The 72,089-nt window shown below is 37.9% G+C and overlaps 2 protein-coding genes and 1 long non-coding RNA gene across 9 annotated transcripts; all 3 read right to left on the reverse strand.

Moving 5' to 3' along the window:
* Positions 1-6,714: 6,714 nt before the first annotated feature.
* On the reverse strand, positions 6,715-13,336 carry LOC110709532. 5 transcript variants are annotated; one of them, XR_002508978.1, is made up of 7 exons: positions 13,116-13,334; positions 12,907-12,966; positions 11,226-11,905; positions 9,910-10,673; positions 9,589-9,801; positions 9,140-9,232; positions 6,715-7,121 (listed from the first exon to the last, which is right to left on the reverse strand). It is a non-coding gene; the product is annotated as an uncharacterized LOC110709532 (long non-coding RNA). The 5 variants fall into 5 exon arrangements; XR_002508977.1 differs by having other exon boundaries at positions 11,221-11,905; positions 13,116-13,333; XR_002508976.1 differs by having other exon boundaries at positions 9,910-11,905; positions 13,116-13,335.
* A 12,613-nt stretch (positions 13,337-25,949) lies between these two features.
* Positions 25,950-27,717, reverse strand: LOC110709533 (vacuolar-processing enzyme-like). Of its 3 annotated transcripts, none has more exons than XM_021887752.1 (4): positions 27,496-27,717; positions 27,256-27,412; positions 26,626-26,711; positions 25,950-26,287 (listed from the first exon to the last, which is right to left on the reverse strand). In XM_021887752.1, exons 1-4 carry the CDS (start codon positions 27,700-27,702, stop codon positions 26,237-26,239), a joined length of 501 nt encoding a protein of 166 aa, XP_021743444.1. In that variant the 5' UTR covers positions 27,703-27,717; the 3' UTR covers positions 25,950-26,236. The 3 variants fall into 3 exon arrangements, with proteins under 3 accessions (XP_021743444.1, XP_021743443.1, XP_021743442.1); XM_021887751.1 differs by having other exon boundaries at positions 26,621-26,711; XM_021887750.1 differs by lacking the exon at positions 25,950-26,287 and having other exon boundaries at positions 26,476-26,711.
* A 16,338-nt stretch (positions 27,718-44,055) lies between these two features.
* LOC110709534 (probable nucleoredoxin 1) lies at positions 44,056-47,223 on the reverse strand. Its single transcript, XM_021887753.1, has 2 exons — positions 47,012-47,223; positions 44,056-46,259 (listed from the first exon to the last, which is right to left on the reverse strand). The coding sequence occupies exon 2, from the start codon at positions 46,145-46,147 to the stop codon at positions 44,159-44,161; it is 1,989 nt and encodes a 662-aa protein (XP_021743445.1). The 5' UTR covers positions 46,148-46,259; positions 47,012-47,223; the 3' UTR covers positions 44,056-44,158.
* Between the last annotated feature and the right edge of the window lie 24,866 nt (positions 47,224-72,089).

A 72,089-nucleotide genomic window follows, 5' to 3' on the forward strand; every position in this document is an offset into this window, starting at 1 on the left:
ATGCATATTGCCATATTGATGTTTTCTACATGTGTTATGATTAATTTATGGTTAACACTCTGAGTATTTTCTTTGTTTTATAATAAGCTATTATGAGTAAAAAGGAAGATGATTGAACAGTAAGTCAGAAGCTTAGAAGTTGGCAGAGCTTGTCTTGTTTGTCCAAGTTGATTTTGTTGTTTTGATTATATTATAAGTAGCTCTATTGTACAACTACTTAATTCTTTTTCAAGGGATGCATTATTTGTGTCACTTTTAAATGTGAAAGATACCTGTGGAAATTGTGCTAGGAACTCTTCAAAGTTTGATGATTGAACGTAAGAAAGTACATGTGGGGGCACTGTCCAGGGATGCCACTTCATTCTTCACCATTTCTTACCCTGGCTGCTGTTTGCATTTGAAAGCATGAAACCCTCATGTTCTTCTGTGTTCTGTTAGACTCTATGGAAAACACATCTTGTCTGTTCTGTGTGCTTTTTGCTTCCTTAGCATTAAGCTATACTAATGCGAAGTTACTATTTAACTTAATGCTCTGTAGATGTTTTGTATCATCTTTTATTTATTTATTTATTTTGTCCTTTTTCTTAAGCGATCCAGTATTGTCCAAGGAACCAACCTATTTGCAGGCTATAGCTTGACCTATATCATAACCTTGGTGTATATCTTTTTTGTAGAATGCTTATTACCCTGCTCTCTACAATTATTTCAACTTGAGTCACTGTGATTCCACAGAGCATCATCCCTTGCATGCTATATTAACTATATTGCTGCCCCCATAACTGTGTGTAAGACTTGTGCACTACCTCTATGTTTGATCCACTGGATCACATCAGCAAATAACTCTGAGGTGCCTGAATGTTCAACCATCTGTTAAACTGCTTTAGCATAGCAGCACTATAGTCACAGATATAAAGGAGATGCTTATCATCAATCCCAGATATAACCAGTGCTAATTCATTCCTAGACTACAATGCTTTATATACTGCCACCCAATTGACAAATCAATTCACAGATAGAGAATGCCTACTTGCCTAGTCGACTTCTGTTTGCACCAATATATATTAGATTTCCTTTCAATTTCAACTTCTAACTGTAAATTTCACTTATGCAGCGCATCTTTGTCTGTATGAGAGAAGTATAGTCAAGTGTGTTATATTTTTCCCATTATTAACTTTTTATTTTTACTTGCTATATAACTTGCTGGATATACTGGTACAGGTTACAAACATGTATGCTGTAAGCTGTCGATATGGCACTCCAGAAGACTTCAAGCACTTGGTGGATGAAGATCATGGTTGTTACCCATTTAATATAATCGTATAAGCACATAAGCACTTCTTCTTTATCAACCTCTTATCTTCAATCATGAATTTGGATCATGACAACTCTTGACTATTACTTATAATCTTGAATTTACTAAAAAATGCATTTGAATTGTATCGACATAGTGACTGTAATATATCATACTCCCTCCGTCCCCGAAACTTCGACCCTTTTGGCCTAATTCTAGTCCCAAAATGATCACCCCATTTGTTTTTCCCAACAACTATTAATATCATGAACTTACTAATATATCCTCAAATACTTTTGTCTTGTAGCTCATTCTCTCTATTTTACCCTCGTATTTTTTCTGATCTTTGTGCCAATTTAATTCCTAATTTTCTGTACACTTTTTTTTCCTCTCTCCTACCTTTATTTTTTCAGATCTTTCTACACTTCACTCACCTAACTTTCTCTCTCTACCTCCATTGTTGAGTCCCCTTATACTCTCTCTGCGATAATTTTTCTCTCTCCCCTCCATTGTTGAATCCCATTTTTTCTCACCCAATTTATGTCATGAATTTAACCCCCCTTCACATTGCGATTTTCGCGACAGAGGATGATATCGAGCAGGGGATGATAAACGCTTTCTTGGATGCATTTGAGTCAGGGTCGTTCTGGCCTTGTTCTTTGTACTATTCCGGCAAAGGGCGTGACATTATGAGTCCCAAATTGTGGGAAGTTCTTGGTTTAGTGGTCAGATCTATGGGTTCTGGGTCCTCCCCTATCGTTTCCCGTGAGGGTGAAGATGAGGGGTTTGTTTCTGAGGTTAAAACACAACGGACGGTGGTGTTAGGGTTAAAGTGTCACGACGAAACCACTCCAAAACCCACCCCCGTTGACGAATTAGGGTTTCAGGGAACACAATTGGGCGAAAAAGAGGAATTAGGGTTTGGTTTTGGGTCTGGGTCATCAATTGCTTTCTTGAACAAGCCCAGTTCTGTGGGCAAACCCCCTACGGGTTCTTATCTGTCTCCATTTCGAAGGCGTCAAGGTCTTCCTAACAAAATTACTTGCGATGATGATGATGAGAACGTGGAGTCCCCCCTCTGAGTCGTTGAACGGCCTTAGTTTTGGCGTTGGTAACTGTTTCTAAGAAACCCTAACTGTTTTGTTTGTATGTAAATTTTTTTTTTTTTTTTTAGAATCCTGTTTAGGTGGTGGAAGAATTAATCATGTTGTATGCCAGTAACCTAGGTAACTGGCAGGGTGGATAATTGTTGGTGAAATGTGTGTGGTTGTTGTTGAAACAGCATGTGTGTTATGCTGTTTAGGCTATAGTGTGGAATCATGTTTGTTGTTGTTGATCCAGCATGTTGTGTTTGTTGTTTGATGTGGTTTGCTTAGTTGATGTGGATTGCTTAGTAGAATGCAAAATTAAAGTCCAGATAAATCAAATTGATGTAGTGTGGTTAGTTGTTGTTTGATTTGGTTTACTTAGTTGATGTGGTTTGCTTAGTAATCCTAACAAAATTATAGTCTCAATTACTGTAAATTGATGTGGTTTACTTAGTTGTTGTTTGATGTGGTTTGCTTAGTTGATGTGGTTTGCTTATGGTTCTTGCCGGTGATACATGTGGAGTCCCTTCATTGCTTATGGTTCTTGCTGGTGATACATGTGGAGTCCCTTCATTGTTGATACATGTGGAGTCCCTCATGTCCTTCATTTCCCTCGTGTCCCTCTATTTTCATGAACAGTTTCATTTATTCATAAAAGGGCAAAATCCATATGATGAAGGGACTCAATTAATAAAACTTTTCCTAACACGTGTTGCTCCAGTCTATGATGTCACAGACTGTGAGGTATCGTGTTTGTTGATGGTTTATGAGAATAAAAAACCCTCTGATGGATTGATGGATTCAAAGTTCAGATAATGTCTTTAATAATTGGACTTCATTCAAATCAAATTCAGTTACATACGAGTCCCTTTACAAAAGATGTAACACTAACTACCCTACCCAAAAGGTTGCTACTAAGTAAACTAGGTACACCTAACCAACAATAGATTAAACAATATAAGTCCCTTACACATTAAAAAAAAAAAAAAAAAAGGCTGGTTATGTGTGGCAGTTAATGTTGTCCAAGTAGTTTCTTCATTGTCCCTCAATCTGCATCCACCTCGAACTGATATGCAGCTTCTTCTTGTGTGTTTGTGTTGATGACATCATTGATGTTGGCTATTCATAGCATTGGAATTAGATGTTGATGCCTCATGGTCATTTGCCATAAAAAATGGTTGTTGTGATGCATCGGTTTGTGTGCTTTCAATATTTTCTTGTTCCTGCTCATCATCTGAGAAGTCTCTGTCCATATGAACCCTTTCCCATGCATCTATGACAGCCCAAAGAGGTGCTTCAATTGGATCCTGTAGTCTCCCTTCTCTGTCTAGCTTGGCTTTGTTTACATGTGGAGGTTCATACAAGAACATAGTCGTCCATTTTATGTGTTAATGTATTTGCACGTGTTGGCGGAATCTTGTTCAAAGATCCATCCAACTTCATTTCGATCTCAAACACCCCCTGACTATTGTTGAATTCTCTTAAAACGAGTCGAAAAGCAGAGTTGGTCGCTAGTGCCAACTCTGCGCTGAATTCCTTTGATGAAACTCTCTCCCAAACGAAACCACGTGTAATGATTTGTTGACAAGAAATAGCTTTAGCAATTTGTGGGACTAAAATGTCCAATTTGAATTCCTTTCTCAGCCTCAATGCTGCCTGAAAGTAGTCCTCCTGGCTCGTGAGTAGGGTCTGTCTCACTGCATAGTAATTGTAGCGTGACGCAATAAACTTGTGTTGGGCCCGTTCACCTTTCTTATCCAAACACCTCCAGTTTATGTTTACTTCTTTCAGCAGTTCTTCTGGCATCGCTTTCTCCTGCATTGAAAGAAAAATGTTAATTCCCTTGTTTTAAAAGAAGAATGTTTATTGTATTTAGTATTATATAAATACCTGATAATTTGCTGCTTGGGGCCTTTCAATTAATGGCCTTCCTATTAAATTGTGTATAGTGAATCCTGATTCAGTCTCCTGGTTGAACTCTAGCTTGTTTATATACTTGAAAGTCTTAATCGATGTCTGAACGAAGTTGAATTTTTCTGTTGTTGTGCTGGTGCTAAACTGGTTTCGAAGAAATAGCCTGAAAGAAACAAAAATAAATTTCCTGATATCAGTAATTCAGTATACTTCTGCTGAAGCCCAACTTAATGCTGGGTAAGTAGAACTTAATCTTTTGTCTATTCACAATCTATGATGTCTAGATTACTAATAATAATGCTTATCCTAACAGTGTAACTTTCTGAAACATTGTACAACAGGGAGATATTGGGATTTGGTATTTGCTGCTGGAATCAACTCTAAAAATCAGGAAGTTATCAAGAAGTTGGAAGAGGTTAAAAATATCATAGATGGTGCACAAGTCTTCTTTAGAGGAATGATGATGATGCCAATGAAATGAAGAGAATGATGATGATACTTCAATTGTAATTTTAAGATTATTGGTTGTAAAAAAAATAAATAAATAAATAAATGATTTATCTATAGATCATCAAGGTTGTTTCGTGGTTTTCAAGCAAAATGTATCAAATCAGTCAATATAATCAAAATCAATCAAGCAAAATGTAATTTGTTTTGTGGTTTTCAAGCAAAATCTAGGTTTTGCAGACATTATAATACGAGTTACCTTTATATTATAAAGGTATCAAATCATAATAATCTAAATCAATCAATCAAATCAGTTAATTTAATAAGCAAAACTAATTAAACAAAATTTGGATCTAATACCACATTGCTCCTTGCTTGATTGCTCGTCTTTGCGCTCCAATCGCCATTATCTCTCTCTTCTCTCTTTTTTTTCTTTTTTTTTTAAAGCTTTTCTTTTTTGTTTCTTTTTTATGTACTTCTAAATTAGAAAGTAAATGGTAATGGTAAAGTTGATTTTATAATTGCCTTAATATTAAGGATGATGATATATGTAGTCCTAAAGAGTTACATATAAACATTTATTACTTTTTCTATAATGGAAATAATTTGGAAATTTTATTATAGATTCACGTGCAGTTTGATGCAATAAATACTTGATCCATTTTTTTATTTTTATATTTAGCTTCTTAAATATAACCATATATAAGATGAAATAAATTAAAATAATAAGATGAAAATAATAAAATAAAATAAGTTACTATGTTCACGAATAATAAGCTAAACCTTATAGAAATATATCTCATGCGGATATGTAAGTTAAACTTCTATGTTTTATAATGTTATAGCATAAATATTTTCTTAGACTGTTTAAAACTTTTCATACTGCATAAATTTCATTAATTGTATAGTCGGCTATGTACTACATAAAAGTTGTTATAATACTGAGAATATTTTTCATATACTCCCTCTGTTCCACAATCAATTGTGCATTTGAGTTTTTTTTTTTTTTTTTTTTTTCTTTTTTTTTTCCACTATTTACATGTAAAAGAAATCTTTCATATATCTATTAACATATTAAGATAAATATATATAGTCATGTCGGGTCTTGTTTGATTCGTCTTAATAAATTGATCATTATTATTCAACTTTTATAATTCTTACAAATATAGCAATGTAGATATCAATGATATAAAATGTGCATTGGGAAGTGTATTAACAGTAAATGCGCAAATAATTATGGAACATAGGGAGTAAATAACACAGTGATGACTTTTATTACTAACTAGTTGTTGGTGCGCGCACAATGCGCGCGCCCCCCAACGCTATGATATGTAATTTTGTTCATGTTAATAAATATGTTATCTTGAAGATTATTAAAATGCATGCAAGTTTGATTAATGTTGATTGGATATGTTTTAATGATTGTAATGTGTTTAGGTTTGTATGCATGTGAATGGTAAAAGCAGCGTCCTGCTTAAAAACATATGTATATAACGTGTTTCGTAATTTTACTCATTAGAAATAAGTTTGATTCTTTATTCATAATTAATGCCCAAGTCACTACTAAATTGATATTATAGTGTAATACTTGACTTATACTGTAAATGTATATTAATATTTATGTTTTATTTGTTGTTATTTGACTGTTGGACGACACCTTTCTTCATTTTCATACTCTTAATCTTCCAACTTATAATAATCATTAACTTATATGGTTTTATTTGGATAATAGGTCATCCTTTGATAAAAAAGCCATAAACATTTTCAAAGTAAATTTGCCAAATGTTTTCACAATGGGTTATACTTACACTTTTAAATTTAAATTAAAATATAATTAGACTTTGCAAAATTAAAATCAGATTACACTTTAAAATACCAAGGACAATGATTTATAATACTTTTAAAATTAAACTAATTGCAAACACCTTATTACTTATGCTAAAAAATTAAACTCATTCCAAAGCATTGCCCTGCTTACGAAAGTTTGATATTTGTATATAACAGGGAAATTTGGTGAATTGATTACATTCAAAAAAACATAACTCTTAGAAATTAGGCAAATTTATTGACTATTGAGTTATTTCCATGTACATTTTCCTATAGAACATTGGTCTAAGTAGTAGTTAACAACTAAACATATTACGACACAAATGTTTATAATTACAAAATCAAACAATAAAGGGCTACATCACCCTTGTTTACTAAGATGATTACTTTATATACCAATTATTGTCGACACCTAAAGCATTCTCTCAACTTCAATGGAGTTAAAAAAGCTTGGAAGTCCACGTTCTTGAACAAAACATACCCGAATATCAGCTTCTCAACAATGACCTCTAGTCTTCTTCTCTCCATTTTGACATCTTCTCGACGGTGACTTCCTATTTATATAAAATCAAACAGACTCATTGGATCATATAAGGAAACAAACTCTATTAGATCTTATAATGAACAGGTCCATTAGACCAATTAGATCATATAAAACCAACCACATATTAAATTTACTATAATCCCACATACTTTCCAAACTAATCATACATAATTAAATCAAGTATAAAATACAATCAATCACATTATCAATTCCTAATTAAAACCAACATAATCAAGCTAGGCAAGTAAAAGGTAATACAAAAAAAACCCAAAACAAGATCTACACAAGATTAAATCATCATACGATACAAAATGACCAGAAAACCAAAATCAAAATGAATAAACAAAGAAGAATTCATACCATCTCTATCCTTGTCGAATAGTCTAAATCTGAAAGTGATTCATCATCCATCGTTACCAAGCATGACTCCTTCCTAAGAGCTAAAAACTACTGAAAAGATTATAGTACTATCCCCATTTGGGTTTCATTGTAGAATTGTTGGCTCAAACGACCCTTTTATCATGCAATTAATTTTGAATTGAAACAAAAATTAAATATAGCATGCCAAGAAAGTTAGATAGGACAATCATCACTACATCATCTCATTATGAATCGTGTACAAGCTGTCTGAACAGATAATCAGATATGCATGCTCACCCACCCCTTAAAGCTATTCTCCTAATCGAAAAAATGTTCAGCCTTGCTAAAAAATGATGTGATCCCTGCATAACAGGATATCAAATCCCAACAATTGATCAGAAGCTCTAGAAAGTTATCATACAAACATACAAAAAGTGCTCCCTACATTTGCTCAGTCTCTCTATAATTAGGCATTCAATTCCACCCTCTGAGAGCCCTAACCCTCCAACTGATAGAGAAAAGTCTTTAGCTTTTTCTTCATATTCTCACTCAATGACACAAATTTCCTCACAGCATAACGACTCAATTAAGCTTTGTTAACCTCTACTTGTTTAAACTTAATTTATATTAGCTAAATTTAACTTATTTTTGTTTAGCTTAACTGATTTTTAGGATAACAGAACCATAGTTATCCTTTCGTTTTCGAGTAATTCACAACTCACATACCTAAACTATGCATTCATCTCTTGTCCCTTTAATAAAGGTCACTCCACAAACTCTAGGGCTCCCTTTTAACATAACTACTAAGCTAAATGAATTTAATAAGCTAGACCTTACGCATTCACTTAAAACTCTTTATCACATTAGCATACACTATGCTATACCAAAACTCTTTAACTTGGCAGTGTAAAATGATTATTAAAATTAAAGATGCTAGCATAGTAGTTTGTTAGACCAACCAATCAATAATTGAGTGATTACTAAACGCTATCCACGTTACAACAAACTACCTATGATATTTAGCACATCAAAATCTTAATTAATAACCAATCCACATCACTCTCTTTCCTTGGCCACTATACAACGTCAATATTGAAACTCTTCCAGCTCTATTGCATCAAGCCGTTTTCCAAGATATGTGTTTTACAATAATACTAAAAGCAAAAATTTTAAAACTTATAGAATGAGATTTTTCACCAAACAACCCAAAACTGCAATTTTGTGTACAACTTCTCAGCCTACAGAAAATTGATTCAACCAATTCAGGATACTAATCATGAAATCAATACCGCATTGTTCAATAATCAACATAAATAGGAAATTAAGAGAAAAAACACAAAATAAGCCAAGTCCTTCATTTATATTAATTGATTACAGTTCATATCATAGAGGAAAATCTTCAAAATTCAATAACATGTCATCAGTTATATAACTGTGTCTAGGGCATACAAAAGGTATCAAACATAAAGGAAAAAAAATAACAACCTAGAATAATGTACATGTAAAATTAAAACCTCGCAAATATCCCAAAACCATTCAAAAAAGAAAACATCAGAATATCAGATTGATTATTAAGATACCAACTATGAGTCACCGACATCCCATGACTCATTTGTGTCATTTTTTTTAACCAATGTAGAGCCCAAGAAGAAAGTATGAGTTACATACTTGCTTAAAAAGCCCATGAACCGATTCCAACCAAATCCTTGAGCTGCACATATATTTTTTTTTTGCAAGCTTTGTATAATTGGATTTGTATAGCTGTAAAAATAAAATCCTTCGTCAAGTTAACACTTTCAGAAGCTTCTTGTACCTGTAATTAAACATCTACATAGTTAAAAACCCAAGATTTTTTTGTATAAAAAACAAAGTTGATTAAAAAGTTTACCATTTGAAGTAATAAAAACCGTAACTTTCACAGTAATTTAAGAACACCCAGATAATCACAAAACTGGTTTTAAAAAAGGTTTCAAAAGATAATCACAAAACTCCCAAAAATTAGCCAAATTGATTAAAATGATTATGGAGTAATAAAACATCACCAAGCTGAGCAACAGAATTAAACTAAACATATCAATTAAATAATAACATGTTCACAAGAAAAAGAAAATAATCACATTGAATTAGATTCGAATGAACTCAGCTGGGCATGAATATTGACGACTCGGTCAAGAATATCTTCTTTAATTCAATCATGACCACCAACCCCTGTAATTCTCCAACGTGTGCAGCTAGAAATGAAAAATTACGCACCATGGCCGGGATTCTCTAAGATCCAAACCTCTCTCTTTCTTTCTCTTCCTTCCTCCTGATTTTCTTCACTTTATGCCCTAGAAAATTCAACAATGTTCTATAAAATTAAACCCCAAATATTCAACATAATCATAAAAATTAAACGAAAACCCAAGAAAAAATTAATTTCCATTAGCCAATCGCACCTAGCTAGTAGATAAAACAACAGGGTCCAACATAATGTCTCTAAAACAAGATCCATCAAACCTTGCTCCGTCTTCCTCCTTCTTGCTTCCGCCTATTTTAGAGAAAAAACAGAGAAACTGGAGGATAAGAAAAAAATAACGGCAAAAAAAAAAAGGAAAAAAGAGGAGAAATAAACAAAAAAAAACAAAAACAGTCAACATTCATATAAAAGGTTAAATCTAATAGAAGAGATGAAAATTGAACCAATTAGAACAAGAAAGACAAAGGAGACAGATATGGTATCCACAGCACATCAATAATTCTATTAAACTGCATATTATGAAATAGTACTTAGAATTATTGACTTAAATGACCCTAGAACCTCGAGATTATGAAATCGATTGGTACAATATTCCACCTTAGAAGAAGCCTAAAGTTACTATTCTGATAAATAACGTGGTGATAAATGTTACTGTCAAATTGAATATGGTGTGTAAAATTTCCAGAAAAGACAAGTGGTGTAATAATTTAAAATAAGTATTTTATAATAATAAATATAATTTCAGCAATTTATAATCATCAAAATTCCCAAAAAAAAAAGTACTGTAATAAATACACAAAACACTTAACAGAACAATATTGTCAAGCATCCTATAGACCTCAGAAACTCAGCTGATTTTTGCATTTGTTCCAGCTGTAATAAGCTAGATAAAATATGTTTTCTTGCCAACTCAAAGCCTTTGCCTTGGGGTTCCTTCAAGCACATAAGAAGGTGGTAGTAATGCTGCAACACACAATGAAAAATGAAGTCTCATTACACTGTAGGTTTGATTAATTAATGCAGCCATCAAATTGAACAAAATTTTGAGGCAAAATATTATTATATGCCAATAAATTCTTAAGCAAAAGCTGTACCTTCCCTGAAAATTGCAATTTAGTCACTATGTTAGCGAATTTGTATCGGGTATTACAATCAAAACAAATTTTACACATGCATTAGCACACAGCAACAGAAATAGAGGCATGGGTTCCGAAGAATATTGCAGAGCTTGATGTCTTCCGTAAATAAATAGACTTATAGACATGAAAGATCAAAGGCATCAATAAGAACGATTGTCCTCTCAATATATGCAGAGAAGGCAAATAACGAAAAACATCCAGGGCCATTGTATTATACTGTATACAAGCTTAAGTGGCAGAGCCAAAAAAAAAAAAAAAAAAACCAAAATAGCACAACACTCAAATCTCTCGTCACATTTCTCCTGATGGTCTGATGTAAGATTGGCAATCAGGGGAATCTATAAACGTAGCAAGAGTATATAAGGTAAGACCTTACGAAACCATAAACGGCACAACAGAGCTCAGCAAAAACCCTCCTCTAGATCTGGATTGGTCTGCAACGGTTCTTGAACTGCATTCCAAGAACCTAAGCATTTCAGCAGTAAACCAAACTACTTATAACAACATTAAACACTTGACATAGGTTGCAGTAAGAGCAGCAAGCATCATGCATAGCTTTTGCCTGAAGACGTTTACAAAGAATAAGCAAGTGAACCTTTCAGCCATTCCATATTACCAAATTTAAACTATTTCTTTAGATGAAATAAAGAAATCTAATTTACAATAGAACCTTTCACAATTAATAACAGTCACACAGACAAATTGCTTAAACATAAACCAAGTCTATTAAGAATCCAAACAAATCTTAGAAAAAAATTCAATTAACTAAACAATTGCACAGCTAAATCTGAAAAGACTTGCAGCTTAGAACAAAGGCGGTTAAGCCACAATATGCCTAAACTAAAACCAAAATTTGCACGCATTTGATAGAAAAATAAGCATTAAAATACAAAACCCAAAGCAAATTTAAGGACTAAGAGATAACCAAGAGAAAATCCTTGCTTCCCAGGAGTCCGGTAATATCAACATTGACTGTAGTTTGGACGTGAAGAGGGCAACAGCAAAAAATCAATTCAATCCACCATAACAAATTTAAAACAAAAATCTATTTACAACCTGCAAAATTACAAGAAATAGAGGATTATGCATTTATATCAATGGTAAAGTATGGAAAAAGATGACAGTTTAGCACTTGACTGTAATTGTGAGGGGGTGAGGCCCGTGAGGATGAGAGTGAGGTTAAATGCAGTTTTTTTTTCACTTTTCAAACAGGAGGTGACAAGAGTAGCTACATGCAAGTTGTGACTCTTAATAGCATATGACTAAATATTCAGACAATAACAAGGAGTTATAGATAACTAACACTTGTTTTGGACCAATAATATGATGCATTAAAGTTAAAAAGCTAATACTTGGACATAGACAAATCTGTACACAGACATCCCTCCCAAATACATACAAACCAACCTAAAAACGATGTATTAAAACACTTTGACACATGTACCTGAGCAGAAACACCCTACCCAAAAAGGGAGGAAGGGAGGATTGGGGGGGGGGGAGGGAGAGGAAAAGCATACCATAATTCAGAAAGCCCCTACTTTGGCAAGGTATGAGCGAGAAGAAGACAAAGGATGAATGAGAACAATTGCCCAATGCAATCAGCACCAGAAAAAACCCCACGAACCCAACAATTTAATAGTCAATTCAGGATAAGAAAATCACTCACTTGCTCTTCAATTTGCCCCAAAAGGTGGATAATCATCTCAAGATCTCCCATTTCTCAAAACCAGCCTACCCAAATTAGCTCATATCTACATAAAGCATATAACATATGACACAAACATCATAAAATTCACAAAATGAGAACACCAAATCATGCAAATCAAAGATAAAAACACTCTAAACATGTTCCAAAAAACAACCAACAGAACTATAATCAAGGGAGACTAATACTAAGTTCGAATTTCACAAAAAAATCGCCTAACTTCAACTGATCTTGTTTCTCAATCAATCAAAGTAAAATTCCATCAATTCCACAAACCACAAACAAACATCAACAACAATAAAAAAAATTCTAGAAATGAAATAAAAAAAATATATAAAACAACCAATAACACCTGAGTTTATCCAACTCAAACTCGAGTCCACCAAACCTTGCTCCATCTTCCTCCTTCCGCCTATTTTAAAGACAAAATAGAGAAACAGGAGGACGAGAAAAAAAAAAAACAGTTAACATTCATATATAAAAGGTAAAATCTAATTGAAGAGAATAGATGAAAACTGGATCAATTTGAACAAGAAAGAGAAAAGAGAGAGAGAATTATACCTGGAGATCAGAAAACCATTGTCCACAATCGTAACCTTAGCAACCGCCCGAAATCGGAAACGCTGAGAAGAATCGAAGCCCATAACCATCGTCGAAGGTATGATCGGTGGTTTTGAGCTCACCGCCATCATTGGTTTCACTCTCCTTGTTTCCCCTAAAAAGCAACTCAACCTTTTTTCTCTGAGATGAGATGATAAGAGAAGAGAGACATCGAAGGAAGTTGGTGGGAGAGCAGCAGGCATCAACCAATTAGGAATAAGGGGCAGAATTGGCAATTCATTAATGTTGGGGGCAGTGGAGTAAAAGCACAAGAAATTACTGTTCCTAAGCACAGTGAAGAGTGAATAGTTGGGGGTTTCAACTTTTATAAGGGTTATAGATATATGATAGCCGAACTTAGATAATGGCTTGAGAATAATGTTAATGGACCTCACTTGAAAGACCATTTGGGCTTGAAATGTAGACGCATCACAAACCCGTTCATACGCGACGCGAATTAATTCCACTTGAAAGGAAAAGAGAGGAGAGTTTCGAACCCGTCACCTTTATGTCACGCTGGCTTCGTTTAGATTACCCAGACATAATTATAATCATTCTAATTCTAGTTCAAATAATAATACCAATACCCGCCCACTCCATTATATATATGCATATGGGCTCTCCTTACCTAGCCCAATAGAATGTATGGGCCTCCCACCGGTCCCATACCCTACTCTCTCTTCTCAACCACGTAATCTCAGCCCTGGAATTCTTGGGCCAATATCTAGGCCATCTTTTGTCCCGTAGCAGCAGTAGGTTTATTCTCCCTATGACTTTTACAGATTTAAGTCAGGCATTCTCTACATTAATCTTGCCGCAGTACGACCTCGCATGGTATATGGATTTGGGAGCTACTTCTCATATGACTAATCATGCTGGTAATCTCTCTCCTATTTAATTTAAGCAATAATAAATCTATTTTAATTGGTAATGGTGGTAGCATTCCAATTTAATGGTTCTGATCATGCTTCTTTGCCTAATAATGTCTCTCTTACCCTTCATAATGTCTCTCCTGGCTCCTCATATTACTAAAAATCTTAATTCTGTTCGCAAATTCAGACTTGATAATAATGTCTCAATAGAATTTTATCCTCTTGGTTTTTCTGCAAAGGATCTTCAAACGAGGAAAATCATAATGAGATGCAATAGTTCAGGCGAACTTTACCTTGTCACCTCATCCAGTTCACCTTCATCCTTTTCCTCCATGTCTCTTGTTGCTCTCTCTTCTTACACTTGGCATGACAGATTAGGTCACCTTGGTGCCCATGTTACTAGTTGTTTTAGATCTAAACATTTAATTCATGTAGTAAGGAGTTTGATTCCACTATTTTCACTTCATGTCCTTTAGGCAAACATGTTAAATTTTCATTTCCATCTTCTTACTTTGTGTGCGTTTAATATTGTTCTCGCTGATTTGTGGACTTCTCCTATTCCTAGCATTAATGGGCATACATATTATCTTGTTCTTGTGGATGATAATACTAATTATGTGTGGACTTTTCCTCTTATAAATCTTAAGCTTGTAAATCACTTCTCAATTTTCTGCCATACATTCATACTCAATTTTAAGCCCGTGCAAAGTACGAGTTCATGTTTAAATTACTCTATATTTGGGAACTTATATGTTACACCTTGAGTATTATTCTCTCTAAACTAATATCAGTATAAGCCCTAGAGTACGTATTGAGTATCAATTAATAATTAACAAACACAATGAGCTGAAATTTATTAGTATAATTTACAATGTACATGAAAATGGGAACAAAAGATATATATTCAAGTCATCAAATTCTAGGATTATCGTGTTAGGAAATTCGAGTTCTCAGTAGTTATTCGTTGGCTATACAAGTATCAATATAAAGACTTTGTCATAAGAATAGATTATAGGCTCCTATTAAAGCCTTATAACTCTGAAAACGGAAATTTGAAGAAATCAAGGATTAGAAACAAAAATAGAATAAAATAGAAATTAAATGACCATTCATATAATTCATCCATACCATAATCTTTTGTGCATTTGAGGTTTTTTTTTTTTTTTTTTTTTTTTTTTTTTTTTTTTTTCACTATTTACATGTCGAGAAAATTTCTTATATATCTAACAATATATACAAATAAATATAGTGATGTGGGGTCTTGTTTGATTCGTATTGATATAACCAATTATTAATACGAAGTATTCAACTTTTATAACTTTTACAAATATGAAATTATAGACATTAGTGATATAAAATGTATATTGGGAAGCATATGAGCAATAAATACACAAATAATTATGGAACGAAGAAAGTAATATTAAAAGGCACGATCACAAGACACAGTAGATAGTAAGTCCAAATAATTAGTAGAATTACAAGATCCAAAGGAGATCAAACACATGGTAGCAACATAAAGTGATGCTTTTCTAAAAAAAGTTGCAAGATGAAGAGATTGAGAGTAATGATGTGAGAAAGAAATAACGAATAAACAAAGATAAAGGAAGGTTCATTGAAAATTTAATTTGCCATGTGAAGATGACTTGCCACGTGTCTATATGAGTGAGAGTGAATTTGAGTGAGTTTTCTATGATCTTCATTTTAATATTAAGTATAAATATAGATATAAATATCGATAGATATAGATTTTTTTTTTAATTTTTTTGATGGAATATATCAAATATTTCTTTATCTAAGTTTATTATATATAGCTTATAATGTGAATTCTTATATTGTGCACGCATTTGTGTGCGCCACAAACCTAATATATGCATCTATAAATAAATAAATAAATAAATAAATAAATATACTAAAAGCAATGTTCACCCCTTAAAAATATTTCCCTCTTAAAATCCATTCATTTTCCCTCCCAATCTCCAGTTCTTTTTTTTTTCGTCTTTTTGATTTTTTAAAATTTTTTTTTTTTAGTTTTTCAACAATTCTACGAACTTCTAAGTTCTAATTAAGTTATTAGAAACTTGGATGACTTTTTATTTTTTTTAGAAAATTAAACCAAATTAAATACTACGTACATTCTTCTTTTATGGAATATCTTATGTACAAAGTTGGATATTGAGAATTGATTGATTGTCATAATTTTTCAGTATTACCTTTATAAAATCCTTATTTTTCAAGATTCCCAAATGAAAAAAAATGATTTTGAAAAATATTAATTGATTTATCATTTTTTTTTGTTTATGTCAATGGTTATTAATAATTGTGAAATACCATAGTATTAATATTTTACTAAATACTCCTTATGAAATTTCTCATTTAAAAATAAAAAATTCTTCATTTAATAATTGTGAAATATCAATATTATTAATATTTATAGAATATGTAATTTCTCAGTGGAAAATAAAGAATTCTTCATTTATTGATATTTGATAGATTGAACATCCAAGCATTTGCTCGAGGTTTTATCTAGTATAGTATGTATACTTCCTTCGTTTCTAAATAAGTGTTACACTTTGATATCTACGCTTGCCACACATTACTTTGACCATTAATAACTTTCATTAGGTATGAGTAAAAATTATACTTCCTCCGTTCTTTTTTTATTGCATCATAGGGGTTTGGGGGCAAAATTTGGTAGTGGAAAAAAGTAAGAGAGAGAAACGTAAAATTACAAAATTGTTCATATAATGTAAAGATAAAATAAAAAGTAAGTGTGAAAAAGCAAGGGTATGTTGGGTATTTGCAGTGTAAACATAGATATTTTTTGTCCTAAAATAGAAATGATGCAATATTTGTGAAACTTCCTTAAAAGGCAAGTGATGCGACATTAAAAGAACGGAGGAAGTATAACAAGTTAATATTATGAAAGTATACAATGAGATGAATCCAACGACGTATCATATAGTAACAATTAATTTTATTTGCCACTAGATAATACATGGTCAAAAGTAGTGGGTGAACAGAGAAAAAGTCAAAGTGTACCACTTATTTAGAAATGGAGGAAGTATATATATTCATAACAATAGAATTTACATGTATTGACCAATTTAATAATACGATAATATGTTGATAATATAATATTGTATGTCTATATTACAATTTAAGTGATTTTATATTATCAAATAAATTAAGTATCATAATCCGAACATTGATTGGGTAAGAAACTAGTTCTAATAATAATGACTAGGTTTATGGCGCACGCAATGCGCGCACAATACCAGGAATTCAAATTAAAAGTTATTACTCCGTTCGTTTCATAATGTTTTGTGCAAAGTGGTTTTTTTGACACTATTTACACGTAAAGAGAATCTTTGATATAATTATCAATATATAAGAATAAATAGTCATGTATGTGGGGTCTTGTTTGATTCATTTTAATGAGTACATAATTAATATTCAATCGCTATAATTTTTACACACATGCAATTCTAGATAATAATGGTATAAAATGTGCATTAGTTTGCGTAATGAACAGTAAATGCACAGAATATTAGAGCAACTCCAATGGTTAGGAAAAGAGACTAACTTGCAAATATAAAAAATCTTAAGCTATTAGCTATACCATTGTTGCACATCTTGTTGATTAGCTTTGTCAAGCAAATTAGCTTTGTAGAGCTAATTAACTTGGTAAATATTTATTAGATAAAAATTATTATTAAATTAAAAATAAATTAATTTACAACTAGCTTAACCATTGGAGCAACAAAAAGTTAGAATTGTTATAGCTTAAGAAGATGATGTGGCATGACAAGCTATTTAAAGAATTAGCCAGCTGTTGTAGTTGCTCTTATGAAACGGAGGGAATTTAAATTTTTAAATAAAAAGATAAAAAATATTTAAATGCAGGGTCAGTTGAAATTTGGTAGTGAAGTTAATTTTATTGTTACATAAAATGGACCAAATGGAATTTATTTTCCTTGTTTAGAGCTGGTATTTTCCTTTAAAAAATGAAAAAAGGTAGTTATATAGAATTATTATTATTATTATTATTATTATTATTATTATTATTATTATTATTATTATTATTATTATTATTATTATTATTATTATTATTATTATTATTATTATTTAGTGGGAAGGGGTATTTTGATCCACTTACATTTGATAACCAAGCATACCCCTTCTCTTTGTATTCCACAAGTACTCCATAAACTACTTTCGTTTTTCATTGTAATATGTTTATCATAAATCAAACAAGATGCAACCTAGCTCTAAAGCCATAATTAACTTTAAATGACTTGTTACTAATTCTATAATGAATTGCACAAGCAGTCTAACAATCTACCTAGCTTCATTCACTTTCAGTAAAAAGAACCACAATAGATTGTGGTCTTGTGGACATACATTTGTGAATATTTTCTTGTCAATTATACATGGAGAACACAAAGAGCAAGTATACTACTTATATTTACTCAAAAACTAACATTGAGAATCCTTTGCACACATGAATGAAATTTAAATTGGCCTTATGCATTAGCATAATAACATCCTTTACGCCTGCTCACAAACTCACCATTAAACATCAATGTCTGTAGACAAGGAAACCTTGTGCTATCGTCTGTTTAAGTGTGTAATTACTCGCCTTCTTAATTAAAAATGTCATGCATTTAATTAGCTTCATTCCTCCATGCCTGCATTTAAGGATCATGTTGTCATATTTAATATCTTTTGTTGTCCCTTCCAACAGGACTTCATATCTGATTTGCTGTTCATGTTTAAACACCCAATTTTACCGTGGACACCACCACGAGCATCATTGCCAGATTGTTGAGCCCTTCATGTCTTGAGGAACTTATTTTATAGTAATGTGCATAAGAGTATTTTATAGTAATGTACAGCATGCCCTTCGGATCATGATACAGAATTGGTAGCGGAATACTGTATTCACAATTAAGTACCCCTACATGATTTTCAATGGAATTGACTTAGCACATTAGCTGGTATGTTCGTTGGGTGTTCAAAGACAAAGCAAAAACATTTGAAAACGGAGTTACTATTAAGATTAAGCCAACACCATTGAGCATACATAACAACGTATTCTACTGAATAATTTATCGGTGTATTCATGTGCAGTATGATAAGGATCAATTACAATAATCTTCTTAAAAATCAATTCAATTAGTTGGCAAGTTATTGAAAAGGAGACATTGTGAAGCATAGCTGACTGTTTTCCTTTATAAATAATGAGAAGCTGCCTGTCAACTAAGACGAGATTCCTTCTGTCTTCTTTACCTTTGGAATATATAGAGGAAGAAAGAGAGCAAATCATAAAACCATAACTTTGTATGTTGTACATTTTGAACTTTAGATAAACTGGCATCTTACCCTGTTTTTCCATTTTTTCATCACAAACTCACCACATTGCAGATCATTTGGATGAGTTGATAAGTATCAGTGTGTCAGTGTCAATGAGTTGCTGAAGCTTACCCATATAATCGGAAAACCTTATCCCAAACTCAACTCAATAGAATTAGGTTGAAGAAGTGTTGGGTGGATCTATAAGGCTAGCTCTTCAATATTTGTGCCACAGTTTGAGATGTCACTCTTTGTTCTGTCAAACGAACATCTCAAAGACGTACAGTCAATGCTCTGAAGAAAGGTGTAATAATGAGCTCAACATTACTGATGAAATTCTTCAGTACCAAAAGCCCGAAAAACAACCTAGAAGTTGAACGATAAGTGCTTGAAAGAAATAGAGGAAATATAAAGGAAAATGATAAGATTGACGAGGTCAATTACACTGAGATCAAGTGGAAGGGAGTGCAAGCAATAATGACAGTTGAGTTGACGTCTTCAAGTCACATTGTCCTATTACATGGCCTCTCTCAAAAGTAGTCCATCAAAGAGCTTCAATAGAAACAACAACATACATCAGTGAGTCTGATTTTATTGATGTTACTCTGGAGTTGATGATCAGCCGGAAAAAATAAGCTAATGTTGATATGTCATTTTCATGATTTGTTTAGGAAAAGTATATGGTTCCTGAAGCTGGAAGAGAATGGGTGATGCAGGCTATCAATGGAAGCTGGAAAGCTCATAAATTCTTTACTAAGAAGAACTACTTCTTTGCATATCCCACTGATGCTTTAAGATGGTTTCATAAGCCAGACACAATTTTAGAACCTCAATTTAGAGAGCTTTTGCAATATTGGCATTCTAAAGAGGCTGAGGTATTATGTATATGGTTTTGAACTGTTTTTGTGCAATATTGACATAGTTTCATGACAAAAAAAGTCACTCTTTCAGTTTACTGTTTTTATGATCGCCTTTGTTATCATGATCGCCTTTGTTTTTAGGAGCTGTTTTTAATATAATCATGTTTATTTCTTTGATTAAGAACGTGAAGTTACTCTATGACGCATGTATTCCGTACTGGACCACCTCAGCTTTCATTGAATTGGTATTTGAAGAGACACTTTGATTGTTTCCTTGCATGAGAGGATATCTTCTCAACAATGTTTTTTAGAGTTTCTTTAACATGATTTTTGCTATCATCTTTCCTATTGTATTGATATTAGAAAGTAGATACTTATTCGATATTTTACGTGGTTCAAAGGACCCTTACTCCGAAGTGATTCCAGATCCTAAGCGCAAAACCCGTGTACGCCTACAAGGAAAAGGTGTAAAAAAGTCAGATTTGAAGAAAAAAGATATAAGTCAGATTTCATATTCCCGATAGAATTTTTAGAAAGTATGCAATCTCAATTAGTACAACAACTTGCACCAAGCGTAACAACTGCAATTTTGACTCAACTTCGGGATGCTAACCCTCGGATCAATCTTGTCATTCCTGATTTTGCAATTCCATCGGCTCCAAAGGATGCATCTAGTGCGCCACATCTTCTTGTTTGACCAAAATGGGCAATCTTCTAAATCTGGTGCCACAATTAATCAGGTCACATAAAATATTTTCTATTCCTTCTGTCTCGCTTTTGTTGTTTGCTGTTGACCTGTACCTACTGTTGAAATGTTGCTGCTGTTGATGTCTTTTTCTAATGCCCACTGTTACTTTATTGCTATTTTTTTTTCTTTATATGGTTGATGCTTTAGTTGTTTGTTGCTGCTTTTTATTGTTGTATGTTTTTGTTGTTGAGTTCATGCTTTTTATAGCCTGCTGCATCTCTAAATTATCAATCAATAAGGACATGATTCTTGAGTTAGATCTTGGAACTGCTGTATAGGTGACACAGAATTCAGTTTATCTTGGAAAAACTATAGGGGAAGATACCCCTGAATTGAAGATTGCTACTGGTGAAATTTGTGTGTTGTCGAAATAGTAAAATTGATATGTTCCTTACTACTCGTGTAGCTGTGTGTAGGCTGATACACAATCGGGTGGATTGAATCAGAATTAGATGGGCCATGTTAATCAGTTTTTGCTTCATTGATTAGTTACTACTCGTACATTGCTAACTCCTTGTGTTATTGAAAATATACGGAGTACGAACTTGACCATATTTATAATATACTCTTTTAAATCCGTGTGTCTAAAAGAGATAAAGGGTTGTATTTTTAGGGACAGAGGGGAAGGGGAACCCATTGAAGCTCTGAGGCAGCTTAACATTACTCCAGTAATGGGTGGGAACATAGGGGAATTGCTGGGAGCCGTGACAATCAGCACCCCACAACTTAAATGAAACTTTTGGTCCCCTAGAATACTAATCTGGTTCAGGGCTTGACTTCAATTCTTGTTAAATTAGTTTTACTTGTTAAATCTTGTAGTAATTTAGTTTATGAAGGCAATATAGACAATGTGAATGTGATAGCTCTCTTTAGAGGGGATGGTGACATGTTACTCTTTTTTTTGTTAACATGTGTTTCGTTACAGCTGGTACCCTTTTCCATCCCCATATTTCTAATTTTTGGTTGCATTTTACTGAAATTTATGATTATAGTTGATCTATTTGGAGATTTATTTGATTGTGTTAGAGTTGGTTCAATGAGTTTTTATTTCTTGCTCTAATATTGTCGAAGTTTATTGTATAGCTGAATTTATATATTAGGGGGGTGGTTTGTTACTTGTGGGATGTTGTGATTTGCTATCAATATAGAAGATTTTTTTTTTTTTTTTTTTTTTTTGACAAGAGCAAATGTATTCATAAAATCAGAGTTTACAATCTACAAAACAAGAACTTAAACTTAAAATATGGCTTTTAACACTAAAGCCTTTACAACAACTTTTTAGACTAGAGACGAAAGTAAACATGAATTGGCCGGATAAGTCGCAGATTAGGGACTTCTTACAAACCAAGGAGCAAAATCATACTACACTCCAAGAAGAGAGCAACGGAGGGAATCGAAACTGTTTGACCATGGCTAGCACTTCCTTACCTGGCGGAATCAACTCATCACCAAGTAAGGTCATCAAACGGGTCACTTGAACTAGTGACCTCCCAATCAATAGCTTTCCTTGTTGGCAAGAAAGCTTTGACAACGTTGAGGCTCGAGAAACCCCAAAACAAAGTTTAGGCGCCTGCTTCAGATAATAAGGATCAGGAGTAATGACCAAAAAAATCATTACATCCGAGGGAAGAGAAACTAAACCCATACCACTCCAACAACTTACACATTTCACCTTAGCCATAGCCAACTTCCTGTTCAAACCCCCAACAACCGCACCTGTAACCTCTCTTACCACTGTAAACACCCCACTGTCCTTAACAAAGGGGCTTAACTCCCACTGCACACAACCATCCAAAATACTATAGCCAAAACAACTAAATAGCCCGGAAAACAACCAAAGGGGGCTAAAACATACCATAACAAAAACTAAGGCAAGTAAACTCTGATAATTACTAAGAACAAACATACTAAGAAAGGGAACAAACTCGAGGAATGCACCGTCCAACCCGACAACCCGAAACCACTTACACTAGGAACCTCGAAACCATAGCCCTAACTTCACCGTTTTCGTCACTTACTACTCTTGACGGCGGCGTTAGACCTAGCCCTTCAATGCAAGGACCCACGAAACCCTAACCCTAACTTTACCGTTTCCGTCACGGTCTAAAATACCGATGACCTTTATGACGGCGGCGTTAGGCCTAGTCCTTAGACCTTGTTTCACCGACGGGGAGACCCTTTGAATAAACACAAACCTTCCACACAAAGGTGGGCAATGGCGACGGAGGAGGACGATCTACACACTCCCCTCATAACCTTCGAAATTTAGACAAGGTTCTCACCAGCACCTCCAACGGATTGAAATCCCCAAGATGAAAGATTACCCGATCCCCAAAATAACTACGAAGTCACCGCCACCCCCACCGCGAAACCCTAAATTCGACGAAAATTGGCCGGCCGCACCCCTTGACCACCAAAACTCGTCAGCCGGCCTTTTAAAAGGCCAACTAACCTAGCCCTGACCCCCGTAACCGCCTATCCAGCCACCCCGATACCAAAAACCACCAACAAGTCCGACGAGCGCGCACGGTGACTTTAGGTGGTTTTGGGGGTCAAGGTTGGCTGGGTTGGTGGTTTTGGAGGTCGGGGATGGGTTAAAGCTGGTGTACAGATCCAGCCGTTCGGTTTCGATGGGTAAGAGGGGTGGTTGGTCGGTTTCCGGTGAGGCTAGGGGTGGGGTTAGGGTTTGACGGTGGGGATAGGTGGCTGGGAATTTTTTTTGTTTTTTTTTTTTAAATTTATTATTTTAAAATATAATTTAAATAATTTTTTAATAAAAAAAAAAAATCAAATTAGCCATAAACCTAAAAAAGGTCACTATGGTTAATTTTTCTAAACCTTGGTGCCACTTAAGAGAGTTGGAAAAGAATTCGTCTTCCACGAAGAAAAGTTGAATTCATGAGACCGCCATGTAGAATTTCCCTAATAATTTAAGTACTAGATTTGACTTGTGACCGATCATACAAGTTATTAATTGACTTATACTATAATTAACTCTCAATTAAATAAAAATGACTTAATTAAAAATAGAATATATCTTAATATTAATTTTAAATATAAAAAATTTTGACTTTTGGTACCACAAAAAGACCTGTTATTCAATTTTGCTACCTCTAACAATTATTTTTTTTATTTTACTACCACTAAAAATCACATAATTTAAATTTCATTACCACTTAACGGAATCCGTTAGGATTCCGTTAAGTTTATTCAAAAATAAAAAAAAATGAAAAATTAAAATGTTTATAAAAAAAAAAAAAAAACCCCAGCCACCCTCAATTGCCCCCCCTCCCGTCAGCCACCCTCCCCCCTCCCCCCTGCCGGCGGCCGGCGCTTGGGCGAACGCCGGCGACCCCACCCCCAAACCCTTTCCCCCACAAACGGACGACGATGATGATGATTGTATGATTGTAGGGGGGGTCGATTCGAACAAGGGGAAGATCGAAAATTTTTGACCTCTAATTCGACAAGTTGTGTCGAAATTGATTGAGGGCTTTGTTTTCTTTAGAATTCAATTGCAAAATCATGTAAATAATTGTTATTTTCGTTTTGAAATCAAAGAGTTTGATTCAAAAGTTCTTATAAACCCTAACTTTTTCCCCAAATTGATTTTGAATGAAAATCATCAAATTAATTCAATAAGATTGAAAATTGATACCAAAATCTTGTTTTGGGATTGAATTCGAACATCAAACGCTAGAAACTCTTGATTTTAATTCGAAATTGTTCGAATTTCGGGATGTTTTTGTTCTCATGTTCGTCGAGGCACCGTAGGAGGCTGCGTGCAAGGGTTGCGCGCCATTCAAAGGCCGTCGGTGGTTGCGCCGGCTCGCGTTTTTCCGACGATCGTTGAGGCCGCACGTTGGCTGGAATCAGGTTGCAGCGTGGTGGTGGCTGGAAGCTGTTCATGGCTGCTGCCTGCTGTTGTGAACCTGACTGCTGCACTTGACTGGGGAAGGAGGAGAGAGAGAGAGGCAGGGTTGAAGTGGGCCCCACAAGCGGCTAATCTAACAGTTTCCGTCAACTGGTATCAGTTTTAAAAAAACCTGATTTTTAGTGGTAGTAAAATAAAATAAAAATTGTTAGAGGTAGCAAAATTGAATAACAGGTCTTTTTGTGGTACCAAAAGTCAAAATACCCTAAGAATTAAGAGGGTTACTTTACTTAATTTTTACTGTAAAAACATTTAATCAATTCACTAAGAAAAAAGAGAGTTACTTTAATCAATTAGAAAGAATTGACAATAAAATCTGCTTTACAACCACTAGGAAGAAAGAGAACTACTCTAATAATCAGAATACTTAATAAAACTAGTGTATTTCTATTGTTAAGGACAACTTTATCAAGTGTAATAAGCAAGCGGCATCAAAGTTGTATTCATACAAATTTATGACCCACTTTACATTAATCTAGTAACAATGAAAAAGAAATGAGATGTTAAAAAAAGGCAAGTGTAATTAGCAAGGAGAGTTAAAAAGCCTAAAAATAATAATATTAAGGGAGAACCCATATCAAAGTATAATCATTCTTCTAGTCACTAGGCGAAAAAGGCAAATAGGCACCGGTTCAAACCCCCCATTTCGCACCGGTTTTGAACCGGTCCGGATTTGGGGGGTGCTAAAACCCCACAGATTTCGCACCGGTTCAAAACCGGTGGGAAAATGACTTTTCGCACCGGTTCTAGGGGTGAACCGGTGCCAAAACCTAAACTTTTCGCACCGGTTTTAACTTAGAACCGGTGCCAAAAGTCCCCAAAATTATTTTAAAAAAACAATTAGCACCGGTTTTTTTCCAAAACCGGTGCCAAAAATGCCCAAAAAAACAAAAAAAAAAATTTTTTTTTTGCATGTTTTTCACTTAAATTGTACCAAATACTTATATATAATCATAATATACATAACACATATATTTTCTTCAATATCTTGTAATATTACACTTTAAAAAACTGAAGAAAAAAAAAAAACAGAATCAAGGTCTGGAGAAGCAGAGTCCTCGATTTAACAGCCAGGTCAACTTTCCTTTAGTAAGCTGCTGTTTTCTGTTGGCTGTGTTGCTTGCTTTGTGTCTAGTTGCTGGTTTCTGTTTGCATGGTGTGTTTAGCTATTGCTGGCTACTGCTTTCTGTTTCTGGCTGGCTGTTAGCTGTTGTCTGGTGGTGCTGTGTCTGCCTGGTGCTGGCTGTTAGCTGTTGTCTGGTGGTGCTGTGTCTGCCTGGTGCTGGCTATTGCTGTTGTTTTACCTGTCAAAGCTGCTACACACACACACTCCCTTCCATACAAGATGCATGCATGCTTTTTGGTTTCTGAAAGAAGGAAGAGGGAAGGGTTGTAAAGTAATTCTTAAACAATATTCAGTACATCACAAAAGTCACAGAACTGAAACCCCATCCAGAATAACTTGTTTATAGAAGAGATGCTAGTATAAGGTATACAATTGCTACTTATAAGTATCCACTGTTTTGGCAAAAAACGCATTTCTTTTTTTTTTTTGACAAGAAAAAAAAATAAAAAAGGAAAAAAGAAAACAAAAAAAAAAAATTCATTATACATTGATTTCCTTGATAAATTTGACGATAATCGTAAACCACTTCCCGCAATGATAAAAAATTGTATGTGGTGGACAGGGGGAGGATAACCTCACCAAGCTCTTATAGGTTCCAGAAGCATGCTTTTTCTTCAATGTATATATCAACTCATCAGCATAGAGAAATGGAGTTGTAGGCATACCTGAACAAGCACAACGTGTTGAAATCCATTTTTTCACAAGAAACAATATGATAAAAATTGATTGAGCACATTGGTGAGGATCCAACAATATGGAGTAGTAATGAAATTGAACATGACAAGTAACAGCCCTAGGGGTATGTTCATCTTCAAACGGTTGCACTTGTAAAACCATAAATCTTCATAAAATTAAATAATCATTGTGTGCTCACATTGATCTAGTACTAAACAAGGCATGGCATAAGAACATCAGGAGTCAATTCCACGTGTATTTAAGAACCTGCCAATGTACTACCTACTATATGAAGAAGGATTTTGTAAGGATAAGTCAAATAGACAACATGAAAGCACCTAAAAGCCAAGAGAGACTAGCCGCACAATAATTTCCATAATATGCTGTTACTCCCGGTAAATACTCAACACTCAAAAAGCTATAGTAGTACAATATAAGATATTGTAAGAGATTTATAATATAAACATTCAAAACAAACAGATTCCATAAACAACGAAAGTATTGCAAGAGAACTATGAGGATCAAAATACTAACCGAGCACACCAGCACCACCATGGTCCGAATAATAGATAAAAATATGATCATTAAGGCCACTATCCACCACCTTTCCACTGCCACCAGTAATAGCTTCTTTGTTACCAAGTAACGCTGCCAAAAAATTGTTGACAGTCACATGTTCCCCAGTATAATCCTGCCATACCACATCAAGCAGACGAGATTAAATTCTTCATAACATTCATTAAGTGACAATGGAAAGGGTGAACTAGAGAAAACCTTTGGGACTCCAGCGTAGACATCACTTCCATGGGGATTATTGATGATGACCCCGGGTCTCGGATTCTCCTCATGATAAGCGATGTCATCATACATGAAAACAATAATATTTTCATCTTTTAAACCACCTTTCTTCAAAATTTGGTAAGCATGACAAACGTCAGCCTGGACAACAGATTTAGCAAAATCACAAGCACAGTGGTACATTACAATCACACAAGCAAGTTTAGGAATAAACTCACTCTTTAATAAGCATAGAGTTAGACATTGAAAAAGACCAAATTACACTTCAAGATAGATGAGAAGTCAGTTTTATTTTAATAAAATCTTTTCTTTTATGTCTATAAATGTTTGTCAAGTACTTAATCATAATTTGAAATAGTGTTTAAAATGGCCCTTATCTAAATGGCATTTAGTTCAAAGTATAAGAAAAAAAAAATGATTTGTTGTTCCTTATTCTGGGAGTTGGCCAGAAGGATATTAGAAGTTGGAATTTAATAAACGTAGACCTCCATATCACCACTTCTATACTCCCTGTCTATTGTTCTAGCTAGTTTGATTAATACTCTTAATATTTTTGTCAAACTTAGAATAATAGGGTAAAAGTCAAACCACTCACGAACCAAAGTCGTCTGAAATGTTTTGTGGTTCTCGCGAATCTATTATCAATTTAAATTTCTAATCTACGAACAAGTTACAAGTTATCTTCAAAATATTATAGATCGAAATTGAATAATTAGATACGAGTCAATTTTATCAGATCTAGACGACGGAGGGCACACGACAAGGAAGGACAACATAACTTGGAAAATTTTATAAAATGAGTAGCTAGGCAAGGACCACCACTCAACAATCTTAACCTACCAAAGCATAATGATAGCTGTTACACAAGACAACAGTTCATATCAAACGGCCCAAAATGATATCTTAACCTACGAACTAAATGCCATTTACATAAGCACTAGTATGAAAAGGGCAGGATTATTTTATAAAAATATGAAAAAGAAAAAAAGCTGCTGAATTTGGATCATACAAGATATTGAACATAACCAGAATAATGTAGCTATGTCAGCATAGTCCATGCCATGAGCTAATAAAATTTGGGCTGGGAATTCTCTAATTTGAAGACAATGTCTTGATTGACACAAGGTTATTTAACAAAACAAAAATTTAGGTCATGTAGCTAGATCTGCATAGCCAAAATGATGAACAGCCAAGATTACAGTTATGCATCATCATCTAGCTTCACTTACTACCCAATGAGTATATAGCATTTATAATTCTACAGGAAGGTTTGGTAATTTTGGAACACCTATGATGAACAGCCAAGTCAAAACAATAAAAACTAATGAAAATCAGGAAATCAACATGGAACATGGTCATTAAGTCTTATTAAATTTACACGCAGAATAACAACAGGAGGCCATTAGGAAGACAAATATATGAATTGAAAAGACATTAGAAAGAGCCACAGGTTCCTGTACCTTTATCTCATTAACAAAAGTAAGCAGTCATGTTTATAATATAAGTGCAAAAGTCATATATAATTGAGCAAACATCAGTCACTAATTCATTGGCCTTCAGCGCAAGAGAGATTTCAGTTTACCCATAGGATGACATATAACTATACCAAGAACTTACAAGATACAAAAAATCAGGAAGAAAATTAAGTAAGTAAAGTCAATACCTGCATAGCTCTGATAATAGTCCCGACTACTCCAATGGTACCTAAAACAAGATAGCTCTGCAATCTCTCTCGCTGCAGGCCGTCCTTTGCGTCTAATCCAATGGTACCTAAAACAAGATAGAAAGATTTCAGATAAACACTCAACTTGAAATGCTGACAACATAATAAATAATTCGCTTGTAACAAAAGCAGGAAACATACACGCTGGGAATTAACATCACATAACTACTCCAATTACACAGAAAACAACAAAATTTTGCCATGAATATCCTCTAGTAAGCACACAATAGGAAAACAAAGGAAAACGCATAGGCAGGTTGTAGGCACGTGAAAAAAAAACAGGTCACTTTTTCAACTATGTATAGTCGACAAATCGACTCAACAAATAAATAGCATGAATAAAATCATAGCAAAAGTAAATACCAGTAAGCTGTCATGAGCCAACCCACACCACCACTACTCTACACTTACAGCAGAAGGAAGAAGACAAACACAGCAGCAACAAGGGCAGGGGAGCACTCCCCACCCATAACAGCAACCTGACACAGCAGCAACAGGGGCAAGGGAGCACTCTCCACCCACAACAGCAGCCTGCAACTCCACAGAGCTGTAACCGTTGGTGTCCTATTAGTCTCCTTTAAATTAATTCATGCTTTTGGGAAAAAGACGAATGGTAGTACATGTAGTAATTGAAGCTAGTTAGTATAGTCCTATATATATGAGAAGTTTAGGAGAGAGAAAGGCATTCAAAAAATTGTAGCCTGGGACTTGGAGACTTGTGGCCTAAAGTCACTAATTTTGTATTTCCTACTATCAATCAATCCGTCCTTCTCTCTAATTATCCCTTGAACTGTGTCAATTCCTACTCAATCCACGTAGTCCGTTGCAATTGGTATCAGAGCAGCCATGGCCCCGGCAACCGGAACACACACCCAACGAATTGAGGCTTTAGAAGAGCACATTGCAGAAATAGTCTCAAAGGTGGATGGGGGCGAGAACTCCATCCAACAAATTGTTGCCAGGACAATTGCGGAAAGCATGGAGAACCTCCAACGGTCACTCACCGAACAGTTCAGCAAAAATCAGGAAGAGGAGGCGAGGAAGGATCAGGAAGCCATAGAAGATGCCAGCCAGAGAATGGAAGGAAGGCTGAGTCGCTTCAGAGAAGACCAGAATGGGAAAATCTCACTCTTAATGAGCGGCCAGGAGAAGTTCTTTGAAGAGATGAGAGGAATGATGAATAGGGTGAGGGACCTGGGGAAGAACTCTATTGGCGAGGGGGAAGAACAGTTTTCCGACGCCGGTAGAATCAGAAACGAGCGAATAGGGTTTAATATTGGGAGGTTCAGAATGGAGGACGAGGGTGACAGCCGAGAACAGCAAGAGGGAAGGGGAAATTGGAAGTACCGTAAATTGGAAATGCCGTTGTTTCAAGGAACCGATCCTGATGGATGGATCCTAAGGGGCAAACAATACTTCCATTTTTACCGGCTGTCAGAGCACGAGAAGATACAAGCTGCGGTGGTTTCCATGGAGGGCGACGCTCTCCAGTGGTACCAATAGGAGAGTCGCCGGCGACCGGTTCGTAACTGGGAGGAGTTGAAGGAGCGTGTGTTACGCCAATTCCGTCCGGCAAACTCTGGAACCCTTCATGATCAGTGGCTGGCCGTCACCCACACCACCACAGTCGCGGATTATCGGCGGGCCTTTATTGAGAAGGCGACTCCATTGATGGATGTGCTGGAGAGCTTGATGAAGGGGCATTTTGTCAATGGGTTGAAGGAGGACATTCGGGCTGAAATACGAATGCTCAACCCGTTAACTTTGGAACAGGCTATGGATCTGGCTACTCGGGTTGAAGAAAGAAACCGGGTTAGTGGGCAAAAGAAAACGGGAGCCGGTTTCACTAAGCCTGGGCCCTTCTCTTATTTTAACCAAACTCCAGCATCTACCTTATTTAGTGGCGGAAGTGGGCCGGCCCACTCACACTCTCAACAACCCACATCTTTTAAGGGGCCTGCTCAAAGTTCTAGTGGATCAGCGAAATTCCAGCCAACTTCTCCTTCACAAAACAGAACAAGCGCAAGCTCCACCAGATTTACAAGGGAGGTGCGACGCCTAACGGAGAAGGAGCTGCAAGATAAGAAAGCCAAGGGGCTGTGCTTCTGGTGTGATGAGAGGTGGGGAATCGGACACAAGTGTAAATCCAGGGAACTAAGCGTGCTTCTTGTAGAAGAAGAAGAGCAGGAGGGTGATGGGGAATTAGCGGCGATGGAGGCTCCGGAAGAGGAAGAGGAGTGGCCAGCGGTGATATCCATAAATTCTCTAGTGGGGATCACGAATCCGAAGACCATGAAGCTGGTGGGGAAAATCGGTGGGCTAGATGTGGTGGTCATGATCGACCCCGGGGCCACACACAACTTTATATCACTTCACACAGTAGAAAAGCTTGGGATTACGGTGACCGAGGAGGGAACCTTTGGGGTGTCGTTGGGCAATGGCGAGGCAGTGAAAGGTCGAGGTCAATGTTGTGGCGTAAGGTTGGGCCTGGGTGACGGGGTGGAAGTGACAGAAGATTTTTTACCTCTTCAATTGGGAAACGCCGATGTCATCCTTGGCATTCAGTGGTTAGAGAAGCTGGGCTCAGTGTTAACCAACAGGAAAACTCAAGAGATGAGTTTTGAGCGGGACGGCGAGACTGTAACTATCAGGGGAGATCCCTCACTAGCAAGAACGGGGGTCACCTTGAAGTCCATGATTAGGACTCTCAGGAAGGAACAAACGGGAGTGTTAGTGGAGCTATGCTAGTTAGAGGAAATTAGGAAGGACACTGAGAAGGAGGCGAATGGTACGGAAGTTCCAGAATTTCTACAGGAAGTGATGGAGGAGTATGCTGCGGTGTTTGAGACGACGGAAGGGTTGCCACCCAAGAGGGGGCACGAGCACAGTATCATCCTCAAGGAGGGTACCAATCCAGTAAGTGTCCGGCCCTATCGGTACCCCCAATTTCAGAAAGATGAGATTGAAAAACTCATAGGGAAATGTTGACGGCCGGGATTATCCGTCCATCTACTAGCCCCTTCTCGAGTCCAGTCCTTTTGGTCAAAAAGAAGGATGGCTCGTGGCGTTTTTGTGTTGACTATAGAGCATTGAACAAAGAAACCGTTCCCGACAAATACCCCATACCGGTGATTGATGAATTATTGGATGAGTTGTATGGAGCTCAAGTGTACTCCAAGCTAGACCTTAAAGCCGGTTATCATCAAATTCGAGTGAAGCCGGAAGATACCCACAAAACGGCGTTCCGTACTCATGAGGGTCACTACGAATTCCTTGTGATGCCTTTTGGTCTCACAAATGCCCCGGCTACGTTCCAATCCTTGATGAACGAGGTATTTCGACCTTATTTACGCAAATTTGTACTTGTATTTTTTGATGACATTCTAGTGTATAGTGCTAGTAGGGAGGAGCATGTGAAACATTTGCAGGCTGTACTGGCCACTCTCAAGGACCACCAACTGTTTGCTAATCGAAAAAAATGTGAGTTTGGAAGGGAAAGGGTAGCTTACTTGGGCCATATTATTTCTAAAGAAGGGGTGGCTGTGGACCAGGAGAAAATCTCAGCCATGATAAATTGGCCCATACCCAGAACACTAAGGGATTTGAGGGGGTTCTGGGCCTGACAGGCTACTACAGAAAATTTATAGCCCAATACGCTTATATAGCTCATCCACTTACTGAGCAACTAAAGAAGGACAATTTTAAGTGGGGCTCAGAAGCTACCACAACCTTTGAAGAGCTCAAGAAGGCCATGAGTAGTGCCCCCGTATTAGCCATGCCAGACTTTGCTAAAATGTTCGTGGTGGAGTCGGATGCATCGGGTTTTGGGCAAGGAGCGGTTCTGATGCAGGAGGGAAGGCCGATTGCTTTCTTTAGCAAGATGTTGGGGCCTGGTGGTCAGAGTAAATCAATCTATGAAAAAGAGTTGATGGCGGTGTGTTTATCGGTGCAAAAGTGGAAGCATTATCTGCTGGGCAGGAGGTTTGTAGTTAGGAGTGATCAGCAGAGCTTGAGGTTCATATCTCAACAGCGAGAGGTGGGGATGGAATATCAACGGTGGATACGGAAACTCATCGGTTTCGATTTCGAAATACAGTATAAACCTGGGGTAGCAAATTGAGTGGCTGACGCCCTCTCACGAAGGGGCGAGGAAGGTACGGAGTTAGGGGCCATGCTCACCAAACATACGGTGGATTGGGGGGAGTTGGAGAAGGAGATTGAAGAAGATAAGTTGCTACTAAAGGTGAGGCAAGACCTGGACGGGGGAAGGGAAGTTTCTAGGTTCACCATCGATCATCAGGAACTCTTCTATAAGGGACGATGTTGATTCCAAAAATTTCAAAGTTTAAGCCAGCACCATTTCGGGTTTACCATGACTCACCAGAAGCAGGGCACGTAGGGGAAACGAAGACATATCTAAGAATGGATGCCGAGTGTTTTTGGCAGGGGATGAGGCGTGACGTGGCTAAGTATGTGAGGGAGTGTACGACATGCCAGCAGAACAAACACTCTCAACAAAGTCCGGCGGGGCTGTTGCAACCCCTTCCTGTTCCCAGAGCAGTATGGGAAGATATCACCCTGGACTTTATCGAAGGACTTCTGAAGTCAAGAGGAGTGGACGTGGTCTTGGTAGTGGTGGACCGCCTCACCAAGTACGCCAATTTTATTGGGCTCAAACACCCATTTACAGCGGCAGTGGTGGCTGACCACTTCATCAGGGAGGTGGTGAGACTGCACGGGTTTCCGGGAAGTATTATCTCAGATCGAGACCGGGTCTTCTTAAGTGTGTTTTGGCGCGAACTCTTCAAGTTGCAGGAGACAGAATTGAAAAGAAGCACCTCTTTTCACCCTCAAACCGACGGTCAGACAAAAGTGGTCAATAAAATTCTTGAGACCTACCTCCGTTGCTTTGCGGGGGAGCAGCCAAGGGCATGGGCAAGGTGGCTCCCTTGGGCTGAATATTCATATAACACGGCAGTCCACTCATCTACTCAAATGACCCCTTTATGGGCTGTGTATGGCAGAGACCCACCACGGTTGTTGAGGGTGAGTGCTGGTCAGACACCAGTTGATAGCCTAGAGGAGATGCTCCGAGAGAGGGACATGATCTTAGACGAGTTACGCCTTAATCTATTAAAGGCACAGCAAGTGATGAAGCAGGGGGCTGACTCGAAGAGAAGAGAAGAGAATTTCAATGTGGGTGACTTTGTGTTCCTCAAACTCCAACCATATCGCCAAAGGTCACTCGCCAAACGTCCTTTCGAGAAGCTAGCAGCCAGATACTACGGGCCGTTTGAAGTAATTCAGAGAGTAGGGAAGGTGGCCTACAAGCTACAATTGCCTAGTCAATGCCGTATTCACCCTGTCTTCCATGTGTCACAATTGAAGCGAGCTATAGGGAGCCTGCCAAGTTCACCTTCCATTCCAGATCAGGTGACCCCGGAGTTAGAATTAAGGGTGGAACCCGAATCTGTGATAGCCATTCGACGGGCAAAGGAGCGAGGTGGGGCCCGAGAAGTCCTTATCAAATGGAAAGACCTGCCAGAAGTGGAGGCTACTTGGGAGGAGGAGGAGACGATTAAGTTACGGTTCCCTGACTTCCACCTTGAGGACAAGGTGTGTCTTTTGGGGGTGGGTAATGTCATGAGCCAACCCACACCACCACTACTCTACACTTACAGCAGAAGGAAGAAGAAAAACACAGCAGCAACAAGGGCAGGGGAGCACTCTCCACCCATAACAGCTGCAACCTGACACAGCAGCAACAGGGGCAAGGGAGCACTCTCCACCCACAACAGCAGCCTGCAACTCCACAGAGCTGTAACCGTTGGTATCCTATTAGTCTCCTTTAAATTAATGCTTGCTTTTGGGAAAAAGACGAATGGTAGTACATGTAGTAATTCAAGCTAGTTAGTATAGTCCTATATATACGAGAAGTTTAGGAGAGAGAAAGGCATTCAGAAAATTGTAGCCTGGGACTTGGAGACTTGTGGCCTAAAGTCACTAATTTTGTATTTCCTACTATCAATCAATCCGTCCTTCTCTCTAATTATCCCTTGAACTGTGTCAATTCCTACTCAATCCACGTAGTCCGTTGCATAAGCCCAAGTTTGCAATGCGATTTTGTAGTGCTGATAACTTTCCGAAACATCTGAGCAGGAACGACATGCACCCATGCAACATCAGATTAAATAAGGGGAAGTTAGACATGTTTCCCTTAAACTTCAAGGTCATTATCACCCAAAAATGCCCAAGGTCCTTCAACACAAGTAGTTACCTCATCCATGAGAAGTAATCCCCATCTCTATTTCTTATTTCTTCAATAATCTTCTCAGATTCTTCAGAACGTTTACCATCAAAAGCAATCATGTTGTATGTTGTCACAACTACTCCAACATTCCATGGAACCCCTCTTTACTAGCAATTCTCAACAGAGCATCAGATAATTGTGGTCAGTCAAGTCCAAATCTTCCCAATACTGAGCACAAGGTAACTATAGGCTGACCATTCCTACTAATTATACCCAAACAGAAGGTTACTTTGTGCTACACTTTTGAGATTTTGCTTCCAAGTTGAAAGAATTGCTCACTGTGTTATCACATTGAATAGAAAAGGCTTTGTCTTACTACCTTGAATGCTAATTTTCACCTTCCTCTCTAATCATTTGAATTGCATATAAGACCACTCGTTGCAAAGCTCTTAAGCTGAAGAAAGGAAATATCTTGTTCATAGGTGAAACTTGCACAACAACCTACCCTCTACAACTTTATGTGTATTCTACGAATCCCATAATAATTCTACGTATCATATGAAACAATGTAAATATGAACAACTTCATCAAGTTCAACAGAAAGCCAATCAACCAAAAAGACCAGTAAACAAACTAAGAATCCAGGAAAATAAACACCTCAAGAAATATAAAAAAAAGTAGGATTACCCTTATCACAAGCATTCTCAAAATTCACAAAGACATCAAGCTTAATCAAACTTATGCTAAAGTTGATGATATTCATGAAATTACAAATTTCCTTCCGAAATTTGCCGGATTTCTTAACACTATAAGATGAAATCAAAGCAAAACATTATAAACCAAAAATTTAAGGTCCAAAAATCATATTAATCAAACCATAATCAGATTAAGGAGAAAAAACAGGAAAATAGAAGATACCCATAAAAAAAAAACATCAAAACAAAACAACCCACAAGATAATTTCATAAAAAAAAACACAAACAAAGCCAAAAATTTCATTACAAACCCAGAAAAAAGGAAGAGTATTCGCAATTGCGCAATAGCCGAACCCACCAAATCCACCAAAGACGCAATTGCGCCACCATGAAGAGTATTCGACAAAAGAAGATGAAGCCAACGATTTTAGGTCGCAATAAGGCCACCACAGCCACCACCGCCAAACAAAACCCTAAAAAGCACCTCAAGTTAAAAACAAACAAAACCCTAAGATCGAATGCAACTGAAAAAGAAGAAAGAGGAAAACCTTGATTGATGGAGCACAACTGAAGAGCTCCACAATGAAACCGGGGAAGGGTGCATAGGTCGTAATAAGGCGATCGAAAAAGAGAAGAAAGGAAAGGAGAGAGAGGCAGTGAGTACGCTTCAATGGAGGAGAGAGAATGAGAGAGGAGGACAGATCGAGGGGTTTCAAGAAAAAGAAAGAAGGTTAAATTATAACCGGGTTTTTTTTTAAAAAAAAAAACAAGAGTTTTCGCACCGGTTCGAACTGAACCGGTGCGATTTACTCACTTTTTGACCGGTTTTGTAATAACCGGTGCGAAAGCTGCGGTGCCTTATTCATTTTTTCTACTAGTGAGTGTTTTAAGAGCCACCATCAAATAAACAATACAAATCAAGATAAAGCATATTTGCAGAAACTGCTTGCCTCAAACCCTTCTCATATGAATTACGTATTCAGACCCAGACTTCTAAGCCTCTTTTAAAGCCCTCAATGCAACTATTAGTCACACACACAGACAATGATACACATCTCAAAGATTGAATAACAGTAATTTCTAATAATTTATGTTAAATCTAAAGGCTTTGGGTGACTTCTTTAACTAAATAGTAAATAGGAGAGCACATTGGAGTAAAAATGCCTAACCCATCAATGTCTAATCCATATACCTACAACCTAATCGGCCAAGTTTCATATACTTAAATAGCAAATGCATGAGTGCGGACAAACATGTTAAACAATCCACCTTATGCAAGCTTTAAATAAAACAAAATTGTCTGATAAGACTACACCACACATGAAAACACAAATACATTCTTCTCAATTACAGGATTCCACACAGTCCATAAGGCATACATCACCTAAGCTACTCATGGAGATCAATGTAAACATAAACAATAAACAAAACAACCTGTACAACCAGTTCCCACTCAAGAGCACTCTTCCCATAAGGGGGCAGCAGCAAAAGGGGTGCAGCAGAAGGGAGGGAGCAGGAGGGTAGTGATGACAGCACGAGAGTAGCAAAAGGAGGGCAGCAAAAATAAGGAGTAGGAAAAAGGGGGCAGCATATAATTTAAAGTTGTAATTAGTGTCTAGTTTGCTAGTGAGTCCATTCAAGAAGCAGGGAGCATTAGGGAGAAATTAAAGCTAAAAGTGCAATCCGAATTTTAAATTTCCTACTGCATAGTGCATACAGAGCTGCATGAAGGTGAAAAAACTTGATTTTAAGAAGGGGTTGTGCAAATTTAATTTGAGTAAGTACTAACTTGTTGAAGTTTAACATTGCAAGCTCAATTAACTTAGCAAAATTAAGCTTTTGATAAAGCTCATAAATATGTTTGAGCTTGCCTTATGTATAAGCAAACATAGTTATTAAACACCTTATGTTCTTCAAAAAGATATGGTATTTTACTGCGTAAAAAGTCATGGATAACCAACAAAGAAATTATCACAAGTCTTTATTTAATTTTTTTACCAGTTGAGTGGAAAGAAAGCTGGAAAATAAAAACATGGCACTAAATACAAAGGAAATAACAAAAGAAAGTTTCTTGAGATTGCTTAGTTGCTGGTACAAGGAATGGGTATTGTCCAGGATTCATAAATAAATATACTCATGTGAAAAAAGCATAAACACAAAATACAGCCATAAAAGGTAAATGACTACATGTAGATGGACATAGATGTGAGTTCTGTATTTGATTGTAATAAAACTGTTCCAGTTTGATCAAGTCCAACGTATATGCAGTGCTAGTCATCATATCCCATCAAGATTCAGAGCTACAAATTCTGAAAGCATAAACACATTTAAACCAATCCCAAAGCAGCTAGCTAATGAGCCATATACAACAACGCACATAAACACATGCAATTATGAAAAAAGAAATTTTGGCCTCCAATTATAAAAAATAAATAGTCAAAAACCGAAATTTACATACATATACATACATAAGAGAGAAACAGGGAAAAAAAGTTCACACAAATAATTCACAGCTCACAAAAATGGATATAGCAATTAGAAAAAGGTAATAAACAAAACACCATAATCATCATAGCTGACACAAAGAGTAATAAACTTGGATCTCTAAAGTCTTACCCCATGAATGAACCATCGATATAGATAACAGGCATACAATGTTTAAAACCATCGATACAAGGACTGAAGGCCCAAAACACTCGTTCAAACACTTCCATGTTGTTGTAGTACGGACCATCCACTAGAGCTTTGTGTTTCCATACAACAACGGTTCCCGGGTTTGACTGTTGGAGTGCTTGCATGAACTGTAGAAGTCTGCCGTAAGAACTCTCCCAATCCCCAAATATTTCAGCTATAGCTTTCTCCTTGGCATACCATGCTCTTCGATACAGAACATCAAAATGAAATTGCTTGGAGATAAGATCCTGAATGAATTCAACTTTCAGGGACGGATCTTTCTGCACAAAGGACTTCACATACTCACATATTATGGACGAACCCAAGTGAGGGTGATCAGTAGATAGTACTTCAGCGACACAGTTATCCCGGTTTATCAAATCATTGAAAGTCATGTCCGGTTCAAGTGTTAGTGGTTCCATATTTCCTCCATTATACACGACATTTGGTCCAACAAACATAATTTCACCTCCCCACCGGCATAACAAAACTACATTTTGCGCAGCCATATTCTACATAACAACCAAAATACATTTTAAGATAATTGAAATCTAGAGCGAGGTAAAAAAAACCTAATTGAACCATACATAGCTTCAATAGTGGATAGTGATATCACAATTCAAGAAGGACCTACATGTCTAGCCAATATGACAACAATGAAACAAGGCCATCTTATTTCACATAAATGTACCACATTACCATCAACAATTTCATCAACAATGTACCACATTACCATCAATAATTATCAACAATTTACCACATTTTCATTAATAATTAGCAACAATTTCATACAATTTACAACAATTTGCTACAATTTACAACAATTAACCACAATTAAGATCAATTATCAACATTACACTAATATGAATTTAGGGTTTACCACAAAATTGAGTGAGTGAGTGAGAGAGTGTGGGTGTGACGGAAGGTAGCAGCAACAGCGACCGGCGGCAGCAGCGGAGGCGGCAGCGGCAGCGTGAATGCAGCGGCTGAGAGTGAAAGTGTATGGGGTCTCCGTTAGTGAGAGAGACAGTGAGAGTGTGAGAATTTGAGTGAAGTGAGCTATCAAATTCGATTCTGGGAAGATAATACCCAAGAAACACTGAATGAGAACGGCATTTTTTTTTTGTTTTTTAAATCAGAAATTACAAAAATTAAAAAAAAAAATACGTTAAAAGTTAAAACGCTACTGTATTTGAATTATTTTTTTTTTATTGTTTTATTTTTTAAAAACAGAAATTACGAAATGTTTAAAAAAAAGTAAAACATGTAAAACGTTGACTGAGGCTGCGTTTTATACTTTGTTTTTTTAAAAAAATCAGGGATAAAAAAACACTGACTCGATCAGCGTTTTACCCCAGAAGCTTAGTTTGGTAAATAGTTTGGCCATGCGTCTTCTTTGGTACTTAGTTTGTGAAATTGCCTTACTTTGGAAAATTGTCCTCAATAAATATACTTCCTCCGTTTTTTTTACACCACACTTTTTTTACGGTTCCCCATGCAATTTAGTGGGTGAGTGATTAAGTAGGTTGAGGGGTATATCTTAAGATATAATTAGTAAACTAACTAGTCTACTCCAACCACCACTACACCACCGAATCAACTGACACCACCACAGCACCACCACCACCATCGAATCCACCAACACCACCATAGCGCCACCGCCACCACCATTGGATCTACCGACACCACCCCACCACCAAGAAAAACACAGGAAACACCCTTAATCCAAAACAACCACTACCACAACCACAAACCAAAAATTCAAGCACAACCACAAACCCAAACCCAAACCCAAGCACAACCACAACCACAACCACAACCACAACCACAGAAAAGTCAGTGGTGGTAAGAGAGAGGAGTCGTGAATAGGCGAAAACTTGGGGAGTGTGGCGGCGGTTTTTGCTGGAAGAGGGAGTGTGGTGGCGGCGGTCTTTGCTGGAAGAGGGAAAGTGTGGTGGTTGTGGTGGATAAGAAGTGAGAGGATGAGGAGTTGATGAGAGAGAGAGAGAGGGTGGTGATATGGTTGCTGAAATGTTGAGGAGAGAGAGGGGGGTGGTTAAGGAATGAAGGATAGTGTGAGATTATAATATCACAATTTAAAAGATTCATCAAAAGAAATCTCTCCATCATTTATCAAAGGCACATTAACATATAGAAGTGTCCAATAAGCTAAATAAGTATACGTAATGCTCTGTAGTTTTGCTCCATTGTTTGATTTGAGATTTAATCTGAATGATTAATCATGAAGCCTAATCACATCGTCTACTCATTTTTAGTGTAACCTCTATGCATCAAAGCCTCTACAAAGCCTCTATTCATTTTATGGTTGATCATACAAGGCTTCTATGCATCTACAGAGTATTATGTAGTTGTAGAAAATGATAGACATTTTTTTTTTCCTCTTTTTTAGTTTAATTGTATTATTACCTAATTACAATCAGATCACGCAACGCCTAAAACTATTCGGCAGCCACATTCTATACTGTACATTTGTGCTTAATGATTAGTACCACCACTTCATGATTTCAGGCGGCCTAAGCTAGTTACTCTATTGCTTCGTATTTGATATTTCCGTGGGAGCAATAATTCTTTCCCTCCAAAGCCATCAGTAAATGGCTGCCATGCTTGCTGCATATAAGCATGCTTTCTTATTCTGAGACCCTCAGTTTTGTTATACCACCAAATGACCAAGAACTAGTACTCCTACATCTTAGTTACGAGTACAACACATTCGAGCATTGTTAATTCCCAAGCATACACCACAACAGACCAAACAACCCCAATACTAAAACAAAACCTTAGAATCCAAAATCTCAATAATCATCTATATTCATAGAAATATAGCAAATTTAACTCAAATTAGAAAACACACACACACAAAAGGAGATTCCCTGCTATCAAAGACTTATACTTGAATATTCTTCTCATCATAATCCTTTTATTCTAATCAGCAAATTTTGCTCTAATCATTATCTTTTCTTGTCAAATGATTTGTATTTAGCACCCTCTAATCGCAAGAAAACATTACATTCCACAATGTCCACATAAATTCATAAATCAGTTTGTCAATAATATACTGATTTCACATGGTGGATGTGCAAATCGTGACTGAAAACTTATTTGATGAAATTACATGATCCCTCACAAATTCCATCAATTGCTACATAATATGAGCCTAATAGTAGCAGCCACCTTTTATTCTAGAATTTTGGTATTAAACTAAGTAGATTCAAGCACAAAGTTACTGTCACCAACCCTCTTTACTGTCACAAAAGTTATCTGCAAACACAAAGTTGCTTGCACATACAGAAAAGCACAAGAAACAACAAAATCAAAGTACATTACTACAATATAAGCTAATCATATTAAATTGAATTCAATTACGAATCAAATAAATCAAACACCCATCTAACTACTGAGTATTCCCTTTACATAATCACCAACTAAGCAGTGTAAGCACCACAAAAAGAAAGAGAGAGAGAGTAAAACTTGAGCAATAAAGTGTGCAAACACCATCTGCCACCCAGAAATTCTAACAAATGAAACACCACACTAACAATCAAACTAAAATGGTAGAATTGGATATGTCTAATATATGAAGAGAGAAAGGGGAGAGCAGATATAAAGTGTACCGCATTGTCTGTATCCAGCTCTGAATTGGCTTCGTAAAAAACCTATCATACATCATTCAGTTAGAAACTTAGAACAATCTAGATCAAAAAGGTTTTGAGACTGATGAACTGTCAGACAAAATTTTATTGATGCAATTTAAGTCTTATACTTCGTACAACTAAGCATACAAACTAATTTTGACAGCTTCCAAGATCAAGGTTTCTCAATATAGCTGCTATCACTTAAGTCCATAAACCAAGCATGAAGTATGAAGCAGTATGAGTAGCTTAGTTCCCTTCCTCACCCCCATTGCAGAGCAAAATTGACAGTGATAAGAAATCATAAACCAAGCACAAGGAACCCATCTATATATACAGGGGAAACACAATCTCGACACTACCAGCGATGATCCTCTGAGTACGGAAGGTGGTATGAATACCAACATTTTGCCCACAGATCACAATACCTTTGTAGATAGATAGTCTACGGCCATTTTCTGGAACTCCCTACAAAGTTGAAACCACCAAAGAAATCAGCATAGCACAAGTAAGCACTGGAGAACAAAGGGAAGAAAAAAAAAAAGCAAAAAAACAGATGGTATAGAAATAAAGAAAAAAAATTACAACCAAACTAAACAATTTAATTGCCACAGTGTCTCCGATCCTGATGTCTGGCACTGGACGTCGCTCATCTGAAGCCTCAACTGCTCTGTTTTTCAATACCTAGACATGCAATGCTGCACATAGTAAAGTCCTAATTCAGTTGTCATCTCATTCATTGCTAACGACCAAGTCATTTATCAATTGAACTAATAAGATTGGAAATGAACTATTTATTATCAATTGGTATGTCAACCGTGAGGACGATCTTACCAACATTGCTTACTTTAAAGCTTCGAGATATAACCTGATCATCACTTAAAGTCATCTTGGTTTTTATTTGTATAATTACAGTGTATCTTCTATGCTGGGCACAAACTCAGCACTATAAGTCACATCCCACCCAACCACTCGAACTTCCCAGACGATGATTCATTTCTACAACGTACAATACCAATATTGTGAAACGTAAGCAATAGGTTAATAAATAAAAAGCAATACGACTAAATGACACAGCCTCTGAGCATATGATTTCCACAAACTGTTTCCTTGTAGGATTCAGGTTTAGTACAATACCTCTGGATTGCAATCACAATAGTCAACTCTCAACCCGCCATACTGAGATTGAAAATAAGCCTTTAATATTTCAAACATAATGTAGTGCTGAAAATTTTCCAAATCAGTCATACAGAACAATAGCTTTAAGTTGTTGCATTAAGTTAATGAACTCGTCCAATGTTTCACAAACTCATATTAGCAAATCAAGGGAAATTCATATTATTGAATGTTATCGAGTGTTTGACAAACATCTTTTCTCTACTTTACTCCTACAGTGACAAAATTGCTATTAAAGTAATCAATAAGGCTAGAAAGTACTACAAAGAGAATAGGAAAACCAAAACGAAAGATAATACAACACTGCCCACTATAAAATAGTGTTTTATTCAATAGAAAAAAAGAATTAAAGGTAAATACTGAGGGAACTTAAGAAGCTAAGAGAGATACTTGATAGATAGAAAATATTAATTGGAAAGAAAAATAATTTAATTAGGGAAAAGGTCGTGACATTCATGACAAGATGCATTTATTATGAGTAAAGGCTGTTCTCTAACCTAAGGCTGCCAAATAGATCGCCTTTCACAGGGCCATTATCTAACAAATCATCCATTTCTAGGAGATATTGATCCCCTATAAGGAGAACCACCTCATTGTGCAAGCCATTGTATGATGGGAATCCCTCAGGCCCAAACGAGTCTAGAAGATCTTTAGCAAATAATGTAATGAGATGGCCATCTTTATCAAATGCTGCAAGAATACCTTTATATGTACAGCCCATTAGTATCTTTTCTTTCACAAAAACTGTGTGTTGGGGGTCAAAGGGGCACACCAACCATGGCATTGGCTTTGGACTACCAAAAGATGTACTAGCTTCGCCATCAAAGTGAACGAATACCACTTCAAAATCAGCGACCCTTGCTGTTTTATTTTGATTGTACCACTCAAGCAATGTATAATAGGTGTCTGATGGCGTTTCCACTAGGTCAATGTAGAGAAGGACATGTTTTCCCCGCAGTTCGCCTATAGGCACTTCATCAATGCCATTGCTGATATCATTATGATTAGTCAAATTCATGCGAAGAACATAATCCCGTGACCCATAAACCAGCAAAGACTCTAAGGTGACTGCCCTTATCGCTTCCAATTCTTTCTGCACAAGGGAGTGCCTGGTGAAGGGATATCCATTGATACCCAACCGGTTAATAACATATTTTCCCAAGTGATCCGCAATATTCATCTTGGGGTCCAAAATGACCAGTTCATCCTCTTTGTCATGGTGATAATAGCTTAAACCAATTTCCAAGAGCCTGCGGCTTACAAAGTCGTTGAACGGTGAAACCCACCAATGAGGATTAGCAGATATCTTGAGCTTATGTAATACATGATTGATAGCCTCCTGGAACAATAGTGGATCCGAGCTGTCTCTGTAAGGTAAGTAGACGAGGACGATGTGGAATTCCTGGTCCCGAGCCTTACATTCTTGAGAAAGCAAGTTGAGCGTCCGAATCAAGGTGCCATCATAGCACAAATACAACCCCACAAGCTTATCTTTGAGTTCAAAAACCGAGACTTTATTCTCAAGATCTATACCCACAGTTACAAAATCATTAGCCCCAGCAGCATTATTATTTATCTTGAAAACAAATTCAGAGTCTAAATTTGAATGTAGGTGGGTGTGAATTTTCCACCAAGAATAATCAAATTCAGGATCACAAAAGGGGGGAAAGGAAAGTCCATTATACCCCAAAAGATGTTTATGCTCAACAACCTTTTGATGGTGGTCTACTAGAAGACCCACTGAGTCCGAAAAAAGGCCAAGGGAGTTGCATATTTTGTCACGACTCAACGTGTCAGAGAAAGGGACTGCAAGCCAGGAGGAAGGAAAAGCTGAAAAGAAGTGGTTGAAAGCATCCTCATCATTAGCCCAGTTTCGTCTCATTTTAGCCACCATAACCATCTCATAATCGGATTTGGGTAGATTAGAATATGCAGTAATTATCCCACGAATAGCATTGCAAACCCTTGATCGTAGCCAGAACTGAGGCACGAAAAAGCAACAAAACAAGATGTTCTTTCCCCTAAGAGTGTCAATCTCAACTCTATGGCCATCATTTCGGACCAAGTAACCCCTCTTTCTGTCGTTTCCATTAGTGGTGGGGGACAACAAGGACATAAGATCGAAGGGCAAGGGATCGCCTTTGGTAAAGGGAATTTCGTGTTCATTGTCATCTATTTGCTCATGTAAACAATCATGTACTTGATCATAATGGTGCATACACCACGTAAACCCATCCTTAACAGTATGATCACGTACCCAAAGGGGCCGCATCTGGTCTGGCAGTGGCTTTCCCAGGGTTCGATGATCAAAACCCCCCATCTTCAATATTTGGTCTTTAGGGCGGTGATCTTGAAAGTGCAGTATGGAATCCACAGTCCTAGAAACCCAACTCGATGGAACATCTGGGAAGCAAAACTTCTTCCCAATCTTAAACAACCTACTACTAGACCCTGTTCTCATCCTTTGTTTCAATTCGTTTCGATGCTAAGAAATTATGCAAACGATGATAGTATTAAGTGCAAAGCAAATCCAATCCAATCAAGTAATCAAGCCATAGAGCGGAGGTTAGATACTGCAAGGAAATTAACAATCCAAGATAATTAAACTGAGTAATTGTATTTATTTCTCACAGCTAGTAAAATTGAACAAGAGCATACCCAATTACAAGACTACTATTTGTCTAAAAAAAATTACTTTGTACAAGACTACTAGTTGCATAATATTGCTTTGTAATCTCCAAATTAACAGAAATCATGGTCACAAAATTTCACCTAATTTGGGTCAAAAGTTAACAAATTCCTACAAAATTTGATACTCCGTATATCCAGATGAAATTTCTTGCTCTAATTGACAAAAATACAACATTGGGATGAATGGGTAGATCTAAATTGCAAGAAATCACGACCAAACCTGACTAACAAAATTAGAATCACTCTCACAAGACTTGGTTAATCAAAGAACATCCCTTAGTACCCTTACAATACTATCCATAGCAGTAGGGGTATAGATACCTTTCTTCAAAATTTGGAACAAAGATAAATCACCAGTTTCCACAACAAAACTTCAGAAACCAGCTTCCATAGACAATTGCAATGCCCAATATATATCAATTTCTAACTAAAAAACAGAAATGCCAAATTATAGAATTCCCATGAATTTGAAACCCTAATTATACAGGATATATAACAAATCATCAATTTCAAGCAACTCCAACACTAAATTGATAAATTAAATAACAAAAACAACTTAGTCACAAAATCAACCCAATAACTCACGAAGAATAAGAAATTAAAACATTTTAAATTCAATAAGAAATTGAGTTACCTGAATATGTAATGATATTGAAAGATGCGGCTGCCGGTTGGTACGAAACTCGGACTATATAAATTACAATAGCTAAAATTAAGGAGAGAATAATAATCAAATAAACAGAAAATATAATCCCATGATTGTAGGCTTGATTAAGGGAAGATATTGATGGGGAATTATATCTTTGACTGATTATCCTTTGACACGCGGCACGCCCCCTCAAAATACAATTTTGGAAACAAGAGAATGAATGTGTGACGTGGAAGTGGCTTAGTAACAGCATCAACTAGTTGATGGTTGGTAGACATGTGTGACGTGGAAGTGGCTTAGTAAGAGCATCAACTAGTTGATCGTTGGTAGACATGTGTGACGTGGAAGTGGCTTATTAATTATTATTATTATTCTTATAATTTTTGTTATTAATTATTATTATTGTTATAATTGTTGTTAGTAATTATTATTATTGTTATAATTGTTGCTAGAAATTATTATTATTGTTATAATTATTGTTAAAACTGTTGCTATTAATTATTATTATTGTTATTGTTAATTATGACATCACCAAACACAAACAACCCATCATCCTCTAGGAAAGTCCAATTTGTCTGTGGTAATAGGTATAGAGAATCACCTAATCTAATTAGCCCCTCAATTCCAAGTCCGACCAATAACCCCAGTAACGTCCCCCAAGACTTTGATCAATTTAGGCACGATGGTTCTTTCGATTTTCATCCATATAACATGAATAATATGAATATGCCCAATTTTCCACAAAATTTCCACCACAAAACCAATTTCCACAATTTGGTCAATTCCCACCTAATTACTTTGACCCACAAAGTTTTTATTCTAGCCAAGGTAGCCCACAAGATACCCCTAATGCTTCCGGTTCTACTGCTAACCAACAAACTCACAAAACTACAAATACCCAACCCCAAAACACACAAGACAAATGGTTAACCGAAAGTAAAATGGTTCATATTAAAAGTCGTAAAAGTGATGTTTGGAATTATTTTTTGCGAAATAAAGAACAAAAAAAAAGCAAAATGTAACACATGTGGTAATATATACTTGACACAATCCAAGTACGGGACGGGACATTTAAGTAGACACATGAAAAGTTGTGCAAAACCAGCTAGTGCTCTAACCCAGCCAAGAATTTTCCAATTCCATCCACACGGCTTTACCTACAATTATGAAAGGGATAGGGAAAAACTAGGGAAAATGATAGTACACGCCGAATAACCTTTTCTTTTCTCCGAAAGTGACCCATTTAACACTTACATCAACAAAACATTACAACCCCAACATAAAAAAATCTCTAGGAAAATCGTTCGTTCCGCCGCCATGAAAATTTTCCAAGAGTACAAAATTAGGTTACAAGACGAATTGAGTAACCTTAATTGTAGAGTGTCTTTAACCGCCGATTCTTGGGATAGTATTTATGTTTGACTTTCCATTGGGTAAATGATCAATGGTTGTTGCAAAAACGAATTATTCATTTTAAAATGCTTGAATACCCCCACACCGGTATTAACATTGCTCACCACTTAATGGTGTAGGGTTTCGTAGTGACCCGACACTACGCGGAAAGAAACCCACCAAGACCCGCCCCTTAATTAAAGCAATTAAACAAGCATAAATAACTTAATCAAACAAGATTAAGGATAAGAATTATACCTTTGACGCGTGCTTCGCTCCTATAGAGCTCTTACTTCAAAATCCCGAAAAGACGAGATCTCCGACGGATCGTACCCTCGACCCGACCCGAGCGTCCTAAGCCTCGAAGGTTAGTCGAGGCCCGGACAAAACAAACTTAGATTTTTACGAATTTCAAGGCTTACTCAACAATGGAGTTACCTTTACTTTTCCACTCAAGGTTGTATTCTCAAAATCCCAACCAAGTGGGTATTTATAGAGAATGGGGACTTGAAACCCCTTTTCATGATCAATGTGGGATCATGTGCAATTGCAACAATTTATTTAATTCTAAAATAAATAATTATGCAAAAGCAATCACAAGCCAACAAGTGGCAAAAGGAGATAATGGGTTAGGTGAGGACCATATCCCATGGGGGGGGACCATTGCCTTGCTCCCCAAGGGAAGCTTGGTGGCTTTGGTCCCCACTCCCCTTCAAACCGCCATTAGCAAGGCAGCTAGGCTGGCTGCCACCTGGCGCTGCCAGCACGCACAGCCAGCTAGCATGCTTGGCTGGCGCGCCATGCATCACCCAGCCCAGCACTTGCGTGCTGCTAGCGAGCCACGCCTTATGCTGGCGCTGGGCGTTGTTTCCTAGCTATCGCTGGTACACGCACACACACATGGGCGTGGTGCTGCTGCCTTGCTATCGCAGGCACAGGCACACGCATGGTGCTGCTGCCTTGCTACCGCACGCACACTCTCTCGTACAAGGCCCCTCGCACAGGGCCCCTCGCACTGCCAGCCAGCCAGGCCAGCATGCGCACACGCAGCCAGTGCACCACGCACGCAAGGCCCAGCATGCTTGTGCTTGGTGCTGCCATGCGAAGGCACGCACGCAAGCACACAGCTAGGTGCCTCATAGCGAGGCTGCTGGGCGATGGTGTACATGCTCACGCATTGCTAGCCATCCTCGCACTAGCACACGCCAGTGCCTAGCACTGCTATGCTGCTGTGCGAGATGCTAGGTTGTTGCGAGAGCGCCTATGCACACACACGCACACGAGGCTGCTGTGCTTGGTGCGATAGGGCTGCGATGGTGCGAGGCATGCATGCACAAGCCCAAGCGCCAGTGCCTAGCACTGCGATGGCTATGCATGATGCGATGGGCTAGCGATAGCACCCATGAGCACCCAGGCACCCACGCTAGCACGCTGCTAGCTGCGATGGGCTGCCTGGTGCTTGTGTGGCTTGCGATAGCTGCCATGCGCACCTAGGCACCCACGCTAGCATGCGATGGGCTGCTAGGAAGCGCCTAAGCTCCGATGGTGCCTAGCACACCATGGTGCGCCTAGCACACACATGGTGCACCTAGGCATGCTATGAGCTAGCCTAGCCTAGCTACGGCTACGCTCATACTTGTTGCTTGTGATTTTGCGACGCTCGGTATCGACGCCCTAGGCTCGATTTCCGACGTCTGTATTCGTAAAACTCTGTCGACTCATTAAATCCTTTCGGATTAATTCGACGTCTCGGATCGGAGATTCGATTGGGTTCGACCCGAAGGGTTCAGTTAAGATTAAGCTGTAATATCAATTGTACCTTGATATTACTGATCGGAAGCGGCCTCCACCTAGGCATTTCGATCACTTGACCTTACTGAAGAATTACCTCTGTAATAATTCTGAACCCTCTATCGGAATAATACACTTGTTGGAAGGACACCATTCCTTTCAATCTCCCACTTGTCCTTCCGGACAAGTGTGCATATTGTGTATAGCTTATTTCCTTTGTCACTTAATGTTTCTTCGTGAACTATAAGGTAAGATTCCTTGTCATCCTTATTACGTTCAGAAGTGTTTCTCGATCTCCGAGTTCGACTGTCAAATAAGCAAATGATTTCTAAAATCCATCTGAGCATGGCCATGCATTTTACAGTCTCACTCTTCGAGCGGCCTTTTAAACAACAAAACATTTTCCCTATTGTTAGTAGGGGGACAATCCCAGTCTTGCATTGTAAGTTCTTCTTACTAAGAGGACATAGACTCCCGAGTGTTCCCGTTATGATCCCCAGTTACGGCAGACGTTAGGAAACATCAAAGAGCCTAGTACTCAAACAAGAAAACTTCACAGTACTCATGGTCTGAGGAAATAAGTTTCGATATCCATAATGAGAAATGTACTTATGACAAAATTTAATTTTCTTAAAGTACTCTCATAGGTCTTATCCAGTACAGTTCTAAACTGTACCTGTGCAAATGATTTATGACTGTCACGTCCTCGCAGCACAAGAAACGGTGCTGTAAATCATACTACACACTAATCTATTGCGGTCATCAATCGTCCATCTGTTAGATGACCTCGATTAGGGATACTTTTCGATTTAATATTCAACGTTCACTTAACAGGTGTTTCTTTATCCAAGACATGGTCTTGATACCCTGTTTTGAATATTTCCGTAAATCGAATGGACTCATTATTTAATTCTAAACCACAATTAAATAGTAATGGAGTGAATGATAATTTTGCACAAAAATTAATTACTCCATTAATGAATGGTTTTAGTACAGTGTCTTACATTAAATCAACCCTGTTTAATTAAAACACTTGTACAGGGAATATCAAAGCCAGTCTCCAACATGCTTGATTCCCATTGCCTCAACGTGTTTGTTGTGTTTCACTTGAGGCAGAGGTTTAGTCAAAGGATCGGCCACATTATCATCCGTGCCGATCTTACAAATTCTGATTTCACCTTCGGATTTCCATTCCCTTATCATGTGAAATCGCCGTTGCACGTGTTTGACCTTCTGATGTTCTCTCGGCTCTCTGGCCTGAGCGATAGCTCCATTATTATCACAATAAAGGTCTACCGGTCCCTTGATTGAGGGTACAACACCAAGTTCACTGATGAACTTGCGAATCCAAACAGCTTCCTTGGCTGCTTCCGAAGCGGCCAAGTACTCGGCTTCAGTTGTAGAGTCTGCAGTAGTGCTCTGCTTGGCACTCTTCCAGCTGAACGCTCCTCCATTCAGACAGAATACATATCCTTACTGTGACTTGAAGTCGTCTCTGTCAGTCTGGAAGCTAGCATCGGTGTGACCTTCAACAACCAGTTCTTTGTGGCCTCCATACACCAGGAATTTATCCTTGTTCCTTTTCAGGTACTTAAGGATGTTCTTGGCCGCAGTCCAATGCGCCTCTCCTGGGTTTGATTGGTATCGACTCGTTGCACTCAGGGCATACGATACATCCGGCCTTGTACATATCATGGCATACATGATCGATCCGATTAGCAAAGCATATGTGATCTGATTCATTCTCTCTCGCTCAACAGGTGTTTGTGGACACTGTTTCTTGCTGAGAGTTATGCCATGGGACATGGGTAAATGCCCTCTTTTGGCATTTTCCATGTTGAATCGAGCCAATACCTTATCAATGTAAGTACTCTGGCTTAATCCAATCATCCTCTTAGATCTATCCCTGTAGATCTTGATGCCCAATATGTACTGTGCCTCTCCTAAGTCCTTCATTGAAAAGCACTTTCCCAACCATCCCTTTACGGACTCCAATAATTTTGTGCTGTTTCCAATGAGCAGTATGTCATCGACATACAGGACTAGGAATGCAATATCACTCCCACTGACCTTCTTGTATACACAAGACTCATCTGGATTCTTGATAAAACCAAACTTGCTGATGGCTTCATCAAATCGCAGATTCCAACTCCTGCTGGCTTGCTTTAGTCCACAAATGGACTTCTTCAGCTTGCAAACCTTTCCAGCGTTGCCTGGATCGACAAAACCCTCTGGCTGTGTCATATACACAGTTTCTTCCAAAATCCCATTAAGGAAGGCGGTTTTGACATCCATTTGCCATATTTCGTAATCGTAATATGCAGCAAACGCTAGGATAATCCGGACGGACTTTAGCATTGCAACTGGTGAAAAAGTTTCATCATAGTCAATCCCGTGGACTTGTCTATAACCTTTTGCCACCAGTCTAGCTTTGTATACCGATACATTTCCATCTTTGTCTGTCTTCACTTTGAAGATCCATTTGTAACCAATGGGTGTTTAACCCTCGGGCAAATTCACCAAGTCCCAGACTTGATTTTCAGACATGGAGTCCATCTCGGATTTCATGGCCTCTTGCCATTTTGCAAAGTCGGGGCTCGTCATAGCTTGTTTGTATGTCGCCGGCTCATCACCATCCATAACTAGGATGTCCTGATCATCAGTTAAGACAATACCGAGGTATCTGTCTGGTTGAGATCTTTGCCGTTGCGACCTACGTAGGGTAATCGGTTGAGCATTTACATTGTCTGTTTGACTCTGACCAATCTTCTCAGATGCTTCCAAAGTATCCAGATTGTCAGTTTTGTCAGGTTGACATTGTTGTTGCTCGTCCTCTCGAACTTCATCGAGTTCGATTTTCCTCCCACTTGTCATTTTGGAAAGGTGATCCTTCTCCAAAAAGACACCATCACGAGCAACAAACACTTTGTTCTCGGATTTATTGTAGAAGTAATACCCTTTGGTTTCTTTTGGATATCCCACAAAGAAACACTTATCCGATTTGGGGTGAAGTTTGTCCGAAATTAATCGCTTGACATATGCTTCGCATCCCCAAATCTTGAGAAAAGACAACCTTGGAGGTTTCTTAGTCCATAGTTCATATGGAGTCTTTTCAACAGCTTTTGACGGAGCTTTATTCAGTGTTAGTGCTGCTGTTTGTAGCGCATGTCCCCAAAACGAGATAGGGAGTTCACTAAGACCCATCATTGACCGAACCATGTCTAACAAGGTTCGATTCCTCCGTTCGGACACTCCGTTCCATTGAGGAGTTCCAGGAGGTGTCAACTCTGAAAGAATGCCACATTCTTTCAAGTGATCGTCGAATTCATGGCTCAAATATTCGCCACCTCGATCCGATTGAAGTGCTTTAATTTTCTTGCCAAGTTGATTTTCAACCTCTTTCTGAAATTCCTTGAACTTTTCAAAGGATTCAGATTTATTCGACATTAAGTAGATATAGCCATATCTACTCTAATCGTCGGTGAAGGTGATGAAATATCGGTAACCTTGCCTTACGAGTGTGCTCATAGGTCCACATACATCCGTGTGTATTAGACCTAATAAGTCACTTGCCCTTTCTCCCAACTTGGAGAATGGCTGTTTGATCATCTTGCCTAATAAGCATCCTTCGCAATTTTCAAATGACTCTAAGTCAAATGAGTCAAGAACACCTTCTTGAAGAAGTTTCTTGATGCGTTTGATGTTAATGTGGCCAAGACGACAATGCCACAAGTAGGTTTGATTCGACTCGATGGTCTTAGCCCTTTTGGCAGTATTCTCGATGTTATAGACTTGTTTGTCTAGTGACAGCACATAAAGACCATTTTCTGAATGTGCCTTTCCATATAAAACATTATCAAAATATATAAAACAACTATTGTTTTTGATTCGAAATTCGAATCCTTTGGCGTCCAACGCCGATATTGAAATAATGTTTTTGATCACTCTAGGAACATGATAACAATTTTCAAGTTCCAGTACAAGCCCAGTGGGCAAAGACAAACTGAGAGTTCCAACGGAGACGGCAGACATCCTTGCTCCGTTGCCGACCCGAAGCTCGACCTCTCCCTTCTCTAGCCTCCTACTTATCCTTAGTCCCTGAGCATTGGAACAAAGGTGTGAGCCACATCCGATATCTAATACCCATGATGTTTTGCTAGCGAAGTTTAAGTCTATAATGAAAATACCTGATGAAGAAGCAACGTTCCCGTTCTTCTTATCTTCCTTGAATTTGAGGCAGTCCTTTTTCCAATGTCCCTTCTTCTTACAGTAGAAACATTCGGAATTTGACTTAGAAGAAGCTGCCTTCTTGTCCTTGTTTCTCTTGGCAAACTTTGACTTAGGCGGGAATTTCTTCTTTTTCCCTTTAAAGCTCTTCTTTTTTCCCTCTCGTTTGAACGGCTTGCCCTTCCTCACCATGAGCATGTCATGCTTGCCCTCATCCTTGAGGGTTTGCTCGGCTTGCTTCAACATCCCATGAAGCTCGGTGAGGGTTTTCTCCATACTATGCATTTTATAGTTCATCTTGAACTGATCATAGCCTTTATGAAGGGAATGGAGGATGATGTCAATTGCCATTTCAGTTGAATACCCAGCATCAAGCCTTTCCATGTTTTCAAATAATCCAATCATTTTGAGAACATGCGGGCTGACTGGCTCTCCTTTCTTGAGCTTGCTCTCAAGGATCTGCCTGTGGGTTTCGAACCTTTCAGTTCGGGCCTGCTCTTGGAACATATTCTGAAGCTCAGAAATGATCTCAAAGGCTGTCTCCTTTTCAAAGAAAGACTTTTGAAGGTCCGGAGACATTGTGGCCAACATGATGCATTTGACATCCCGATTGGCACTATGCCATCGGTTAAGGGCAGCCTGAGTGACCTCCTCATTGGGAGCGTCGGGCATTTCCTCATCAAGGACGTATTCCTTTTGCTCCTGCATTAACACAATGCAGAGATTTCTTTGCCAATCAAGAAAGTTTGGCCCGCTCAACTTCTCCTTGTCGAGAATTGAGCGCAAAGAGAATTGGTTGTTGTTTGTGTTACTTGCAGACATGATTCTACAATTGAAAGAATTTGTAGTGAAAAACCATTCATACATCAATAAGTTGAAATTTAAAGCATTCATGCATTTATTCACACTTATTGAACATTTTATCCACGCATTTTAAAATTGTCCCTTATGGGCGAGAATAAAATGATTCGAGATCCCAAAGATCAAGAAATGGTCAAGCATGCTTTGGCTTGTCTTAACCATTAAATATCTTAAGGTAAGCAATCCAATTGCTAATAGCTCCAAGCTACTCTCGGTTTGATAAAATGTCGCATCTAATTCATACTTGACATTTTATCTCTTTTGCCACGACATCTAAGGACTCCTTACTGATATCGTTGAGCTTAACCAAGACAACTTGTATACCTAGTATACCTTACGTTCCTAGGGAAGTAGTGATGCCTTGCTTTGGCGTAATCCATCACGTACGCGCATTAGTTCGGTAAGTGTTGTCCTTGGAATGGCAAATTTTAGCTCAATATTATTAAGGGACCTAGGGTTTCTATGTTGGTTGATTTAAGTGAACTTAACTAATCATCGCAACATCATAGAAATCCTAGACATGCATCTAGCAAACAAATATATATAATAACAATATATAAGGCATAAAAATAGATGCATTTGGCAACTAGCATGACCCCTTGAAATCTTCAATTTCCATGGGTCTTCATCTTGGCTCGTCTTCGTAAAAAAAAAACGCCGTCTTGAGACTTCTTGGCCAAAATGAAATAAAAGAAGCTAGCTAGAACGACTAAGATTAATCTAAATAGTACAAAAATACTTAACGGTTCGCAGACCGTATTTAGATTTACAAATATACATAACGGAACGCAGTCGGTATTTTCTATCCTAGTCGGGCCCCACTAGTTGCCATTTTCAAACAACCTGTTTTGAAAGCAATTTTCATTCACCCGTTCACTATTTGTGAACGGCCCATGCAATTTTACGAAATACATAATTAAACACGCCAAACTAGTAACTAACTTAGGTCGTTAATCCAATTAACGTGCCTAATTAAAACTAGTCAAAGTGGTTTAATTCATTATTTCTAAACGCAAAATGCCAACGCATTTAATTAAGCTCCCACTAAATTCCGCATCCGTACTTAATTAATCCGGTTAATTAAGTCGGCATAACCCATAATTTGTCAAAATTTTGCAAAATCGAAAATCGAGGTTTTTAGCCTCGTTAAAATAATTAAATAAAATTATCAATACGAAAAATCGCAAAATTCATAGCTCATCCTTAAGCAAGAATAGCATCATCCAATGATGCTTGGTGCACCATGGCTGCTAGGTAGCCCATGGCCCCTGCGCCATGGTGCGTGGTGCTGGCAGCTAGCAGGTGCGCCTAGCACAGCCTGCCTAGCATGCTAGCACCAGCAGCTTGCTACGCATGCTAGCAGCTCGCTGGCACAAGCATCAGGGGCTGGCTGGCTGGGGCTTGCTGCCCAGCAGCCGCACAAGCATACCAGCAGCCTAAGGCCCCTGCGCGCCAGCACATGCACCACACAGCACCCCTCCACGCCACACAGCTACGCACCAAGCGATGCACAGCCTTATGCGCACCACAGGCAGCCTACATGTGGGCTGCTAGGCAGCCCGGCTAGCCTTGGTGACGCTTGCGGTTTTGCATCGTTTTGCGTGCATTTAACTCGGAATTTAATTCCGATTTGTGTGCGACAATAATCAATTCTAAATCAAATTTTAGAATTAATTTTGAGGGAAAAATAAAATAAAACAAATGTTAAGTCTAACTTAAGAAATTTTATTTTAATTGGTGCACTAGCCTAAAATTATCCAAAATTTTAATTTTGAACAAAATTAGGTCAAACATTATGCTTAAAATAAAATGAGCTATGTCCAAAATTAATCTTGCCAATATGCAAATTAATCATGGATTTGACAAAAGGGAGTTGGAAAAACAAAATAATCATCCAATGATAAAATTTTCCAACTTGCATACTTGTGTAAAATACCAAGATTACATCTTCCAATATGAAGATTAATCAAATTTTACTCACAAGTAATTGAACATAATGGATTTTAATCAACCAAAAACATGAAAAAATCCAAACTTTGTTCAACTTGGAATTTAGGGTTAGGGTTCCAATCATTTAAACACTTAAAGATTAGAACTTTAACATTACTTGGGAACTCAAAATGAAAAATCACAACAAGTTTTCACACCTTATTGCAATTTATTAGCAAAATTGTGAAAAACAAGTTTATGTGATTACTTGGTATATCAACTTAAGCACCAATAAACACTCCATTATTATGCTCAAGGATATTTTAAAACCAGAAAATTAGTGATACAAATGTGCATTTAATCTAACCTTGTAATGCTTGCATTAATCAAGGCTTAAAAAGAATTAAAACTTTCGTTGAAAAACGAAAAACCCCAGAAAAAATGGGTTTCTGGTTCGAATTTGGCTTCTGGACATCCCTGGAAGAATTGAAACAGTTCCAGAATGTCGATTCCACCCAAAAATCACTATTTTTGAGCCAAAATCTGGGTTCGACAGCCAAATCGATAATAAAATCGAGTTTTAAAATTCAATTAAAACGAGCATCTAATCTAATTAGATGAACATGAACCGGAAAAATAAATTCTTTTAAAACACCTCAATTAAACAATAATTGCAAAAATTAAAAGAAGCGTGGCTCCGATACCGCTGTAGGGTTTCGTAGTGACCCGACACTACGCGGAAAGAAACCCACCAAGACCCGCCCCTTAATTAAAGCAATTAAACAAGCATAAATAACTTAATCAAACAAGATTAAGGATAAGAATTATACCTTTGACGCGTGCTTCGCTCCTATAGAGCTCTTACTTCAAAATCCCGAAAAGACGAGATCTCCGACGGATCGTACCCTCGACCCGACCCGAGCGTCCTAAGCCTCGATGGTTAGTCGAGGCCCGGACAAAACAAACTTAGAGTTTTACGAATTTCAAGGCTTACTCAACAATGGAGTTACCTTTACTTTTCCACTCAAGGTTGTATTCTCAAAATCCCAACCAAGTGGGTATTTATAGAGAATGGGGACTTGAAACCCCTTTTCATGATCAATGTGGGATCATGTGCAATTGTAATAATTTATTTAATTCTAAAATAAATAATTATGCAAAAGCAATCACAAGCCAACAAGTGGCAAAAGGAGAGAATGGGTTAGGTGAGGACCATATCCCATGGGGGGGGGACCATTGCCTTGCTCCCCAAGGGAAGCTTGGTGGCTTTGGTCCCCACTCCCCTTCAAACCGCCATTAGCAAGGCAGCTAAGCTAGCTGCCACCTTGCGCTGCCAGCACGCACAGCCAGCTAGCATGCTTGGCTGGCGCGCCATGCATCACCCAGCCCAGCACTTGCGTGCTGCTAGCGAGCCACGCCTTGTGCTGGCGCTGGGCGTTGTTGCCTAGCTATCGCTGGTACACGCACACACACATGGGCGTGGTGCTGCTGCCTTGCTATCGCAGGCACAGGCACATGCATGGTGCTGCTGCCTTGCTACCGCACGCACACTCTCTCGTACAAGGCCCCTCGCATAGGGCCCCTCGCACTGCCAGCCAGCCAGGCCAGCATGCGCACACGCAGCCAGTGCACCACGCACGCAAGGCCCAGCATGCTTGTTTTTTTGGTGCTGCCATGCGAAGGCACGCACGCAAGCACACAGCTAGGTGCCTCATAGCGAGGCTGCAGGGCGATGGTGCACATGCTCACGCATTGCTAGCCATCCTCGCACTAGCACACGCCAGTGCCTAGCACTGCTATGCTGCTGTGCGAGATGCTAGGTTGTTGCGAGAGCGCCTATGCACACACACGCACACGAGGCTGCTGTGCTTGGTGCGATAGGGCTGCGATGGTGCGAGGCATGCATGCACAAGCCCAAGCGCCAGTGCCTAGCACTGCGATGGCTATGCATGATGCGATGGGCTAGCGATAGCACCCATGAGCACCCAGGCACCCACGCTAGCACGCTGCTAGCTGCGATGGGCTGCCTGGTGCTTGTGTGGCTTGCGATAGCTGCCATGCGCACCTAGGCACCCACGCTAGCATGCGATGGGCTGCTAGGATGCGCCTAGGCTGCGATGGTGCCTAGCACACCATGGTGCGCCTAGCACACACATGGTGCACCTAGGCATGCTATGAGCTAGCCTAGCCTAGCTACGGCTACGCTCATACTTGTTGCTTGTGATTTTGTGACGCTCGGTATCGACGCCCTAGGCTCGATTTCCGACGTCTGTATTCGTAAAACACTGTCGACTCATTAAATCCTTTCGGATTAATTCGACGTCTCGGATCGGAGATTCGATTGGGTTCGACCCGAAGGGTTCAGTTAAGATTAAGCTGTAATATCAATTGTACCTTGATATTTCACTGATCGGAAGCGACCTCCACCTAGGCATTCCGATCACTTGACCTTACTGAAGAATTACCTTTGTAATAATTCTGAACCCTCTATCGGAATAATACACTTGTTGGAAGGACACCATTCCTTTCAAATAGGAGCAATAAATGAATATAACCTTGGAGAAAAAATCATGTCAATGACATTTGACAACGCAACCTCAATGACATATTATGCTAATTATGTTAAACAAAATTTTACCAATGTAATTTAGACGGTGACGCACTCCATATTAGATGTGTTTGCCATGTTTTTAACTTATGTGTACAGGATGGAATCAGAGCAATTGATCCATACTTCAACAAAATTAGAGATTTGGACCTGAATAGACCTGTTTTATTAGTTTTTTTCGTTTTTTTAATAAATAACCTGTTGGACCTGTATATGGACCTGTATATGGACCTGTTTTGTGATTTTTAGACCTGTTGGTTGTTGCATAATTTAATAATTATATACAATCCCAAATTATCAATCAAATTTTTTTTTTTGATTTTTAGACCTGTTGCATAGACCTGTATATGGACCTGAATAGACCTATTTTGATTTTTGAATTTTTTTTTTTCTGTATTTAAAAAAAAAAAATTTACCGGGTTTCAGGTCCGGACCTGAAAACCCCGGTTTTGGACCTGATCCGGACCTGAACCGAAAACCTTGAATTTCAAGGACCGGGAACGGACCTGATTCTACAGGTCCGGTCCCAACAGGTCCGGTTCAGGTCGGTTTTCAAGTCCGGTCCTGTTTATGCACACCCCTAGACACGCCCCCTCAAAATAGGCGACCACGAGGAAAGACCAATTTTGGAAACCAGAGAAGTGAATGTGTGACGTGGAAGTGGCTTAGTAAGAGCATCAGCTAGTTGATCGTTGGTAGAAATGTAGGAGACCCGTAAATTACCACCTTGAACATTTTCCCGAACAAAGTGATAATCCAATGCTAAATGCTTCATTTTGGAGTGAAAAACCGGGTTTGCACTTACATAAGTTGCGCCTGCGTTATCACAATACACTACTGGCTGGAGAGGTAGGATGACTTGAAGCTCTTTGAACAAATTTTGTACCCATAGCAATTCAGCCGTAGCACTTGCCACAGCCCTGTATTTCGCTTCAATGGAGGAACGGGCTCGTGTGCGCTGCTTTCTTGAACACCATGATATCGGGTTTTTGCCAAGGTAAACAATATAAGCTGTGGTGGAGATGTAATCATCCTTGTCTCTAGCCCAGTCCGCGTCCGAATAGGCATGAAGGGATAAAGGTGAGTTTTTATGAAGTAATATTCCCATGTTGGCAATACCATGCAAATATCTAAGCAAACGGTGAAGAGCTTGCATGTGTGTGGTGGTTGGATAAGAAATTAAAACATTTAAAATTCAATAAGAAATTGAGTTACCTGAATATATAATGATATTGAAAGATGCGGCTGCCGGTTGGTACGAAACTCGGACCTAGAGTGCGGAGGCTGGAGGGGCGGTGGGTCGGAACGGAAGACAAGTGGCGGCACAACTTGGTTATTCGAAGAGAGAGAAAAATGGGAGCATGTTTACTTACTGAGCAACTGAGCGTGTTATATATTAATTTGCTATTTTTTTTGTGCTGGGCCCACCGTGCACAAGGGTGGCTCCGCCACAGGCCCTAGTAACTTGCAAGTATAATGAATGAAAAATAATAATAATAATAATAATTTAAGAACAGAAAAATCAACAGCAGTAGTATATAATAATAAGGAAATTTTGACTTTTGATACCACAAAAACACATCGTTTTCAATTTTGCTACCCCTCAAATTTTATTTTTTATTTTACTACCACCTAAGATCACATTATTTAAATTTCACTACCACTTAACGGAATCCGTTAGGGTTCCGTTAAGTTTATTCAAAAAAAAAAAATTAAAATGTTTTTTTTTTTAAAAAAAATAAAAAAAAAACCAGCCACCCTCAACTGCCCCCCCTCCCGTCAGCCACCCTCCCCCCTGTCGGCGGCCCATTCGCCCCACCGGAAATCGGCCCCCCTCCCCATTCCCCCACCGAAATCGGACCCCCTCCCCTTCCCTTACCCTTTTCGGCCACCCTAAACCTTTTCGATCTCCGGTGACCCCTTCGAAACCCCAACAACCCAGCCACTGCTCCTCCTTCCCCACTTCAACCCTGCCTCTCTCTCCTCCTTCCCCAGACACCAATCATTGCTCCCCCTCCCCGTCAGCCACCCCTCCCCCATGCCCGCGCTGGCTGCCGGCGACCCCACAATTGAGAACAAAATTCCTAATTTCATCCCCAATTCTCTGCCATTTCAACCCCCAAAACCTTCAAATTTCGGCGAATTTCCGGCCAAAAATGGCCGGCATCAATTCAATTAACTACTCTAAAACCCAAAGAATTCCTAATTTCACTTTCTCAAACCCTTGATTTGGCTTGTAATTTGGTGGATGGTTCGATTTGTGGTTCGGTTTCGAGGGGTTCGCATTCATCGAGCTCGATTGCGCAATTCATGATTATGGTTGGGAGTTGTCTGATTGTTTTAATGATTCTGATTTGTTAGGGGCTGTTAGGTCGAATTTGGTTGTATTGTTCTCTCCTACTCCTGCTCCAATTACTGGAAACAATGGCTCTCAAATCAGGTTGCAAGTTTTCCTGCATTTTGACTTAAGATTGAGCAAGTTCCGGTGCCGAGAGTGGGAAAAGGGAGAGAGGTGGACAGCGAGGGTGGGGGAAAGGGGAGAGAGGTGGGCAGCGTGGGTCGCCGGCGCCGGGGGATGGTTTGGCTCCGTCAGCCGGCACAGAGATGGGGGAGGGGTGGCTGACAAGGAGGTGGAGCAATGATTGGTGGCTGGGAGAGAGAGGTAGGGTTGAAGTGGGGCCCACAAACGACAATAGTAACAAATTCCGTTAACTGGTAGCAAATTTTAACAAATGTGCTTTTAGGTGGTAGCAAAATAAAATAAAATTTTAAAGGGGTAGCAAAAGTGAAACACATGTGTTTTAGTGGTAGCAAAATTGAAAATAGCCAAAAAAAAATGTCTATCATTTTCTACAACTACATAATACTCTGTAGATGCATAGAGGCCTTGTATGATCAACCATAAAATAAATAGAGGCTTTGTAGAGGCTTTGATGCATAGAGGTTACACTAAAAATGAGTAGATGATGTGATTAGGCTTCATGATTAATCATTCAGATTAAATCTCAAATCAAACAATGGAGCAAAACTACAGAGCATTACGTATACTTATTTAGCTTATTGGACACTTCTATATGTTAATGTGCCTTTGATAAATGATGGAGAGATTTCTTTTGATGAATCTTTTAAATTGTGATATTATAATCTCACACTATCCTTCATTCCTTAACCACCCCCCTCTCTCTCCTCAACATTTCAGCAACCATATCACCACCCTCTCTCTCTCTCTCATCAACTCCTCATCCTCTCACTTCTTATCCACCACAACCACCACACTTTCCCTCTTCCAGCAAAGACCGCCGCCACCATACTCCCTCTTCCAGCAAAAACCGCCGCCACACTCCCCAAGTTTTCGCCTATTCACGACTCCCCTCTCTTACCACCATTGACTTTTCTGTGATTGTGGTTGTGGTTGTGGTTGTGGTTGTGGTTGGGTTTGGGTTTGTGGTTGTGCTTGAATTTTTGGTTTGTGGTTGTGGTAGTGGTTATTTTGGATTAAGGGTGTTTCCTATGTTTTTCTTGGTGGTGGGGTGGTGTCAGTAGATCCAATGGTGGTGGCGGTGGTGCTATGGTGGTGTTGGTGGATTCGATGGTGGTGGTGGTGTTGTGGTGGTGTTGGTTGATTCGATGGTGGTGGTGGTGCTGTGGTGGTGTCGGTGGTGGTGTAGTGGTGGTTGGAGTAGACTAATTAGTTTACTAATTATATCTTAAGATATACCCCTCAACCTACTTAATCACTCACCCACTAAATTGCATGGGGAACCGTAAAAAAAGTGTGGTGTAAAAAAAACGGAGGAAGTATATTTATTGAGGACAATTTTCCAAAGTAAGTCAATTTCACAAACTAATTACCAAAGAAGACGCATGGCCAACTATTTACCAAACTAAGCTTCTGGGGTAAAACGCTGATCGAGTCAGTGTTTTATCCCTGATTTTTTTTTAAAAAAAACAAAGTATAAAACGCTGCCTCAGTCAACGTTTTACATGTTTTACTTTTTTTTAAACATTTCGTAATTTCTGTTTTTAAAAAATAAAATAACAAAAAAAATAATTCAAATACAGTAGCGTTTTAACGTATTTGTTTTTTTTTTTTTTAATTTTTGTAATTTCTGATTTAAAAAACAAAAAAAAGTGCCGTTCTCATTCAGCGTTTCTTGGGTATTATCTTCCCAGAATCAAATTCGCAGGCTCACTTCACTCAAATTCTCACACTTTCACTATCTCTCTCACTAACGGAGATCCCATACACTTTCACTCTCAACCGCTGCATTCATGCTGCCGCTTCCGTCTCCGCTGCTGCCGCCGGTCGCTGTTGCTGCTGCCTTCCGTCACACCCACTCTCTCACACTCACTCACTCAATTTTGTGGTAAACCCTAAATTCATATTAGTATAATGTTGATAATTGATCTTAATTGTGGTTAATTGTTGTAAATTGTAGCAAATTGTTGTAAATTGTATGAAATTGTTGCTAATTATTAATGAAAATGTGGTAAATTGTTGATAATTATTGATGGTAATGTGGTACATTGTTGATGAAATTGTTGATGGTAATGTGGTACATTTATGTGAAATTTGGCAGTAAAGATGGCCTTGTTTTATTGTTTTCATATTGGCTAGACATGTAGGTCTTTCTTGAATTGTAATATCACTATCCACTATTGAAGATATGTATGGTTCAATTAGTTTTTTTTTTACCTCGCTCTAGATTTCAATTATCTTAAAATGTATTTTGGTTGTTATGTAGAATATGGCTGCACAAAATGTAGTTTTGTTATGCCGGTGGGGAGGTGAAATTCTGTTTGTTGGACCAAATGTCGTGTATAATGGAGGAAATATGGAACCACTAACACTTGAACCGGACATGACTTTCAATGATTTGATAAACGAGGTTCATAGTAGTATTGGTTCAAACCCAATGAATGTTCAACTAAACATTAAAATGAGGTTTGAGACTGTCAATTAGGTTCAAGTGTTACCTGTTTCTACGGATAAACATTTGATAGCTTTGAGGAGCGTCGTTGCAATGAAGGGTGTTCCCACTAAGATATATGTAGAAATGGTGCCTATATATACCCAACAAAGTACTCGGCCAAAACAACAAGCTACATATATTTCCGGTTACAAAACAGAGTCCTTGCAAATTCCGTCATACGACATTCCATCAAATGAATATGGGATGGGATCTTTCGGTAGAATGTTGCATGACGATCAATTTCACATGCCGTTTAGTTCTCATATAGCTTCACCTGTACATGGGGGGGCATCTGTGGCAATGTCCGGCAAACCTGGTCCTTTGACATCAAATACCGTCCTACCTTCACCGATGCAATTGCATAGTTATTCACCTATGTAAGATGATGTTCAAGCATCACCGTCTCAACCTATGCTACATCATCTTGAAAATATTGTGAATAACGAATTGTTTGTGTATGATGTGTATGCGGAAACAAATGATGAGGCCGAGAGTTGAGAGGAGGAAGATGGACTTAACAACATGGATGTTGAACCTGCACACATGGAAGTTGGTGAGGCCATGGTTAGAACTCTCATACCTTGGTTCAGTCAGATAAACGAGAACTATAAAGTTGATCAGTGTTGGGCCGAATTGGGTAGCCATACATCGTTTGTTCCCGGGGGAGAATTTGAGAAGGGCATGTTTTTTGAAAGTAAGAAAATGCTTTGAGAAATGGTGAAGATTTATTCTATACAGAGGAATCAATTCTACACCACAGTGACCTCGAATGAGAATGTCCTTCATCTGCGCTGCAAAAAGAAATGTGGTTGGTCGCTACGGGGTACTAAAACAAGTGAGCACTCGCGTGGCTTTACCCTAGTCACATACAAAGGCCCGCATCGGGAGAACTGTGTCACTGAAGTACTATCTACTGATCACCCAATTAACCCATTCTCACTTCACCCATTTTCTCCATTTCCCCCAATTCTCCATTTTCCCCATCTTCTCACATTCACATATTTGCTTCAACTCCAGAATTACTTCGAAATTCTAATGTGAAAATCACAAAAAAAAATCACTCAAAAATTCTAAGAGGAAAATAAGCAAATAAATCTAAGGAAGTAGACGAAGGCGGCAGTTAGGAGGTGGTGGCTGATAGCGGCAGTCAGGCGGTGGTGGCTGATAGCGGCACAGGCGGTCTCAATTTCATTCTTGCATGTCCCTTCCTTGAGCTGATTGCTCGAAATTCTGTTCAAGGTATACAACGAATTTTCGTTTTTGAGAATTAAATTTGAAGTTTTTGCTTTTGTGTTTGGGAATTTGTATTTGATGCCATGGAAGATGAAGTTTCTGCTCTGGTAACTCTTAGAATTAAACGGCTAATGGGTTTTGTTTAGCAATATTGATTTGTTTTATTTTATTATTTTTTAAACCTAGCAGTACTGAATATTGTATATGAGTAGTCTAATGGGGTTTTTTGGAGGGAATTTCATATAAATGGACAAGAAGATATATTGATTTGGGGTGGCTGATTTGGTTCATTCATGGGGTAAGACTTTAGAGATCCAAGTTTATTACTCTTTGTGTCAGCTATGATGATTATGCTGTTTTGTTTATTACCTTTTTCTAATTGCTATATCCATTTTTGTGAGCTGTGAATTATTTGTGTGAACTTTTTTCCCTGTTTCTCTCTTATGTATGTATATGTATGTAAATTTCGATTTTTGACTATTTATTTTAGATAATTGGAGGCCGAAATTTCTTTTTTCATAATTGCATGTGTTTATGTGCGTTGTTGTATATGGCTCATTAGCTAGCTGCTTTGGGATTGGTTTAAATGTGTTTATGCTTTCAGAATTTGTAGCTCTGAATCCTGATGGGATATGATGACTAGCACTGCATATACAGGACTTGATCAAACTGGAACTGTTTTATTACAATCAAATACAGAACACACATCTATGTCCATCTACATGTAGTCATTTACCTTTTATGGCTGTATTTTGTGTTTATGCTTTATTTCACATGAGTATATTTATTTATGAATCCTGGACAATACCCATTCCTTGTACCAGCAACTAAGCAATCTCAAGAAACTTTCTTTTGTTATTTCCTTTGTATTTAGTGCCATGTTTTTATTATCCAGCTTTCTTTCCACTCAACTGGTAAAAAATTAAATAAAGACTTGTGATAATTTCTTTGTTGGTTATCCATGACTTTTTACGCAGTAAAATACCATATCTTTTTGAAGAACATAAGGTGTTTAATAACTATGTTTGCTTATACATAAGGCAAGCTCAAACATATTTATGAGCTTTATCAAAAGCTTAATTTTGCTAAGTTAATTGAGCTTGCAATGTTAAACTTCAACAAGTTAGTACTTACTCAAATTAAATTCGCACAACCCCTTCTTAAAATCAAGTTTTTTCACCTTCATGCAGCTCTGTATGCACTATGCAGTAGGAAATTTAAAATTCGGTTTGCACTTTTAGCTTTAATTTCTCCCTAATGCTCCCTGCTTCTTGAATGGACTCACTAGCAAACTGGACACTAATTACAACTTTAAATTATATGCTGCCCCCTTTTTCCTACTCCTTATTTTTACTGCCCTCCTTTTGCTACTCTCGTGCTGTCATCACTACCCTCCTGCTCCCTCCCTTCTGCTGCACCCCTTTTGCTGCTGCCCCCTTATGGGAAGAGTGCTCTTGAGTGGGAACTGGTTGTACAGGTTGTTTTGTTTATTGTTTATGTTTACATTGATCTCCATGAGTAGCTTAGGTGATGTATGCCTTATGGACTGTGTGGAATCCTGTAATTGAGAAGAATGTATTTGTGTTTTTATGTGTGGTGTAGTCTTATTAGACAGTTTTGTTTTATTTAAAGCTTGCATAAGGTGGATTGTTTAACATATTTGTCCGCACTCATGCATTTGCTATTTAAGTACATGAAACTTGACCGATTAGGTTGTAGGTATATGGATTAGACATTGATGGGTTAGGCATTTTTACTCCAATGTGCTCTCCTATTTACTATTTAGTTAAAGAAGTCACCCAAAGCCTTTAGATTTAACATAAATTATTAGAAATTGCTATTATTCAATCTTTGAGATGTGTATCATTTTTTGTGTGTGTGTGACTAATAGCTGCATTGAGGGCTTTAAAAGAGGCTTAGAAGTCTGGGTCTGAATACGTAATTCATATGAGAAGGGTTTGAGGCAAGCAGTTTCTGCAAATATGCTTTATCTTGATTTGTATTGTTTATTTGATGGTAGCTCTTAAAACACTAGAAGCATGATTATACTTTGATATGGGTTCTCCCTTAATATTATTAGTTTTAGGCTTTTTAACTCTCCTTGCTAATTACACTTGCCTTTTTTTAACATCTCATTTATTTTTCATTGTTACTAGATTAATATAAAGTGGGTCATAAATTTGTATAAATACAACTTTGATGCCGCTTGCTTATTACACTTGATAAAGTTGTCCTTAACAATAGAAATACACTAGTTTTAAGTATTCTGATTATTAGAGTAGTTCTCTTTCTTCCTAGTGGTTGTAAAGCAGATTTTATTGTCAGTTCTTTCTAATTGATTAAAGTAACTCTCTTTTTTCTTAGTGAATTGATTAAATATTTTTACTGTAAAAATTAATTAAAGTAACCCTCTTAATTCTTATCCTAAGGTATGGATAGTGGAACTAAAGAGTGGTGGATGTTTGCCAAATGGAGTGATGAATATGAGCGGGGAGTAGATGAATATGTACAAAAGGCTTTTGCTTCTAAGTCTCAAGGAAATCAAATTTGTTGTCCTTGTGAAAGTTGTCATTATCGTTTTTGGCGTCATGAAAGTGTTGTGAGAGATCACCTTATTTGTAATGGTTTTGTTCCTCGAACGGATAAGTTATCAGAGTTAGGGATCAGCATTGAAAGGGAACAAACTATTTTGGATAATGATGAAGGGTCAAACCCAAATGATTTTAATGATGACATAGTAGGGTTGTTGCATGATGCACGTGATGCTTTTAGAAATGGGCCAAATGACGAGGCAAAAAAGTTTTTTAAGTTTGTTGAAAAGGGCCAGGAAGATTTGTATGTCGGTTGTAAAAATCATTCAAAACTTTACTTCATGGTCCGACTTTTATTTTGAAGTGTGATCATAAGCTAAGTAATGCTGCTTTTGGAGATATATTAGAGCTTATAAGGGAGGTGTTACCTGATGTAAAACTGCCAGCTTCTTTTAATGAAGCAAAAAGTGTTTTGAAAGTGTTAGGGTTGGATTACACTAAGAAAGATGCATGCCCAAATGATTGCATGATATACTAGGAAGAGCATGAAAATGCAACAAGTTGCCATGTTTTTGAGACGCCAAGATGGAAATCAAATGACACAGAGAATGACATACAAAATGAAAATGGATAGACCTATAGGATTCCCCAAAAGATTCTTAGGTACTTTCCAATAAAGAAAAGGCTTCAACGGCTATTTATGTGTCAAGAGACGGCGAGATACATGACTTGGCATGCTGATGGGTGTGAAAATGATTATCTTTTACATCATCCAGTTGATGGTCAAGCTTGGAAGGAATTTGATTCTTTATATCCAAAGTTTGCTGATGACCCACGCAATGTGAGGCTTGGGTTAGCCACAGATGGATTTAGCCCGTTCAACTCAATGAGCATTGCCCATAGTACATGGCCAGTTATGTTGATTAATTATAACTTGCCTCCTTGGATGATTATGAAGCCCGAGTATTTGATGCTAGCCTTACTAATTCCCGGTCTATATTCCCCTGGCAATGACATTGACATATATTTGTAGCCACTTATCAAGGACTTGAAGGATTTGTGGGAGTTTGGGTTGGAAACTTATGATGCTTCGACTAATCAAAGGTTTGACATGCATGTAGCATTGATGACTACCGTGAGTGATTTTTTAGGTTATGCAATGTTGTCTGGGTGGAGCACAAAAGGATACTTGGCATGCCCTGAATGTCATTACGAAATAGATTCCAAGTGGTTGCCTTGTAGTGGTAAGAATGTGTATAGGTCAAATCGTAAATTTTTGGATCCATCCCACCCTTGGCGTCATGATAAGAGGAATTTTGACGGAGAACTTGAGGAAAGATGTCAACCTATTCCATTGAATGGAATTGATATTGAGAATATGTTGCGTGATTTTCCAAATGCATTTGGAAAGAAGCAAAAGAAACCAAGGCGTGATGTGGATGATCCGACTCCTTGGAGAAAGAAACCCATATTTTTTGAGTTGCCATATTGGAAGCATTGCTCTAATGGCCATAATCTTGATGTAATGCATATTGAGAAAAATGCCTTTGATAATGTCATTGCGACGTTATTAGACATTTCTCAGAAGACCAAGGATAATGTGAGTGCTTGTCGAGATTTGGTAGAACTTAATCTGATGCCAGAGCTCCAACCAACAGAATTGGAAGAGGGTAGTGAAGAATTTCCAAGATCTCGCTTTTGGATGTCATTGGAGCAAAACCGTAAGTTCTTCCAGGTTATAAAAAATGCTAAGCTTCCTCAAGGTTATGCTTCCAACCTTAGTCGTTGTGTGCAAGTTGGAGAAAGGAAAATAGCAGGCTACAAAAGCCATGATGCTCATTTTATGATGAATTATCTTCTTCCAATTGCTGTGAAGACAACATTACCCAAAGATGTTGCTAGTCCTTTGATAAGACTTTGTGCTTTTTTCAAAGGTATATGGAGTAAAACTATTGATCCTTGAGGTCTTGGAAAATTGCAATCCGAGATAGTTGAAACTCTATGCCTACTTGAGAGGATTTTTCCACCTGCTTTTTTTTGATATTATGGAACATTTACCCATACACTTAGTAGACCAAATTAGGTTGGGTGGACCTGTGAGTTCAAGGTGTATGATAGAATTGAGAGGAATCTTCATGAAATGAAACAAGATGTTCGAAACAAGGCTCGGCCGAAGGCTCAATGGCAGAAGGATACCAAGCTAAAGAATGTGTTGCTTTCATAGCTAGATTTTTGAAACGATCAAGCAAAGCCACACCCGAAGTTAATGAGTGTGGTACCTCAAAATCATTTTTCCCTAAGGTAGGACGTCCTATTAAAGGGAAAGGAAGGACCTCAAAGGAAAAAAAAATCGTGGACACATACTTGATCGCATTACATCGGCATAAGCGCATCATTATGTCTTGTTCAATTGTGATTGTGAGGAAGTTGAGAAATATATAAGGTAAGATTTGTAACCATAATATAGGTTTATTATTATTAATATTATTTTTTAAATGTCTTCATTCTAACTCTGGCGCCTTAGTAAGATAAATATTTTATTTTTACAGTGAGCGCAAGATTTATGTAAGTGCTAAAAGGAAAAGAAAATGGAATAGTGCTCAAGACCATAGTAAGGATTTCATGGATTGGTTTAGGGATAAAGTTGATTTGATTCTTAAAAAGGCCATGATAATATCCAGGACCATATTTTGTGGTTATCAAAAGGTCCCTCTCACGTTGCCAAAAAGCACACAGGGTACTCAATTAACGATTATAGGTTTCATACCATGAAGCGAGATGCAAACTGCATAACTCAAAACAATGGTGTCACTCTTACAGCCACTATACATAGCTTTGCAAGCTCCAAAGATCAAAATCCTGTTGTGGAAAATGTTAATTATTATGGTTCAATAACTGAAATCATTGAGATATCCTATCATGGTCATTTCAGTGTTGTCTTTAGATTTCAATGGTTTCACTCAGAAAAAGATGATGATGAGCTCATTACGGTTAATATGAATAAGACCGTTTCTAAAGAGGAACCTTTTATCTTAGCAAATCAAGCACATCAAGTGTTTTATGTAGAAGATTTGAATAGAGAAGGGTGGCATTATGCTATTCAAATCCCTCCTAGAGAGGTTTCAGATGGTATTGACATACATTTTTTTTAATACTTCACTATATGTTATAAATGAGCTTATTTTACATTGCAATCCGTTTCAGTTTATTGTATTTTACATACAAAATTAACATACTTCCATTTTTTTTCCAGATGAAAAGGAGTAGACCCAAAGTTTCTGCTTCCAAAAATCAGCTTACAGAATATGAGCGGCAACGGCTTCAAAAACTAAAATTCAATGCAGAAAGAATGGAAGCCCTAGGATCGGCATCTGTTGCTAATAAGATACTTGAAGAAAAAACAAATGTCTTATTTTGTCCAAGTGCAATGCAGAATTGTACACCAGAAAATGAGGATGATGACTCTACGTCAGAATATGATGGGAAAAATGAGGTTGAAACTGATAACATTATGGCTG

Source organism: Chenopodium quinoa, unplaced genomic scaffold, assembly GCF_001683475.1.
Source record: "Chenopodium quinoa cultivar QQ74 unplaced genomic scaffold, ASM168347v1, whole genome shotgun sequence".
Taxonomy (NCBI): Eukaryota; Viridiplantae; Streptophyta; class Magnoliopsida; order Caryophyllales; family Amaranthaceae; genus Chenopodium; species Chenopodium quinoa.

Bases quoted from the DNA above. Each gene is read 5' to 3' on its own strand.
- LOC110709533 (XM_021887750.1), bottom strand. From the start codon at position 27,702: ATGTACCACTGTGCTTGTGATTTTGCTAAATCTGTTGTCCAGGCTGAC. The intron at 27,413-27,495 runs GTTTTCTCTAGT...GTGGTATGGCAG, and splicing joins TCTACGCTGGAGTCCCAAAG to GATTATACTGGGGAACATGT. The intron at 26,712-27,255 runs GTTAGTATTTTG...GTGCTTGTTCAG, and splicing joins TGGTGGTGCTGGTGTGCTCG to GTATGCCTACAACTCCATTT.
- LOC110709534 (XM_021887753.1), bottom strand. From the start codon at position 46,147: ATGAGAACAGGGTCTAGTAGTAGGTTGTTTAAGATTGGGAAGAAGTTT.